Genomic DNA, 71847 nt, shown 5'->3' with positions numbered 1-71847 from the left:
ACAAAGTATTCAAACTGATTTATTACAATGTATATAATTTTATAATACCTGAAAGTTTGAAGAAACCCCGGTTTAATCTAAACATGTCAGTCATACGATTTGGTCGCAATGTTTGATTTTCTTTGCATAGACTTTATAATCTAGAAACAACAAAAGAAAGTCGTCTTGGTTTATCTTACGCATTTCTTTTGAACACATCAATACAATATATGTTTGTAAAATGTACATGTACTGTTGTTATTCTGTTCCTCAAACACTTTTCTCTTCATATCAACCAATACATCTCTGAATTAAAAATTCATGAATTAAGGTTTTTTACACACCTCTGTTTCTACAGTAGTATATACCAATTTGGATTTCAACCTTTTTGTCCTCAAGCATCACTGACGAGTCTTAGAAGTACAAAACATCCGTATGGTGAAGGATATTCATTTTTGACATACTATATCTATTATCAAATTCGAAAGTTGCGTTCATCCTTAAAAGATTAATGTTCATAATTAGGCATACCTTTAAAATAAACCTCATTTATATTCTTTTTTTAAAGTGTCAGTTTGTTTCCTCAGAGAAATATATCTTTATATTACAAAATATTAATGGTCATTATTAATCATTAAAACAAACATCATTTATATTATTTTTTTTAAACTGTCAGTTTTCCTCAAGCAAATATATCTTCATATTTCAAAAGATTAATGTTCATAATTTGTCATACCTTTAAAACAAACCTTATTTATCTTCTTTTTGAAAAGTGTCAATCAGTTTTCCTCAAAATGATACATCTTCATATTTCAAAAGATAAATGTTCATTATTTGTCATATCATTAAAAAAAAACATCGTTTAGATTCTTTTTTAAAAGTACCAGTTATTTGTAAAGGACTTGCCAAGGAGATCCTTTATTTTTTATAGACGACATATACATAAGTAAAGTTGATAAATTAATACTCTTATAGACAGCAGTTTTAAAAGTCGTTTGCTTCTTCAATTCCTTGTTTCCACTGGCAACTTTTTTGATATTTAATAATAATATAATACATCTTTGTTTAAATGATGGACGTAAGAAACACACGTAACAACATCAATAAATACAGTACAGATTCAGTGTTCCAGAGATGAATTACACTGCACCATACAGATGTTTTGTCTTTCTAGGACTTGTCAGTGATGCTAGGGGCCAAAATGGCGGAACTCAAAACCAGTCTTAATTATATAACTACTGTTGAATCAGAAGGGGAGGTGCATAAAACGGTTTAACTACATGAACAATAGCTAGCAGAGTACTGGTTAATTAGCAGAGTACTGGTTAATGAGCAGAGTACTGATTAATAAGCAGAGTACTGGTTAATTAGCAGAGTACTGGTTAATGAGCAGAATACTGGTTAATGAGTAGAATACTGGTTAATGAGCAGAGTACTGATTAATGAGCAGAGTACAGGTTAATAAGCAGAGTACTAGTTAATTAGCAGGGTACTGGTTAATGAGCAGAGTACTGGTTAATAAGCAGAGTACTAGTTAATTAGCAGGGTACTGGTTAGTTACAATTACTAACGAATAAAGTGGGTATATAATGAACCATATCACTACTCAAGAGAGAATAATCTGGCTATCAAAGCTACACGGATATTTGACAAATATTCTTTTGTGTTTTTTAACCCACGTCCTTATTCACACATATATCCAACATACTTTAAGAAAAGAACATTTGGTGTTAAATTTTCTAATGTAAGCAAATGTATCCAGTTAGGCAATAGCATTCACAAGCACTAGTGCATTACATTTGTTTAATGCATATTCATTGGAAAAAAGCACTGTCATTACAAACACTTTACTCGGTTACTGCTCAACATCCGCACTCTTATACTTTTACGAACTCTTACAAAACAATTCAAAAACCATCAAAATTACTCATTTACCTCCTACTTTATTTTTTTTTTTTGGCGTAATTGCTTCATATTTTCTCTAAACTGAAGTGATAATTTTATGAATAACTTGTAAAAACCGGACGTTAAAGTTGCGCCCACTATATCCTTGTCACTGTATATCTTTTATCCCTCTGTACATACTTGCTATAGGATGTAATTTTCTTTTATTAAATACTTCTTATATAGTCATACTTTCGGAGAAATCAAACTCTTGCCCAAAATAATAACACATTGGTTGTGAGTAGACACAAAGGGAGTCCGTAAATCCCTGTTTAAGCTGTAAGTATTTTACTAACTTACCCGTTATATATCTCAGTCTCTAAGCTCTATTGGAGATGTTATTGGGATGAAGTCACTTTCACAAATCTTTTGCTTATATATCAACATCATCAAATAATAATTATCACGCTCTTAATTCAATACGTAGTAAACTAAGTCTTATTTCTTCAATAAGCATGTTGATACTGTAACATTACTTGGAACCAAGCCATGTGCACATTCATGTTTTTACAAATCATATCCAAACTCAACTATGCATACCAGGTAATGGAAACATAATTATCGTAATGTCTTTGAAAATAAATGGCAATCTTAATGAAGAATCGATACCGATTTCAACTAGTATACTTCCACAAAAACCTTAATTGACATAAACATTAATTAAGAATAGAGCACCTCGTTCCGCCTTCAGATTTCTGTGAGGGTTGTGATAGCAGTAAGGTTCCAAATTACTTCCTTTTGCATTTGTTACGGCGTCGTTTACTTTTATTGTCTTTTCGCAAAAATGAAACAGATCCTTTTTTTATTGGGTATTGAAGAGCTGGTGTATAACTCATTTCTACTGATATGACACTTATAGTCGTGATTTCATTGTATTATAAATATAAACAGTCTGATGAAAATAGTTTAGTCAGTGAAATATTTAAGGATTAATTTGAATGCATTTTTCATATTATGGAGATATAACACAAAAAACCGGAGTGTACTCTAAATAAACCGCGATATAGCTCCATAACATAAAAAATATATTCAAGTTAATCCTTATAATTCAATCTACTATACACAATCCCTGTGGAAATCCACCTTTATTGATGGACTCTTTTCTCTTAGAAATGATTACGCCGCTGTATCAGCCATTCAAAAGCGACTTTACAAACAGCGACGTCATTTTGTTAACGTTATGGGCTGATAACATAAATTTTTAAGCCAATTAAAATGCTTGTTACAAGCAGGTTAGATTATTCTATGATAATAGCTATAAAAAATCAACATCTTTTCAAATACAGTAATCTCTTGAAGACGTCATATGCCATGTCATATCTTTGTATGTGATACATATCCGTGTCATAAACAGTTGTGTGTTAAACGATCAGTCGATTGATTTGATAAGACATTTTGTATATCATCACCAGAAAATAAATACGATTTGATTAATTGCTGAAAAAATCCAATTGTGAATTGCTGAGGTGGTACATATTTATTGTTTATTTTACATTAATGAACTTGTTTATTGATTAAGTTTACATCAATTAAGAGGATACAAAATGTCTTGTGAAAAAAACGGAAGTTGCCATTCCACCAACATATCTCACACTAAAGTAACCATTTTTGAACACTGCATACCGTAGCAGTTCTTGGTCTATTATACATATTTTTATTAGACGCTTGACCATGAACCCATTTTGCAGACTTTGGCCTTTGTCTATTCCCATCAAATCTTTTGTTTGGAAACAGTCTAATAGTGTCTGCTGTCTTTGGTCTAAACGTTTTTGACCGGAAACGTCCTTCGCCATATGCAATAGCCGAAACAGGTCGATACCCACTAGTGAGAAACAAACTACTCCCAGATCCTTCTGTGTTGTCAGGAATTTGAACTTTTTTAAGAGTTTCCGAAGAAGTTAGTGACACGGGTAAAATTGGAGTCAAACGCCAATTTGACATGGAGTCATAATTCATACTCGTAAAGGGGCTTGACGTGAACGTCCCAACGCCTTGTCTGTCGTAACCCGCCTCCGTAGACATCGTTCTTACACGCTCAATCTCCTTTGAAGCCTTGTGTGACGCCTGTGATTGTAAACGTTCAAGTACACTACATTTTAGCTTGAGTTGATTTTCATGACATCTGTTGGACTTAAATACATAACGACATGTGTACCTGGTAAAACCGGAACCGGAAGAAGTTGGAGTACATCCGGTAGTTGTTTTTTGGACAGCACCTTTTAGACAATGTGGTGGATGTGTCATTACCTTGTCATTACAAACAAGCAACAGCTCTGTAAAGCAAATAAATATTTGTATCAATAAAAATGAAATATACGTCTTATCGTACAAGAACATAATTTCCCAATTCATTTGTATGTTACAATTATGAAATATGATTTGTACAAGAAACTCAGCCACCAGTGAAACACACTGACAATATGGATATAAAATGGACGACATAAGGCTATATCTGGTGAATATGATATTATATGCTTAACAGAAACTCATTTAGATGATCAGTTCTTTACAGATGACTTACTTATAACTGGTTTTCATGTACCTTTTCGACTTTATAGACATTTTGCTGGTGATGGTGTTCTGGTTTATATCAATAATATTTTAAAAGTTGACCGTTTACTGGAATTAAAATGCCCAGGTGATGAGATTATTTGGTTGAAAATCACTCTACCAAAGTTTGTATTGGTTATTGGTTCGGCCTACAGACCTGAAAATTCTGTTTTACTTTTTTGGGAAAATTTACGTACGTCCTTAAACCTTTCCCTAGATATTTCGCCGAATGTTATAATCACGGGGGTTTTAATGTCGACTCATTAACTGCATCTCGTAACCATGTTTTTTCTTGATATTATTAATTCCTTTAGTATGTCAAATGTTATCAATGAACCAACTCGTATTGGACCGACTCGATCTAGTCTACTTGATCCTATACTTTTAACCGACTCGCTTTCCTTTATTAATTCTTCTGTTATCACTACAGACAAATCATTGAGTGACCATGACGGTTGTATTGCTTGCATTGATATTCCTTGTGGTGTCAAACCTATTTTTAAGCGAAAAAATTGGCTGTATAAGCGAGCAGATTTTGATAGAATTAATGATCTTATTTCTGATTATAATTGGAATGAACTTTTTTAAAATTGTGATTCAGTTGTTACTGCCTGTAATCGTTTTACTGATACGTTCCTAAAATTTGCAAATATATGTATTCCATCAAAAGATGTAACTATGAGACCTATTGATAAACCTTGGATGACCTCTGAATTAAGAAAAACAATAAAAATTAGAGATAAGTGGCATAAAATTGCGAGGTCAACCATACATCTTTCGGACATCAACAAATTCAAATCTCAACGGAATAATGTCAATAACATGAAAAAAATATGCCCGTAAATTATTTTATGAAAATGTTCATGGTATTATTGAAGAGTACTCGTCCTCTGATCCAAAAGCTTATTGGAGACTCATCAAAAGGTTAATGCAATCGTCTGGTACTACACAATCTATACCTACTCTTGTAGATCCTGTTTCTGACAATGTGGTTACTAGTGTTGAAGACAAAGCTAACTTATTAAATGATTTTTTTGTAATATAACTCGTGTAGATGACAGAAATACTGCGGTGCCTCTCATCGAGCCAAAAACTGACAAGAGTCTTTGGTACATTATATATATAAATAAGAGTCAATAATAATGAAATACGAGATAATTTGCCGATATTGAAGGCCTCGGGTGAGGATGGAATCAGTTACCATATGCTAAGAAACACATCAGAAACAGTTTTTATCGTCTGGTTTTTACCCAAACACTTGGAAAACAGCCAAAGTTATGCCACTGTTTAAAAAAGATGACAGGCATTCTCCATCAAACTACAGACCAATTTCTGTATTATCTACAGTTGGAAAAGTGTTTGAGAGGGTAATTTTCAAATACTTGCATAATTATTTTATTGAAAACTCACTTTTTGATAAGCACCAGTCTGTTTTTTTGCCTGGTCATTCTACTGTATATCAGCTCATTGAAATTTATCATAACATCTGTATTGCTCTAGGGGAAAAAACATGTATATATGGTATTCTGCGATATTTCTAAGGCTTTTGATCGGGTTTGGCATAAGGGTTTGATGATTAAGTTAAAATCCTATGGAATTTCAGGGGAATTGCATCATTGGTTGGAAAATTACCTATTGCAGAGGCACCAGAAAGTCTTTTTGAATAATTCTTACTCCGACATAGGTTTCATTGAAGAAGGTGCTCCTCATGGTTAGATTCTTGGACGTCTTTTGTTTCTTATCTATATAAATGATATTGCTGATGTGTTTGAATCAACCTCTCGTCTTTTTGCAGACGATACTTCTTTGTTAAAATCATCCTCTTCATGTCTAGAAATCCAAACGGTTATGAATAGAGATCTCGAGTCTCTTAATGCATGGTCCCAAACTTGGTTAGTAACATATAATCCAGAAAAAAACTTAGGTAATTTTTGTTTCAAACTTGGTTGAAATTGATGAAGATTTACAATTAGAATTTAATGGCGAATTTTTAAATTTTACTGATCATCATAAACATTTAGGTGTACTTTTTAATTCTAGTGCAAAATGGGAGGGGATCATATTTGTGCAATATATACCTCAGTTATGAAAAAAGTCAACATCTTACGTAGACTAAAATACTTATAAATCGAGATAATCTTTTAAAGATTTATAAACCATTTCTTTTACCAGTTTTAGAATTTGCTTGTGAATTGTGGGATGTTTGTACAACTTATGAAACAGAAATGTTAGAGAAAGCCCAAAGAGAAGCTTCTCGTATTATAACTGGTCTTCCTTCATATGCCTGAATTGAAGACTTATTTTTTGAAACTGGTCTAGAAACTTTTGTATAAAATGCACAACAAATTAACTCCGGACTATTTAAATTCTCTATAAATAAATAACCGTTACACCCTTAGAAACACTGATGATTATAGAATTCGTCCTTTCAGGCATTCTCTAACAAATTCATCTTTTATACCTTGAATTCTTCGAGGTTCGAATTCATTGGACCTTTCAGTACGATCAACTCGTTAACTTCAAATGTACAATTTTCTCCACCAATCTACTTAGGTTTCGGTGCACACTAAACTTAGACATCAGTGAATCCCCTTAAATATGATCTTTTTAGAGTACCTCTGGTTGATAGTCCAGTTTGTTATTGTGGCCATCCCTGTGAATGCCTTTCACTTTTTTTGTTTTATTGCTTAATTTTTAGTAAATATATACGTTGTGTTGGATTGGCTCTACACGTAAATATATACGTTGTGTAGGACTGGCTCTACACGTAAATATAAACATTGTGTATGACTGGCTCTACACGTAAATATATATACGATGTGTAGGACTGGCTCTACCCGTAAATATATAAGTTGTGTATGACTGTCACTACACGTAAATATATACGTTGTATATGACTGGCTCTACACGTAAATATATACGTTGTGTAGGACTGGCTCTACACGTAAATATAAACATTGTGTAGGACTGGCTCTACACGTAAATATATACGTAGTGTAGGACTGGCTCTACACGTAAATATATACGTTGTGTAGGACTGGCTCTACACGTAAATATATACGTTGTGTAGGACTGGCTCTACACGTAAATATATACGTTGTGTAGGACTGGCTCTACACGTAAATATATACGTTGTGTAGGACTGGCTCTACACGTAAATATATACGTTGTGTAGGACTGGCTCTACACGTAAATATATACGTTGTGTAGGACTGGCTCTACACGTAAATATATACGTTGTGTAGGACTGGCTCTACACGTAAATATATACGTTGTGTAGGACTGGCTCTACACGTAAATATATACGTTGTGTAGGACTGGCTCTACACGTAAATATATACGTTGTGTAGGACTGGCTCTACACGTAAATATATACGTTGTGTAGGACTGGCTCTACACGTAAATATATACGTTGTGTAGGACTGGCTCTACACGTAAATATATACGTTGTGTAGGACTGGCTCTACACGTAAATATATACGTTGTGTAGGACTGGCTCTACACGTAAATATATACGTTGTGTAGGACTGGCTCTACACGTAAATATATACGTTGTGTAGGACTGGCTCTACACGTAAATATATACGTTGTGTAGGACTGGCTCTACACGTAAATATATACGTTGTGTAGGACTGGCTCTACACGTAAATATATACGTTGTGTAGGACTGGCTCTACACGTAAATATATACGTTGTGTAGGACTGGCTCTACACGTAAATATATACGTTGTGTAGGACTGGCTCTACACGTAAATATATACGTTGTGTAGGACTGGCTCTACACGTAAATATATACGTTGTGTAGGACTGGCTCTACACGTAAATATATACGTTGTGTAGGACTGGCTCTACACGTAAATATATACGTTGTGTAGGACTGGCTCTACACGTAAATATATACGTTGTGTAGGACTGGCTCTACACGTAAATATATACGTTGTGTAGGACTGGCTCTACACGTAAATATATACGTTGTGTAGGACTGGCTCTACACGTAAATATATACGTTGTGTAGGACTGGCTCTACACGTAAATATATACGTTGTGTAGGACTGGCTCTACACGTAAATATATACGTTGTGTAGGACTGGCTCTACACGTAAATATATACGTTGTGTAGGACTGGCTCTACACGTAAATATATACGTTGTGTAGGACTGGCTCTACACGTAAATATATACGTTGTGTAGGACTGGCTCTACACGTAAATATATACGTTGTGTAGGACTGGCTCTACACGTAAATATATACGTTGTGTAGGACTGGCTCTACACGTAAATATATACGTTGTGTAGGACTGGCTCTACACGTAAATATATACGTTGTGTAGGACTGGCTCTACACGTAAATATATACGTTGTGTAGGACTGGCTCTACACGTAAATATATACGTTGTGTAGGACTGGCTCTACACGTAAATATATACGTTGTGTAGGACTGGCTCTACACGTAAATATATACGTTGTGTAGGACTGGCTCTACACGTAAATATATACGTTGTGTAGGACTGGCTCTACACGTAAATATATACGTTGTGTAGGACTGGCTCTACACGTAAATATATACGTTGTGTAGGACTGGCTCTACACGTAAATATATACGTTGTGTAGGACTGGCTCTACACGTAAATATATACGTTGTGTAGGACTGGCTCTACACGTAAATATATACGTTGTGTAGGACTGGCTCTACACGTAAATATATACGTTGTGTAGGACTGGCTCTACACGTAAATATATACGTTGTGTAGGACTGGCTCTACACGTAAATATATACGTTGTGTAGGACTGGCTCTACACGTAAATATATACGTTGTGTAGGACTGGCTCTACACGTAAATATATACGTTGTGTAGGACTGGCTCTACACGTAAATATATACGTTGTGTAGGACTGGCTCTACACGTAAATATATACGTTGTGTAGGACTGGCTCTACACGTAAATATATACGTTGTGTAGGACTGGCTCTACACGTAAATATATACGTTGTGTAGGACTGGCTCTACACGTAAATATATACGTTGTGTAGGACTGGCTCTACACGTAAATATATACGTTGTGTAGGACTGGCTCTACACGTAAATATATACGTTGTGTAGGACTGGCTCTACACGTAAATATATACGTTGTGTAGGACTGGCTCTACACGTAAATATATACGTTGTGTAGGACTGGCTCTACACGTAAATATATACGTTGTGTAGGACTGGCTCTACACGTAAATATATACGTTGTGTAGGACTGGCTCTACACGTAAATATATACGTTGTGTAGGAGGACTGCCTCTACACGTAAATATAAACGTTGTGTAGGACTGGCTCTACACATAAATATATACGTTGTGTAGGACTGTGTCTACACGTAAATATATACGTTGTGTAGGACTCGCTCTACACGTAAATATAAACATTGTGTATGACTGGCTCTACACGTAAATATATACGTTGTGTAGGACTGACTCTACACGTAAATATATACGTTGTGTATGACTGTCTCTGCATCTTTTAATACAAAACATTTTGTGAAATTTAGAACACAAATCGCCCAACCTCATCACCGATGTGTCGAAGAATTATGTAATTAAAACATCTGACAACAATATAAGAATAAGAAAATATGCATAAGTTTATGAAAAAACGCTTATTAGCAATCATTGATTTCTGTGGTTTCTCATTAAGAGGTAGATGGGAAGGAAATATAAAGATTTATACTTACATTTGGCGTTCGTTTCTTTGATGGTCGTATATATACAGCTAATGGACTATGTGTGTATATCTAGGGGCACAATAAGACAGGCTGAAATGTCTGATATGTTATATACAAAAGAATCCCCAAACACAGGTCTGGCGGGCTGAACGGTATTATTATTACCAGCTACCAAAGTAAATATAAACTTAAATAGCATACCTAGGGTGTTTAAAAAGTAAACAATTACCTAAACTAGTGTGCATAATACAACTGGTTTTCATACATAAGGAACCTCATTTCAATTTTTAGAAAACGCAACAGTTAAAAAACATCGATCATGTTTGTTTTGAAAGACATCCTTTGTTGTCAAACAAACTGTTCAAATCACAACCACGCGCCAACAATACCTTACTCTCATGAATGGCTTAAAAAGTAAATATAGAAACAAATCATATCTGTTGGTAAAGAAGAGTACGGTACCGCCCATCGCCATATAGTAGCATACGTATATAGGTCTCCTAGCTCAAATTGGGAAAAAAGGCGATTTTGTCCACTATTGACGGCTTATTTTGAACTATTCGCCTTACTCAAGATTTATATTATTAAATACTTTTAGAAATATTAATCATTATCAATATACATCAAGCGAATCGATTATCATGTGTATAACTAACACACGAAATTCACCAAATAGGTTATATATGGCTAGTATAGCTTCATTGAATATCATGTATACAATGTAAACGTTCAAAATAATTACATATTTATCACACAACTCACAGAAAATATAAAGCATAAATATATGCAATCACGTTGAATAGATAAATGGGCAATGAGGAAGCTGGTTTTCTTGTTGTCTAGTGCAATACATTTATCGGCCTTTCAGTGATATATATATTCAAATACTGCATGAATATGTCAACGGTATCCCCTCATGGACAATGACAGATGGAAGTCGCTGAAATACATTTATAAAGATGTATAATTACTAATAGAATATGGTTTTCCTCATTTACGGCATATTTGAGACATTTCTCCATTTGTATACGTTCAATCCAACGGTATCTTTGCAATTTTATAAAGATATGCAAATATATCGGTTTGAACTATATCTGTTATGCCCTTTAGCAAAGGAGTTTAAATGTTTTCAATGAGATTCACCAGTTTGGAAATGTGTAATATCAAAGTTTTACCTTATACACTAACAATGTAGCTATAAACGTGTGAAAAAACGACAGACATAATAATAATTATAAAATATACAATTTCGTTACATCGTTGTACAATACAAATCGCCCACTCAGTCATAGCTTGACAAAGGGACCAGTCGGTCTTGAAAGGTTGCGACACGTGTAATATGTACATTTTTTAATTTGTGTATGAGTAAATCTTTGACATGAGTTAATATGTTCTTTGTTCAGAATTTGTAAGCGAGACGGTTCATTTGTGCGCTAGGAAGGCCTCCATAAAACTCCAAGCGAGATTCATTATCTCAAAACACAATTAGGCTTGTACGGTGGAACTTAACTTTATCAACGTACATGTCTGAATACAAGTGTCAGTGTTAAGACACAATTCTTCTTAACGCTTCAGTGAATATAACACAGACTCGTGAAAGACTTTCTAAACAATGTCAGCATTAACAAAAGTTAAAATAACGTAGTTTATAACGATAGCACAGTGTTAAACAAAGACTCGCGTGGGTTCTGATTTTTGGATAATAATGCAGGTTTAAAACTCGATCGTGGTATGAACATCAATTCATTTTGTCACATTAGTGTCAGGAATCACATGCATGATGTTTATTGTTTGACCTTTCTATTATATGCATCCTTCGGAGTATTCCTCCTCTGCAAAAATGCAGTTTCTCAATCGCCTTATCCTTGACGTAAAAGCTGCACAGTAGCCGCCTAACCTGGCAAGACACTGGAATATTGCACTACCAAGAGCGCTCCTAGAGGCATACCGTTTTCTTTGGAAAAGGAAACAGAAAGAAGTCACAAGGATTTAGATCTGGTGCATAGGGTAGGTGGTCAATCTGTACTACTGTACCATTTTTACAACATTGCTTTTGTTGGATGACGCATTGTCTTGAATAAGCTGGGTGCCATTCAACCCTTTACTTGGACGCCTTTTCGTGTAGAGTATTTTGATAGGCTTCAGTACACTTTGCAGTGAGTGTGTCCCGTTCTTGCACGGTATCTGAACATTGGAATACCCATTGGAATTGGAAAAAATAGCAAACAGAACTTTCTTGTCGCTTTTTATACGTCTTGCAATCACTTGCCTTTCTTGATTTCTCGACAACCATTGCCTGTTATTAATGCGCCTCTGGGGTTCAAAGAAATAGACCCAGTTTTCATCCCCTGTAAGAAACTCGGGTAGCTTTCTTGAGTCGCAATTACAATTCCTTCTTAATAGATCTTTGGAACACTTCAAACGTTTGGCCTGTTGTTCAAATTTTCGCAACGTTTATGCTGCAACAACTGGCTGCCTTGCCGTGTTTCCTCTTTGGTATCAACTTTAACATCTTGATTATGTTCACCCACCTTAAGACTGTAGAGGCGCTTTTTATGCTGAACAACTATGTATGTATCTGTTTTGCCGTTGTCTGTAAAGAACACCGTGCTTCAATATAGGAGCGTATTTCAGATTTAATCTCAGCCTTCATTTTAGCGTTGAAAAGTAGTAACTGGTCACGAGTGCATACATTAAACAATGAATTACCTGTTCAATATTCTTGTCGGATAATGTCCAATTGTTCTTTACATTCTTTTGCAGTCTCACAATGCGCTAAACTATATTATTGCCCGTTTTACAGGAGCTGTGTAGTGACAGAATGTATCGAATGGCCCTCGTAATAAACAGGAATGATTCGGAATATATCGTGTGTTATTGGAAAGAAGATGAGGACCGACTTAAACTAATAGCATTGTCAATATTTTAAATTGAACTATATAAGTGTGTATATTGTCAAATTTTACACTTTGCTATATTAGCATGTATGTATATTACACTGTTACTGTGCTTTCACAATACTAGTATGCATTATTTACATCCAGTTTATAAATTTAAGTTCAAATGTCACCTGTCTGTGACTACTTAGGTGCTGCTCTGCTTTTGTACCTTAATTGGTTATTTGTTCTGTTAAATTGCCTCTTTGATATTTGCTTGTCATTTCTAACCTTGCTTTGAAATTACCGGCATGTTATTTATCCTTGTTGTTTCTTATTTGTATCCATGTTTGTCGCAAGAATAGCACTACAGTGCTAACGTTTATTGTTTTGAATATGCGACGTTAAATAAAAAATCTTGTATCATATCTAAAGGTTAAAGATTAGGTACCATCCGCAGAGAATGCAAATCTTGTTTTTTGTTAATACAGGAAGAGAGATGAAAGCTATTTACTGATGGGAAACTCTAATCACATATGATTGACGTCTCGGGAAATAAAATGACGGACCTGGTGAGTATATGGTGTTATACAAGATACACGTATCCGGTCACCAATGTAAGTTTTTAAATTATGTTTTATTTTTTCATTCATACATGGTGGAGTTGTAAAAATTGTCTTCTAACTGACAAACTATTTCCCTGTCTGTAAACCTAAAAATGTGAACCCCGTTTGAAGTGTAATATAACCAAATTTGATTTCAAAGTGACAAGATATCTTAATGAGAAAGCATGCAAAGTTAACACATTGACAATAAGAGACGGTCCTAGATTCGTTGACACAAAACGTCAACTTTTGGATATAGGAATACTTTTATTATAATTTCGAGATGGTTTGTTAATTTTAGCGGCACGAATTGCTATTAATATAATATTAACAATCATATTCATGAATTTAATAATAAAATGTAATACTTTCTTGTCTTTTTTAATTGTGCACGGATTAGTAACAAGGATAATAAATTCCTATTACTTCGTGGTAAACATGTGTTACTGCAATCGTTCATTTTCTTCTCCAGTATCCTTCTATCCAATACATTTGCTCTTCGTTTTCCAACGGTCTAGACCTGTATGTTCTAAACTAACTTAAGTCATATTCGTTCAGGTGTTCTAGAGATGAAACTTCGAAACAAGACGGCCCCGTGGCATATACTCACTTAACCCTTCAAGTAAAGATTGGCCAAAAAACAACAACACATTTCTTATCATCATTTCAAATTCTTTTATTATTGTCCACCCAACAGTACAAATTATGAATCAAAGACCCAGGTGATGTGTGATGGTCTTTGATGATACAAAAAGCAGTTGTACACGAAACACCTTGGCCCGTATACGGTACACGAAACACCTTGGCCCGTACACGGTACACGAAACACCTTGGCCCGTATACGGTACACGAAACACATTGGCCCGTATACGGTACACGAAACACCTTGGCCCGTATACGGTACACGAAACACCTTGGCTCGTATACGTATTCATGAAACTGTTCTCATGCTTAAGCATGGATTCTGTGCTCAAACCCGATTTCTTGTAACTCACCTAAAAAATGTAAAACAATAAAAAGTCAAAAGTAAACACTGAAAACAGTATTGGACTTAAAGTATCTTTAAATCTTTTCCAAATCATTTCTGTCTCCAACATCTCAAACATTTGCTAAAAAAAGAAAATTGATGTACTTTATTAACTCTTGTCATGCTCTATTGTTCGAAATTACACCGACAAGCAATGCTGAGGTGTGTAGGACTACACAACGTATGTAAGAAATTGTCAATTTACCTGTGAAGACAGATATTTGTATTTACCTGTACAGATTTCTTAGAATTTTTATATTACCTGTTCAGACAAGTATTTGTATGGTGCAACATTGTGTGTCAACAAGTTTATCTGTGAAATCATTGAAAAAATAAGATTGTTTTTATTAGTTCGTAACTGAAACAAGAAATTCGATTCGAATACAAAACCAATGCTTGAGTATGAGAACGGTTTCATGAATATGGGGCCTGTTTGTTATATTTATATGTATCCATAGATGTTGTTATCAATACAACGGGAGATCGACATGAAGTGTTTACTGCAACCATGGAAACAAGAAAAGGGACAGGTTAAAATTATCTTGTGTAAGAGGGACCCTTTTTCTTTTATATGACATTATGTCGGTTTAGTTAAGATAATATGCTGATGACAGATTCAACAGATGTAAGATTAAATATTTACATTTGCTCTGCATGCTTCCATTGCAAAGCATTGAGAAGGCAAATGTTGTTACGAGACTATAGCAACATTTGCTATTGTAACGTCATCAATCTCTGTTGTGACGTCATCACTTTCACTGTCGTCAAAGACTTAATTTGCTGTTCAAATAACTATTCGAAATAACTAAATAAAGCGTAGTCACTTTATCAAACTGTAAACATAAATAATGAATATTTTAGCAAATATTGGTATGGTCCTATAGCACACATTTCTATTGCTGACAAACTTTAAACTTACATAAAACCTAGCCGGGCTTTATTAGGTTTTGTCATCAATAGCAATGTGTGTTATAGGACCATAACAACATTTGCTAAAATATTCATTGCTTAATTAAAGTTCAACATATCTTACATTATCAGATGTAAGTATAACGCAAATGAAAGTAAGTAAATGTTTAAATTCATTTAAGAGAACAGAAATTAACTGGACTTAAAACATGGCACTTTTTTTAAACCTGCACATCACACTAATATTTCAATCATTAAAAGCATGATTGGCGTCTCATGACTAAACATCAAGTCTATGTTCAAGAAGTATTGCTTCTAAATCAGCAAAAACTATTTTATATACATATTAAATACGAAGATAGGTGGGTATGGTACCTTTTGCTTTTGTTTGGTTTTTTAAACATATATATATATATATGGAGTACCTGACTTCCCTAGCATTAGTTAAACTGTTTGACCTATGTATGTCATAAGTTTCTTTCCTGGAATACAAGAACAAAAATGAGCACAAAGATACCGATAATGCTGCTTTAAATGAACAACTCTGGTCCAACTGTTTTGAACGTATACACATAATAACTTTGTGAAGCAGTTCTTTGATCCAAAAAAATATGCTGTTCATACGACAAATTAGCATTTTACATCAGGTAAAAAGACATATTTTGATATATAGGGTAGTATATGTTGACGTCTGCGAAAAAGAGCTTAAAATGCAGACGTAAAAAGTTCGGTCTTTAAATCATTCTTTAATTTAACTAGAGTTTTTGATATTAAGATGTAAAATATATCTACATTTCATGAAATTATATCAACGATTAGTTGAAAGTATATATTCTTTTTTTGTTTTGTAACAGAGCTTTTTTAACCCATAAAATATACAGCAATAACCTCCATGGTGAGAGAGCTTAAAGGATCAATAGACATATACTTACATCTCTACTGAACTTGAACTCGATATAATTATTATTCAGTTCGTAGTCCATCAAAATACCCCATAAACCTCAACAAAACATAATTCAATCCTTAAATAACTACTTTTTGACTGAAATACGATTTTTGATTATTTACCATTTTTTTTTGCTTTTATATATATATTTAATCACCATGGGATCAGGTACATATAACGGTATGATATTTTTTCCGTTTGACTTTTAAACTCACGTATATAAATGACCTTTAGTGGGCTTTTCCTTCTCCGTCTTATTCATTGGCAAAAAGGAAACCGGTCAGTTGTTTTAGGTAATATGTCTTTTCCATAAATCCGATATGCGAGTATATGTAGTCGTTAACTTTTTTCTTGCCCGATTGCATCAAGGGATGTAACATCTTGTGGAAAGTGATAAAAAGTTTACAATCTATTTTTCTCGATTTCAACGTCTCGCGAAAGTTAGACATTAAAGAAAAATACCCGATATACAATATCTGTAAAATATAGGACATGGTATTAATGAATAAACAAGATATCAATATGCGCATTAAAAGGTTACATGTATGATGTATTCCCAAAATTTAAGGTAAGTTCAGATTATGCAATTCTGTACAAGAATAGGTTAGAATAAATTGTTTTTATGATTTATAAAATATAGCAAGATTAATATTTTATCCAGGTGTGGACAATTAATAATTCGTTCCAATAGGTCATAACAATCAGTTCAATGGTTTTTCAGTTACTAAGTGAAAAAAACATGCTTTTGAAGCAAAAATAAATGTAAAACTAGGGTGAGATTAATTTTTAGAAAAAAACCCTCCTCACATGGCCTTCACTTTCATACAAAAACACACACTGAAATGGGTGACACATTAACAAAACGAAGAAGGAAAAAGGTTTTTATAACAAAGAACCGTATATATAGACGGAAATTTATATATTTATATAATAAAACAGATAATGATATACAACCTATTTTACATTCATGTTTTCTTAATTAACAAAAATATATGGTATAGTCTTCTTGATTCACTTACTTCGTAGTGCAAATTATCTGGGGGGCAGTTTTATTATTTTAGATTTATTCATTTGTGCACTATTATGGGTTCTACCAAAGTGTTTTGATTAGTCCAAATTTTGACAATCAAAACTTGCTGCTATAAATAAAAGATGTCATTTGTTTGTTTGGTGTGTTTTGTAATTGCATGTTATACATGCCGTGAAAATGGCATTCACTGGAGGATTGACAAACTAGCATACAATATGTGTCTGTGTCAAAATACGAACAAACCTTTGTTTTTGCATTGTTCAAACAGCATGAATATTATCATGTCTGTGTACATGATTTTTTACTGTTAATTCTCGGGCACATCTGATGAATTCAAGTTTGGTTATTCATTATTTTGTTGCCTTAAAATTAGAACACAACAAATGATGACATAATACACAAGAATATTCTCCATCAGTTTGAAGTTTATCAATTCATTCCAGTAGTTAAAACATCAATAATAAAACAAAAACATGTTTGATGTGTATATTTATACAGAATGAAATTTCCCTAAAAACATGTGACCATTAATTGATATAATTGAATATTGTTGACTGTTTCATTCATGAAAGTCATAATTCATGCATAACAGTCTGGTCATATTGTGAAAAAATAATAATAAAATGGTTAAATAACCAAACACAGCTTAATAAAGAGTTACTTAATTCACTGGTTGCATCTCAAATAGGTATGTCTTTGCCAGGAATATTTTAATTGCTAGCACCCCTGGAAGTTCCCAAGGATTGTGGATATACTAGTACTCCCCCAAATTCTCAAGGATGGGGGATATATACACTTGGGAGGAAATTTCATCCTAAACAAATGGTATTCCCCTCACTGTAAAAAATATAACCTTGTACGAGGAAAATTTATCCACATCATGAACTGTATTTAATCTCCAACCAAAGGCTCCAATGCACTTCATTCATTCACATGGAAATATAGGTCCTTTTTCAATGTGTCAGTTGTCTGTTGGGGCATCCGAAATCTGATGGTTTTGGTTCGAGCGTCTTCCATTAGTCGCTCAACCTGCAATAAAAGTTACATAGATATTATCTTTCTGAAAAACATGCCAATACCAGCCCTGATATACTGTAATGATATGATGGCTACTGTATATGAAATTTTAATTTTGGCATGTGTTTGTGATCCAGTTTGGAAGTAACAGTTACAAAAAGGTTGGTTGTTTAAGATTTTGTACATGATACATGCACTGATAATTTCCTTTTTAAAAGAACTCCAGACTACCCAATAATTTCCTGTCTCTCCTCTTTGAAATATAACATATTAGATGACATTATTTTTCTTCCACATTTCACAGACCTTGCATTAATTACCGTTTCTGATAAGGAAATGATAAATCTCTCTTTACCAATTAGGTGAAAGGCAGCTAAAACTTGCTAATAATCTGAAAATGTCATCATTGCATCATCACTTTATCAATTTCGTTACACATTTTAAGTGCCCGCCATGCATGATCGTGAGAAGCACTGGGTTCACCGTTACAAGTTCGGTTGACGATTGAAAGGTGTGGGAGTAAAAAATTCAATCATCCTGGGTAAAGTATGCAGAGAAATATAGACCCTCAGGATGAGATTTCTGAAGTTTAGTACTTCGCAAATCCTTGTGATAAAATTCATAAATCTTATTCTCAGGTGAGATTTCTCTGTCAACATCACACCGGAGTGATAGATTCTATAAATCTTAACCCTTTCATCCCTATGTTACTTTAGTAGACTCTTCTATGCATTGATCTCCCTATGTTACTTTAGTAGACTCTACTATGCATTGATCTGGTAAAGTCCATTATTGTCTACAGTGGTGAAAGGGTTAAAGTTCCCAGAGACAACATTTTTGCAGTTGGTATTTGTAATAGATTACTATATAATGACCTTGGCCCTCATTTCACAGAGGATGTATTTGGACATGGAGGACAGACAAATCTGTATATAAAGTAACTTTACCCTCACAGAAACAATCCTAGAACATGGCGCAATGAATGACTTAATGAATTACCTTGACCATCATTTCACTGAGACTGTCCCTGTACATGTAGGTACAGAACACTTTCACCAATGCCTGGAGCATTAAGGAACCCTTGTAGGTGGGATTTCCTTCACCTGCAAATTTTTAAGAAAACATTTTGTTTTAATACTGATTTTCAGTGACAAACTCTGTACAATGGTACATCATAATAATAATAACACAATGGATATCCACCACTAAAACTCCCTATATACACTAGGGCCTGTATACTTATGGATATCCTGGTACTAATTGATAGATTTTCTGATACATGACCTAAAGGTCCTCTTTATCATATCAGACTCAACTATATAGGCTGTAATTCCGATTGAAGCTTAACTCTAATACCCCTGAAATTTCATAATGAAATTTTCCAACCTTTGAATTGGAGGAGTTCAAATGTGTCTTCAGGGGTGAATGAGTTAAAAGTAGCAAGTGTCTATCTAGCTAGTCTTTTAATCTGTTGATTGTTTTAGCAGTCCCCAGGGACTCCAGAAGATTGTTTCCAAATATACACTACTCAGAGTGTGAAGGAATGTTTTTCCTGACTGAAGGACTTGATTGTAAATATGGTTGCCTCTTCCGCCTCAATAATTATATTACACAGTTTGCGCTACCCTTATAGATCCTTAACTGAACCCAATACACAGGTACAGGTAAAGAGATATATTTTTAGTGGTCAAAACTTGAAAAATTGGTGCTAGATTAAACCATTTAGCTTTTGTAAAATTCTATAGATTATGAGTTTGTTTGTGTCATATGTCAAAAATGCTTGGAACTAGTATAATTCTTCATATGAACTTATTTATTTAGCTGTTATTTACAACTCCCAGACTATAAAGTCTTTTATAACTATTTAATGAGCCTTTGTGTTCAGTATTCAATAAATAGAAAAATACAGCTAAACGAATCAAAGCTTCCCAAAACTTTTAATAAGTTGAAAAAATAATTTTCTTTTCAACAATCGCTCTTGGGGGTTAGAGACACAACGTTTCTTTTATGTCGAAAGTCCATTATTTGTAATGGTATATGCTTATAGCTTATAAATGAATTCCTAAGGAGCATGGACAACAAGAGAGACATCCAACTTAAATTATTATAAAATAAGCCTATAACACAGATTTCATTTGATACTCGATCGCCTATGTACAACTATTAACTCATTCACCCCTGAAATTTCATTATGAACTATTCCAACCTTTGAATTGGAGGAGTTCAAATGTGTCTTCAGGGGTGAATGAGTTGACTGAATATGAAAATGGAATTGATTCCCATCACTAATTTGTGGTTCATAAATATGTACCATATTTATCGGCAATAAGCCCATGCTTGGTAATAAGCCCACCAATATTTATTGCAGTTAGGAAGAATGCCAACAAAAGCTTTTTCATTGTCCTGTAATAAGCCCACCCCTACTTTCAGTCAGAGATTGTGTTTTGGCCCCCTGGGCTTATTGCAGGATAAATGCAGTAAACAAAATATTTGGAAACCAACTTCAAATGTTTTACAGATGACAGTCTTGAATCCCTGAAAGATAGTTGTTGTACTTACCCAGTGTTCCCGCCATGTATATGTAAAAGTCATCCATGTTGTTTGATGGACAAGAATCTGTACTGTCTACTCCTTGTGCTGTCCAAGGTCTATCTACCCCCGTGGTGACAGGCATCTTTAATGCATTACTAGAGGGTACATTACCAAGCTTCGGCACACTTTCCTGGAAGTCTGAAACAAAATTATAACTTTGTAACAGCATGTCTGATTGGATGTTACTGGTCACTTGTTTGGGTAATAAAACATCACGTGGCCCTCAGGCACTCAATTTTCCCCCCGATCATTTTTTCCATTATTCGGAGCCCTTCTAGAAAATTTGGCAAAGAGCCACCACAACGAAGTTCCGAATAATGGAAGCAGATGACAACAATGGCGCGTCAACCTGATCATCTCTACTATTGTTTTACTGTTTTTAATTGATTTTTGTGGCATAATAAAACATTTGTTGCCTTTGCAGTATATAATCAGTATTCTTAGTTTTTCCTCAATTTTAATCATGTTTCACAAGGGCGAATCATTTTGTAATAAACTCGATGACAGTCCAGAAAACCTTCGCGCTAGAGCATCTAACCTTCACCTTTAACTCATTCATCCCTGACGACACACTTAAACTCTTCCAATTCAAAAGTTAGAATAGTTCATTATGAAATTTCAGGGCCGAATGAGTTAAATCATGGCCATCTATAGGAGACACCACACTGTTACAGTTAGATAATCTTCAGTGAATTTTTTCAAGTGGCTCAACATTTCATCTCTTACTGTTTGGGTGTGATTCGTATGCTTTGGTTTGGTTTGGTTTTATTTTGTTTAACGTCCTATCAACAGCTAAGGTCATTTAAGGATGGCCTCCCCTGTGTGTAAGATGCATGTGTGTAGTGTGTATGCGTGTGTATTTTGGGAGGCTGCGATATGTTCGTGTTTGTCTCCTTGTGATAGCGCGGAACTGATGCCAACATTATAGTGCCAGGGCGAACCAGTCGTCCCAATCCCAGTTTGCTGAGTGTTAAGCAGGAGTAGAAACTACCATTTTTAAAGACTTTGGTATGTCTCGGCCATGGGACAGAACCCAAAGCCTTCCTCACAGGGGCGAACGCTCAACAAATGGCCAAAAGTAAAGCATTGTCAAGGGAGACATTAGGAAGAAGAAAGTTATTTAGAAAGGAGAGAAGAGATAAGGTCACAAATGTAGTCGCCTCTTACGATCATGCAATTGGGGGCAGCAGGTACAATTCTTACGCCCTACCTGCAGGGTCCGTATGCAAGCAGCTAATGATACTTGCAACTCGCATAAATCATGGGACAAAGCCAAAAGTCAAATGTAGACATTGAAAATAGTACGCTGCTTCCAGTTTCTCCTAAATTTGTTAACATCACATAAAGATAATGTGATGGATTAATGATTTATTAGCAGAAAAAGAAAATGGACTTGAGCACAAAATCTGAGTTTGAGCATGAGACAGATTTCATAAATCAGGCCCAGGATTAAAATTTGAGATCATCTTAGCTTGAAAAAGCTCATAATCAGAAACTGATCAACTTTTAATGACCCAATCCAGTATATTGCTTAACTTGCAGTACCAGGTATGTCTTTTAATTAGTTTATCAATCAAGATATGTCTGATTATCTCCCTTACCATCTCTATCACAATCTAAATACCAAAAGACCATGAAGTTGTCTCCCCTTTTAATGGCAATACCATGCCTCTTACAATATGGGGATGTCTCCCTTACCTTGCCTCACAACATCAATAAAGACTATATGGGGCTGTCTCCCTTACCATGCCTAACACCATCAATAAACACCATATAGGGTTGTCTCCCTTACCATGCCTCACAACATCATTAAACATTATATGGGGTTGTCTCCCTTACCATGCTTCACACCATCAATAAACACCAGCTTGGGAACCCCCTTCAGTGCATCCTCTTCTTTCAGACGACCTGTGATTTCGTCCAGTGGAATTGTGTCCCCTTTGCTCCCAGACAGGGTTTTTGTTTTCGGATCACAGTGAGTCAGGATGAAGACAATATAACAACTGTACTTTGTTTTCGCCAGAACCGCTTTTTCTTTCTCCAACTTCTCACGCATTTGCTAAAAAACAAAATTGATGTAATTTATTAACTCTTGTCGTACTGTATTATCTGAAAATACACAGACATGCAGTGCTGAAAATACACAGACACACAGTGCTGAAAATACACAGACACGCAGTGCTGAAAATACAGACATGCAGTGCTGAAAATACACAGACATTCAGTGCTGAAAATACACAGACACACAGTGCTGACAATACACAGACATGCAGTGCTGAAAATACACAGACAAACAGTACTGAAGGTACACAGACACACAGTGCTGAAAATACACAGACACGCAGTGCTGAAAATACATAGACACGCAGTGCTGAAAATACAGAAATGCAGTGCTGAAAATACACAGACATTCAGTGCTGAAAATACACAGACACACAGTGCTGAAAATACACAGACACGCAGTGCTGAAAATACAGACATGCAGAGCTGAAAATACACAGACATGCAGTGCTGAAAATACAGACACGAAGTGCTGAAAATACACAGACATGCAGTGCTGAAAATACACAGACAAACAGTGCTGAAGGAACACAGACACACAGTGCTGAAAATACATAGACATGCAGTGCTGAAAATACACAGACATGCAGTGCCGAAAATACACAGACATGCAGTGCTGAAAATACACAGACACACAGTGCTAAAAATACACAGACACGCAGTGCTAAAAATACAGACACGCAGTGCTGAAAATACACAGACATTCAGTGCTGAAAATACACAGACACGCAGTGCTGAAAATACACAGACACGCAGTGCTGAAAATACACACACATGCAGTGCTGAAAATACACAGACACACAGTGCTAAAAATCCACAGACATGCAGTGCTGAAAATACAGACACGCAGTGCTGAAAATACACAGACATTCAGTGCTGAAAATACACAGACACACAGTGCTGACAATACACAGACATGCAGTGCTGAAAATACACAGACACACAGTTCTGAAAATACACAGACATGCAGTTCTGAAAATACAGACACGAAGTGCTGAAAATACACAGACATGCAGTGCTGAAAATACACAGACAAACAGTGCTGAAGGTACACAGACACACAGTGCTGAAAATACATAGACATGCAGCGCTGAAAAAAAACAGACATTCAGTGCTGAAAATACACAGACATGCAGTGCTGAAAATACATAGACATTCAGTGCTGAAAATACATAGACGTGCAGTGCTGAAAATACACAGTCATTCAGTGCTGAAAATACACAGCCATGCAGTGCTGAAAATACACATACATGCAGTGCTGAAAATACATAGTCATGCAGTGCTGAAAATACACAGCCATGCAGTGCTGAAAATACACAGACATGCCGTGCTGAAAATACACAGACATACAGTGCTGAAAATACACAGACAAGCAGTGCTGAAGGTACACAGACACCCAGTGCTGAAAATACATAGACACGCCGTGCTGAAAATACATAGACATTCAGTGCTGAAAATACACAGACATGCAGCGCTGAAAAAACACAGACATTCAGTGCTGAAAATACATAGACACGCAGTGCTGAAAGTACAGACATGCAGTGCTGAAAATACAAAGACACGCAGTGCTGAAAATACAGACACGCAGTGCTGAAAATACGTAGACATGCAGTGCTGAAAATACATAGTCATGCAGTGCTGAAAATACACAGCCATGCAGTGCTGAAAATACATAGTCATGCAGTGCTGAAAATACACGGACACACAGTGCTGAAAATACATAGACGTGCAGTGCTGAAAATACACAGTCATTCAGTGCTGAAAATACACAGCCATGCAGTGCTGAAAATACACATACATGCAGTGCTGAAAATACACATACATGCAGTGCTGAAAATACACAGTCATTCAGTGCTGAAAATACACAGCCATGCAGTGCTGAAAATACACGGACACACAGTGCTGAAAATACATAGACATGTAGAGATGAAAATACACAGACATGCCGTGCTGAAAATACACAGACATGAAGTGCTGAAAATACACAGACAAGCAGTGCTGAAAATACATAGACACGCAGGGATGAAAATACACAGACATGCAGCGCTGAAAATACACAGACACGCAGAGCTGAAAATACACGGACACGCAGGGCTGAAAATACATAGACATGCAGCGCTGAAAATACACAGACACGCAGAGCTGAAAATACACGGACACGCAGGGCTGAAAATACATAGACATGCAGCGCTGAAAATACACAGACACGCCGTGCTGAAAATACATAGACATTCAGTGCTGAAAATACACAGACACGCAGTGCTGAGAATACACAGACATGCAGTGCTAAAAATACACGGGCACACAGTGCTGAAAATACACAGACATCCAGTGCTGAAAATACACAGACAAGCAGTGCTGAAGGTACACAGACACCCAGTGCTGAAAATACATAGACACGCAGTGCTGATAATACACGGACACGCAGTGCTGAAAATACAGACACGCAGTGCTGAAAATACACGGACAAGCAGTGCTGAAAATACATAGACATTCAGTGCTGAAAATACATAGACACGCAGTGCAGAAAATACAGACATGCAGTGCTGAAAATACAAAGACACGCAGTGCTAAAAATACACGGACACGCAGTGCTGAAAATACACAGACACACACTACTGAAGTGTGTAGGATTCCACAATGATGTAAAAAAATCAAATTTCCTGTGAAGACAGATATTTGTATTTATCTGTACAGACTACTGTTTTTTTTTTTAAATTACCTGTTCAGACAAGTATTTGTATGGTGTCACATTGTATGTCAACAAGTTTATCTGTGCAGTTTGGTCTGTGTATGACATGACCTCGCATGTTCATTTTTTATCTGTACATCAGTGTATAACATGACATTTCATGAAATTTTACCTGTACAGATTGGTCTGTGTATGACATGACATTGTATATTATATTGTACCTGTACAGATTGGTCTGTGTATGACTTGACATTGTATATTATATTTTACCTGTACAGATTGGTCTGTGTATGACATCACATATTGTATGAAATTTTGCCTTGACAGACTTGACTTTATATGACATTACATCATATTTGCATATTTTACCTGTACATATTGGTATATGTCTGGCCTGACGTTGTATGAAATTTTACCTGTACAGATTTGTCTGTGTATGACATGACATCGTATGCTCATAGTTTATTTCTACAGATTTATTTATTTATTGTATGTCATATTTTCGTATTTTATGTGTATATATTGGACTAGTTGTAACATGACGTCATATGTTCATCTGTATATATTGGTTTATGTATCACATGACCTTGAATGAAATTTCACCTGTACAGATTGGACTATGTTTAATATGATTATGTTCATAGTTTACCTGTGCAGATTGATTTGTGTAGGAGCAGACATCATATTTAAGGTCCTTGAATAACAAAGACAAACATGTGGTATCAAAATCTCCCTGGATATCTGGTTCTGATGTGAACTTCTTGTTGTTAAATATGATTACTCTGCCTTTGGTATCACTGTGATAGGAATTAGCTGGATCCTGTAACAAAATTGTACACTGTTCGTTATTGCTTTTTCTTCAGTAAGTAACATCCTCAATAGCAAAATAGTCATTACTTTCTTGTAATCTTTACGCAGCAAATTTTCCAAATTTTCATTCCAAGTTTTGAATAATGATAATTTGAGTTTTTTTAACATCCTTTAAGTCACATTTAAGAATAAAAAGTTATTTGGCATTTAATATTCTATAAACATCAATAAAACATTTTCAATTCCTTTTTTTAAATGTTCTAATTTAAGGTTAAAATGAGGTGACAATTTTTAACTGCTGGAATAATGTAAGATTACAAAGTTAATGTTAAATTCTGACATCATTTTTGTGTTTTAATTTAAATTTATATAGCCTAAATACTTTATGCCTATTTTGCAATAAAATTATGCCAGCTTTTGCATTGACTGTATGTGACTCAAACAAATGTTTAGAGGCCTAGACGGTAGAGAATTCTCCTGTAGTTTCCCACTTGAGCAATGCTTTGGAATTGCAATAAAAACTACTATACCATTCTTGTCAACCTTTTAAAATTTCAATGGGAGAGTCTGCATGCCCTAAATTAAAACACAGATAAAGTGTGTGTATATACTCCCTAGAGACAAAATAACCCTTTAAAACTACATTTTGTCTGTTGATTTTCAGATAGCAACATTAGATCTCAAAATCAAAAAATAGTTAAGAAAATGTATAGGGTGAAAATACTAAATTTAAGTGTCCAAAATCAGGAGACTCTCTCCTAAACAGGGAGAAGTGGCAAGTATGCTATGCCCAAATCACTGCTAGATAGGTTTGCATAGTGTCCTGAAAATATTTCAATGAAAGACTGTTGAAAATAAATTGGGTTTTACATTATTTTTTAAATTCTCAAGGTGAAAGGGTACTAATAGATACTTTCCTAGAATTTGACCTAACCCCTCCCAACTCCCCCATCCCACTTTAATTTGAAATCCTCAGGATCTGTGCCTGTTTCAAACTTGGAAAGTAAGATGTCTTACCCGAGCCCTGCTGTCCACGTTGTCAGGGTTTGGACATCTCTTGACCTTGACCTGGTCCAACGTGTCACCTGACGTGGGAGGCCAGTAAACTACAGGAGTGAACATGACAAATTAAATACAGCTTTGTGATTTTTTTTCTCTCGAAAATACAGGTAAAAAATTCATTATGACCAATTTTGATTGCTTTATCCAGGAATATTTTCTAGTATCACAGCTACCATAAAAATATCAACAACTTGTTTTGCACTAATTTTACATAGCATTATAATGCCTAAGTTTTACTAATGTGATTCTTTTTAACAAGTTAGTGCAATCTTAAATATATCTCATGGATGTCTAATAAATTGTTATATCTTCATTCAATACCATTATATAAATATATATATATGCTTGACTTGAAACTCAGTGACATTTTGATTACCAATATTTGATTTGATTTGATTTGGCCAATATTAAGCGAAATCTATTGTGTTGACAAAAATTGTCCATTATTGTCTTAGGCCTAAAATAGGAATATATGCATTTCAGGTAACATGCTTGAAAACATATAGGGTAGGTCAGCTAGCCAATAATTTTATTTTAATCGTTAATTTTCCTATCTATGGATTATTATGATGCTTTATATCAAAATCTACAATGCATTTCCGCACATAACAATCAGGCTATTAACTTGTTGAAAATAGGGTCAGACTTCTAGAACAGGAAGAAAGTATATTTTTATGAGTGGCTTCGAGCTTTGCCTGGCTAATAAGATAATCTTAGATACAAATATGTGATGAAATTTCTATGGTCGACAGGAAAATCTAGATTCTAGAAAAATCAAAGATGGTCAGTTTAACAGTTATGCTACGGGGTGATTCACTTTCATGCATTAACTCAAATCTTGGAATAGGTCATTATGAAATTGCAGGGGTGAATGAGTTAATTTCTATGAAATCACAGGTTTGCAAGATTATGTAACAGTGTCCAAAATAGTGAATTCTTATTATTCTCTATCCAAGGGACTTTAATTCTGTCATGAGAAATCGGGGTGCATAGATATATATAATACATGAAGCTTTAAATCTGAGAGTAAGTATACGTAAATACCCTCGTCTTCGTCACTTGATTGGACTTGTCCATTCGAGAAGGAAAAGTTTGACTGTGCATGTTCTGGTCTGGGACTCATGCCAGAGGAGGACACATCTTCTTGATTTCCATTCCGCTGGAAAATGTCATCACTTGCCTGCGTGACAATGCCAGATATTTGATGTGGCACTTCAGACTCCATGTTGCCAGAGTCACGAGTCTTAACCTGGGTTCCATTAGTCAATTGATTGTTATCTGAGTTGGAGAGATTCCGTAGAACGGACGCAGTGCTGTAGCCACTCTTTGTAGATTCACTAAATGATGCCTTCGGTCTACGAATGTGTGTAGCTAATAAAAGAGGGAGACAAACATTTCTATCACTGGCCCTTGAAACATATGTGACTAATAATGAAGAAAAAATAATAATTGATAGGAACTTGAACAAATGGATGATTATAATGATAAAAGAATTTAGAAATACTTTTACCATATGATATGCTACATTGATGTCATATGATACACTCTGCATTAAGGCACATTAAATTTTGTAATAGCTCAGTTGGTTAGAGGTGTCTAACTATGGTCCAAATCCTACAGTTTGGAGGTCCAGGGTTGGAATCTCAGTTCGATNCACCCCCCCCCCCCCCCCCCCCCTCCCTGTTACATACACAAAGTGCACTGACAGTACTGTGTTTTTAGCCTCACCTCGTATGCTGAGTTTTAGCTCTGACAGATTTGAACATATCTCCCTCCAATCTTCTTCTGTCGCTATAGTTACCTCGTCTCCATCATCATCTGAGGACAGAATACAATACCAAAAAATATTTCAACATATATTATCATTTTTTTAGCTCTTGATATAGATATTTATATATGAATAAGGTACAATCTGCTTGTGCGACAACCTCTTTTTAGAGACTACATGTGTAAAAAGACAACTATCAACGTTCCTCATCTGTAGTAATTTTATTCTGATTGAACATGTATAAGAGATCACCAACATTAACAGACCAATTTTTGGACTTTCAGAGGATGGTCTCTTTAATGCAGGTTTGACTTTCTGTATTTCTGAGGGTTTAATTTTCTATACCATGCGCTTTTGTAAGAATGTAAACAAGGTGAACATTTCATCACAATAATTTATCCACATATTTCATTATCCTCTTTAATGACCATTATGAAGTAGTATTGTAGCAGGATTTTTTTTTTTATTTAAAGGCCTGCCCACCTCAATATTTTTGAGTTGAGCATCTTTCATTAGAAATATCAGCTCAAGGTATACAGCAGATAAGTCGACCGAACACCGACTTCGTCAGTGAAGTGTAGACTATAAACTCATCAACCAACCAACTATATAGCAGATACATGTAAGTTGACAGAACACCGACTTCGTCAGTCAAGTGTAGACTATAAACTCATCAACCAACCAACTATATAGCAGATACATGTAAGTTGACGGAACACCGACTTCGTCAGTCAAGTGTTGACTATAAACTCATCAACCAACCAACTATACAGCAGATACATGTAAGTCGACCGAACACCGACTTCGTCAGTGAAGTGTAGACTATAAACTCATTAACCAACCAACTATACAGCAGATACATGTAAGTTGACGGAACACCGACTTCGTCAGTCAAGTGTAGACTATAAACTCATCAACCAACCAACTATACAGCAGATACATGTAAGGCGACTAAAAGAACACCGACTTCGTCAGTCAAGTGTTGACTATAAACTCATCAACCAACCAACTATACAGCAGATACTCAAGGATGAAGGAACTTCTGAAATGTTATCATGCAAAGGAAATATCATCTTGCTACTTTCACTTAATATCATTCTGCTTAATGTCACATTTTAGTTAATATCACATTTACTCTGATTAATAACATTGTGACATTCAAAGGAGTACACTGTACCACCTGACCAACTATAAAAAATTCTGTCAAATGTGTCTTTAATACCTGTATTTGATTCTGGAAATTAGTTCCATTTATATTTTCATTTCTGTGTTGATATTTCAAATACAATGGAACAAAAATGTTGGGCTTTAAACATCAGTACTTCTACTGACATTTTGATAATTTTAACACTGTGAATGGGATTAATTATCAGCATATTACAATGTGGTACACCTGTACAGTTTTATGGTTCATTATAGAGGGGTTCAAATATAATGAAGCAATAGAAACTAGAAATTACTGTCCCTTATAGACAGGTACAATTTAGTGTTAATTGTTCCAATTAATCGAGAAGTTGCTTTACCTCAAACTATGATTAATTGATTATGATTGTCTATGATCAAACATGGCGTGACTATATATAAACATACAATTATAATCAGGAGCCAATGTAAAAACTAATATAAATAAGCAGTTATAATAATAAGTTTCACCCATTTTGATTAATGTTTCTCTATTCACTTTCATTTTATTTCATGATCAATCATTAATCAATCATCGATCATTTCAGAAATAGTGATGATTGATCATAGATTTTGGAGTGTACATATGTATTAAATATAAAAGGTGACCTGTATAGTGGGTGTAATTTTCAATGAAATTATAGAGAGAGAAAAAATTAAGACATGAAATACATGGGAAACACGTGCCAGGGCAAAAACAAGTGACAAGTGATTAGGAAATAATGGACATTAATTAACAGGAATTTGTATTGAGAACATACAGGATATTACTAGGAAAATGACTATATAGCTAGGTTGAGATGAGGAAGGTATATGTGACTTACCTTGATAGACTAAATCCAGACTGACCTCCTGGTCTGCCAGTAATGGAAACCATGTCTGTACGTCCCGTTTCACATCCTCTAACCTTAATGACGGATCGATACTTCGGCGATGAACTTCTTTCCATGTTGCTTTCACTTTGACCCAACGTCCTCTGCCGTGATCATCCATGATACCTTGATATTGAAGAAACATATTTAGTCGTATACAACAAGAGATTGATAACATGTGTAACAGGAGAGTTGTGTGCTTCCACTGGGGATTGAGCCTGTGATCCCAGACTTCCTAGTCGGACACTCTACCACTGAGTTTAAAGGAAATTCTCTCTAGCGTGAAGCTAGAAGGCAACCGTGATCATATGTACAATTAAAATCTACAACACATGTATACCGTTTTCAAACTAAATGATCCATCCTTATAAGTTTTCCCCTATCATTTTCTGGTTCAATTGTTCTATCCATTCACTGTGATTTACCAATTTTACTTATGTAACAGGAGCATAAAAATGTACAACAAGACTGAAATTAGAACCCAGATCCCCCTTAACTCTAGACAGATGCTCTACCCATCAAGGTACCTGGTCACCGACAATCGACCCAGTCAGGTTCTGCTACATTCCTCCCTCCTTATCTAAGTCATCGCCCCCAAACACACAACTATTTTCAACCCAAGTTCAAATATTCCCTTGTCAAGCATTCACCAACACTTGAAACTGGGGTTGGTCACAGGCACCAAATGTAACAGGAGTGGAAAGATGCACTGCCAAACTGGACTCTCATAACTCTAGACAGATGCTCTACCTGTTGAGCTACCTAAGCTTAAGTTTCAATAGTAGTCGAAGACTAATGGTATGACGTCGAACAAAAGACTAATAGACTAATAGTCTGAAATAACTGACCATCTCATTTTTAAAATCTTTGATGGGGCGGAGATAATCTTTGCTCCACTCCTACTGTACATACATGTGTAGCAATAATAACATTAAGATAAAGAGCCTCACCAGCAGATTAAAATGTCTCTGCAAATTAAATAACAGCAATAACTTTTAACCTTCAATTTTATTTCATTTTTTAATTCCAAGGAAACTATATACTGCACAGGTATATAAAGACTGGAATGATATTTACTTTGTACATGCCTGGATACATATGGTAGTTAACTAAGTCTTGTGTATATGAGTATAATACATGTACATGTAGCTTTGAGAAATCATTATGATCTAAATTTATTTTACATGTATGTAATGTGAGCTCTTTCAGTGAATTCTATGTTTTCATTTTATTTTTTGTCTTAATGTTTGATAGAAGGTACCTTTTATGAAAATGTATTTTTGAGTTCCATATATTATTCTGAGTGTTGACCAGAACATTTTAAAATAGATTGACATCATTGTTATGAAAACATTTTTGCTTTGAATGTGTTTAACAGGAGAGGAAATGTACAGCTATTAACAGGAATTTAAACCTTGGACCCCTTTAAATCTCGACAGACTGTCAATTAGCCGATTGAGCTTCCTGATTGGCAGCGATCGAACATTCCAGAATTTGCCAAATGTACTGAGCTACATATTAAAAACTGAATATATAGTATGTGTGTATATATACAATGTAATTAGCTTCTAAAAGAGCTTCATAGTCACAAACCGAGACAAATTAACAGACAATGATGTCAGAATGATGATAATTGTATATCTATGAAAGTGTCTTAAAATAAGATAAGAAAGAAGCGTCTTTTTCACCATTAAAAAACATATGTATAACTTATTTGGTACGCAGTTACAATATGTGACGCAGAAACAAATACGCTATTGTCTACACAAACAAGAACTTCAAGTACATTGTGATTGTTTATGATGTTACATGCAGGTTGTTTTATAATATACTGTCAGCTGAATATCCTATATAAAGTAACAGTTAAATGTAAATTTAAAACTCTACATAATCATTATTAGAGAAACTCGATATGTTTTTTTCGGAGTGTATTGGCAACCAGATGAATTTACTATATATAGACTTTGATTCTACGACTTTGCTTACGTAACGTTCTTCGCTTAAAAAAACTCAGATTTTCTTTATCTCTTCTATCATTTAGTCAATGTTTCATAATATAACAACCATATGTATTAAAGTGGTGGTCTGCTAATGATGACTACTTACTTTGTTACTTTATAAATAATAATTCCCTGTTTTTAAGTTAGTCATTTTCCTTCCTCTTCTGTGAAAATGAAAGTAGGAAATCAAGGGGAATACCCATTTCTTCTTCGGAATACTTGACATAAAATCCGAAAATATCGAAAGTCACGCTATCGGGGTAATTGGCACGCTTCATTATTCCATCACATTTAAGCATGCTGGTGACACGAATGGGACCAAAAATGCAAACATTTTACCACGTTTTCTAGCTTGATGAATCCGCCTTAAACCAAATAATCTGGTTTGATCAGGCAAGGACTGGTTGATTCAATGATTTCAACTGTTGTATGTTATGTTGAATTTCAAGCTAGAGTGATACAGGCATAGTTGCTACCAACGACGTTCAGGTTACAGACATCATTAGCAGGTGAGGAATATTTTGGTACAAATGTTGAAAAATATACCAGAATTTTTACTTCAGACATGCATGTACCTAACATCAATATTAAACCGAATTGATATTTTTCTACAGTAATCTTAAAGAGTTTTTTTCAAGATGTCTGAATAACATGATCATGTACGTCTGATTAACTTGACTGAAAATGTATTTAAAATGAATTTAAATAACTTGTTAGGTTCAAATCCTGGACCCTCCAAACTCTAGACGGATGCTCTAGACAATTGAGCTACCTGGTCGCCAATGAACGCCAGTTCTGCTACATTGATGCCTTCTTTATCCAAGTCTTGGCCCCAATTTAGACATCACTATATACTACCAAGTTCCTGTATCCCCTTGCAAAGCATTCACCCAGTACTTCAACAAGGGTTGGTCACAGGCACAACATGTAGTAGGAGCAGAGAAATGAACTGCCAGACAGGTTTGAACCCAAGACCCTCTGATCTCTATACAGACCAGGCAGTACCAATTGAGCTGATGATCGACATAGTCTAATTCTGATATACCGTGAACTAACAGTTGATGATGTATTACTATTTTATATTTTAGTATTTGAGTTTATCCAGGAAATCTGAACGTGAATTTTTTGTTGTGTGTCAATTCCCATAAAAAACACAAAGAGTTCCAAAGTGTAAACAAAACTATAATTCAAACTCAACATTGATAAAACTAGGGCAAAATGTGAACCTCGAAAAATTTATGTCAAATCCAAGTATTATATGTCCCATCTGTATGTTGAAAACTTGGGTAGTGACAACAAAACCACAAGGCACTCTGATCTTATGAACTAAACTAAATGATATTTTGCTCTATCTGAGACAATTGCATAGCTTTATTTGGACTAATTTAAAGATTAATATAATTCATACTCTGAAGTAGCCCTCCAACTGAGGGCAAAACTGATTACACAAATTAAAATATCTAAGCAAGTACAAAAACCTACCAAAAATCGTGATAGGTTTTAGTTTCCTAATCTGATACAGGCTTCATTCAGTCTTTCTGTTTTGTTCTACGAAAGAGGTGAAAATTCTAGTTGTTGCTAGAAATTATAAATATCATATTACCATGCAGGTACTGGTATAAAGATTAAGAAAAAATGTTTTTGGAATTTCATTTGACATCTCAATGTTGTCCTGAGGTCAATCCTTCACGTTTTGGCCAATTTATTTTAACTTGGTGTTGATCTTCATTAGATTGAATTTTCATCTATTAGAGTTGTCCAAATTAGAATTTAGATTTGACTATTTTTGAAAGAGTTTTGCCTTTTATTTATTTTGACATTGAAATCTTGTCTAGAGATATCCTCCAAGCATTACTGACTTGTCTTCTTGACATGTAGTGGACTAAATTATCATCTCATCTAATTGGGTTTTCCAAGTGAGCATTAATAAGGCTCAACAGCTTTTTTAGGCATTTATGTCTTGCCCTGCAATCTTCTCCCACATTTTTTTTACTTATATTCTTGAAACTTTTGGAACTTAATAATCATGTTATCTAGTATATGTTGTACTTTTTCCGAATAAGTCTGTTGAAAGATTTTTTTTGCCCTTTGTTTATATTTTGACACTTAAAATTGTTCTTATCACTGACAACAAATTTAAGATGTGACCTATTATATAAATATCATATATGTGATTTTTATTTTATTATACCGAGTGTCATATTTAGGTGTTTCACCACTTCACCATTTTTAAAGGTCCTTGTGTTGACTTGACATAAACCATGACTTCATCTCAACAGTTGTCGAATGAACCAACCATGAATGTGATTTGATAACACCCTGGCACTGGGACAAACCGTGCACGCATACGTTTGGCGCATGTGATATTTTTTGGAATGTCACCCTGTCTTCTTTATCTTTGTAAAACGAGCAAGTAACATTGAAAATGTTCACATCTTTCTCAACCAATCAGATGATGAGATTTTAACAGAAGGTATAATAATTATGATTGTCTACTGCATCAAATGTTTAAATGAAAACATTTGTATATGGAAGCAAGCATGATTCAATTTTTTCCGAAAATTTTACTATAGATCATCAGTCTAGCAGAAGATTTTCTGGACTCCTTTCATTTGGAATAAAATCAGTACTTAGCATGGGATGGGGCATAGGTTATTCCAGTCTTTGAAGTTACTGTTCATGTATATCTTTTTAATCTAGCATGTTATCATTGAAGCTTTACAAGAAGTTTCTTTGCAGTATTAAATACTATGTAATTTCATTATGGTAATGATCACAAAAATTCCACTGGTACATCTGTATGACATGTATATGTACATATTATATAACATCTAGTCTTTGTCTTTAGTTATCCTGTTTCATTTATTTTATTTCAGAACAGGAAAATCTTGAGGATGTCAGCCATGGATCAGACTCAGGCAGAAAAAGATCTGTTTGGAGGAGCCTTGTCTGCAATATTCCCTCCAGATGCTCAAGACATGAGGTTTGTAGTTTTATAATTGACCAATTAACCTTGTAATTGGATTGATCCTTACATTAACTGTGTCCAATATAAAATGGATTGGTCCTTATGTTAACTGCTTCCTTGTAAAATGGATAGATTATGAATTTGTGTAGTTTATAATGTTATATGTTACAGATTAATTTTCAAAATCATTTTATTATGGGAAAATGTCTTGTAATATAATTAATTTAGTGATTTTCAAAATTAGATATTGTTTAAAACTAATGTTGTGTATATCTAGGCTACATTCGTATATCCCGGTGAAACGGTACGCGTGGCGCAGAAATTTTCCACAATAAACGAACACACTTGGACCGTTATATAAGCAGAGCTAAACATGCACAGTTTTGGAGAATAAAAAACAGTGAATCAAGAATATTATGACCTTCTTTCATCCGTCCACTGAATAACATACCGTATCTTAAAAACTACATGTGACTTGACATTGTTTTAGAAATAAATAACGCAAACTAGCAATAGTCAGCAATTTAGTTTCAGTCAGGTACGTCTGGACCCCTCAATCTACACGTGCCAAATTTCAGCCTCGGTCAAGATCTGTGCCTGTTGACTTTTTACAGGTTCAACCGTTTCAACCGGATACGCGAATGTACCCCTATTCTAAATTGGTGTGTTTGAAATGTTGTACTGTACCAAGGGAGGTAACTCATTTTATAAATGCTCATGGATGACAGTATTATATAATTCTTAGGTTACAGATATAAATACATGTAATGAAGAATAAAATAAAATGGAGGATCAAATCTATGTTTGTCCCAACTGAATTGAAAATCTCATCTAACTGATCATGTCATACTAATAATGTAATGGGTTACAGAGATAGTCTTGAATAATCGTGTTGTGTTCTACAGTAAATTCCGAGAAATTCCAGACCACCAGGAGGTGTTCACTCACTCCGTCACCGACCAAAGCATCATCGTAGAAATTCTGGAGTATGTTCAGGAGCCTGACGACATCGCTCTCAAGTGAGTCTTGTCACAAAATCTCACTTAAACCTTTTCAAGATGATAGATCACTTTGCAAGATATTTTCATATATTTTATGAAGAGGCAAAGTTTAAATTCAAATATGAAAATTTGAATTGGTCAGATTTATGATTCATTACCGATAATTTTCAGTTATTTCTCCAATTGAATTCTTTAAATATACTGTAATATTGGAAACATCTCATTCAGCCCTCATTTTTCACTCTGGAACAAATGATGAATTCAGCTCAGTGCAAATATTGTGATAGGTAGGTATGCATAATGTATAGTTATGTAAATTTAAGACAATAGGCGAGTGAATTAAACTGTATTCTTTGTTATAGGACACATTACGATGACTTGGTGCGGGACAATGACGTGAAGGAAGGTGATCATGTCATCCTAGAGGCTGCCGAGATGCCTTCTCACAAACTAGCCATGTCACAGTAAGTCTTTATGTTTCATTTGATCTAGTTTTTTGTGCTCTTCGAAAATTTTCGGGGGAGCATATAGTTGCCGCTTTGTCCGTCTGTCGTCCGTCCGTCCGTCCGTTTCGAGTCCGCATTATAACATTACCCACATTTAATCTAGGATCATGAAACTTTATGTGTACATCACTCATACTAAGACGATGTGCACTGTACCCAATTTAGGGCCCACAACTTCTTATTTACAGAGTTATTGCCCTTTGCTAAAATGTTGTGTCGGGTGCATAACTTTGCCTGCATTTAAAATAGGATCATGAAACTTTCACTCAGTATGTACATTAGTCATACTAAGGCAATATGCACAGTACCAAATTCAAGCCCCACAACCCCTTAATTACAGAGTTATTGCCCTTTCCTAAAATGTCGTGTCTGGAGCATTACTTTGCCTGCAGTTAAGCTAGGATCATGAATCTTGGTGTGTACAATTGTACATCAGTCACACTAAGGTGATATGCACTGTAACTGAGTTATTGCCCTTTGCTAAAATATCATGTCCGGAGTGCAACTTTGCCTGCATTTAAACTAGGATCATGAATCTTTGAGTGTTTATCAGTCACACTAAGGTGATGTTCAATGTACTGAATTCAAGGCTTGCAACTTATTATTTACAGAGTTTTTGCCCTCTGCTTAATCTCCCACAAAATTTACAACACCAAAATATTCATAGACACACATATATAACTATCAGTGCTTATAGCTGGCATATAATAGAATACATTATCAGTAAATTATGCCTTCATATTTCATAGCTGAAGCATATGCTATGTGTCGGAAACATATACATGTATGTAACGTGTCAAAACATCATTTTTCTTCTTCCAAACTCCCCATTTCAACATATTTTTACCAGTATGCGTCATAAATCTAACCAAATGCAAAATTCAGAAACAGGAAAAGCCTCCAATAAAGTTGTTTTCGTGGGAGCATACATCAGTTCCACTGATACTCTTGTTTTCCTGTGAATATTGAAGCTCACATCTGCAATGTACATGTGGGATCTGTGTTTGACAAAATTTGTACCCCAGTGGGTTGGTTCAACTCCTGGCATCAGTTACAACTTTTGTCAGACATCGAAATAAAAGAGGTCATCAATATGTTGTTTAACATAATAGCATAATAGAAATTTTAATGAAATTATCCCGTGTCCATGTCTGAATAACTGTTGTATAGAGACATGCATGTCTTTTGTCTTAAAAATATTTGTGTTTGTTTGGGAAACAGTAAGGAATGATTAATGATAACAAGCAATATGTCTTTCAATCCAGATTCTGATTATATCTTGTATTTTGAAAGATTATCCATGGCTGTATAATTCAACTTGCATGACATATGGACTTAGTGTATTTTAAGTCAGGACTTTGTTATATATTTTCAGTGCAAGAAAGAATTTTTCAAAATCAACTTTAGGGCTAGTACTTTGATTAGGACATTTTATACTCCCACTGTCTATATATCCTGTATACTATTCTACAACTTTTCTGTATTGCAGAGCAAAAGGAAATAAACAATATGATACTTTACCAGAAAATATGCTTATATGTTGCAGGAAAATGTATATTGCACCAAGTATTATACAAAAATGAGGTAATGGATGAGTGACATCATGGCTGCTTGTTTAAAAAAAATTGAAACATAATCTGTGGTTCGGAATGACAAACATAGCATGTGAAATCTGTTGTTGTTTTCCAGGTGTCAAAGTGCTCGCTATGTCCTGGGACAACAGAAGGTTTCCAAGTTCAAGGAAGACTCTACGAATATAATCAACATACACATGGGATTGTTCCGTATCCCAGAATTCACGACTGACATCCTGGTAACCTTCAACGACCCAGTTATGATAAAGTAAGTTCTGACTGACAATCTTACTTTCCTTTATTGACATGTATGTTGAGGTCAAGAGGTTAATTCATGTACCAATAGTTTACATGTAATGAAACACTATGCAGTTAAGTTTCACTAAAATATCAAACTGCCGACATGTTCAGCATGCCCATTTGTGCAAGTCTCAGTGGTAAATATTATGAAGCAGTTTTATTATTGCCTAGCTGCCCTAGGTAGATGGGTTAATTTCTGGACAATTCTGTACAATGGAAAACCATTTGTTGGCATTTTTTCTGAACCGCAATGAATATGGGTGGGCTTATTACCAGTCAACGGCTTATTGCTGGATAAATGCAGTAGTTAGATGTATATAGTTTGCCAGTAACATTGGTTCATATCACCTGCCTCGACTTAAGTTCTGTTAAAAATAATTTCAGACAGATAATTAGTTTCCTCTGGCCCTAACACCAGACTAAGACATTTTGACATATAGATGTCTGGTGTGGGGCCAGAGCACACTGCTATATGAAAATGTGGAATTCTCCGACACCGTTTGGTATGAGGGAGTGACTAATCAACAAAATGATGCGGTCCGGAAATCTCCTAAAAAAGAATAATTTATCCCTTTTTCGGTCTGGATCGGTATTGTTTGTTGATGAGTCGCCCCATGACCTACCAAAATGGCATTCACTCAAGTGGGAAGTTTTGAAAGATTGAAAATCGAGGACTCTACTGACGGAATTTAACACCTGTTGGTGATAATAAGAGCTGATTTGGATCAATAAATAACCCATTTATTGATATATGTGAGGTATGTGGTGTGTCATAGTAGATTTTTGTTGTCAGCAGCTCATAACCCTCCGATACCAAACGTTGTCGGAGAATTCAATGTTTTTATATAGCAGTGCGCTCTGGCCCCACACCAGACATCTAATTTATGTATATATGTCAGTCAGTAGACTTCATACAAGTGTAAGAGGTTATTGTAAGATGACAGTCAGTGAGAGTTACCACCCATGGTATGTGTTGTTATTCATGGCACTGCTGGCACATGTGTTAACTCATTCATCCCTGAAATTTCATAATGAACTATTCCAGCCTTTGAATTGGAAGAGTTCAAATGTGTTTTCAAGGGTGAAAGAGTTGATGTTTACTGCCTGTGAGTGCAACATAAAAATTTCATGCTGAAAGAATAACCAATGGAAGTCTACATTTTCTTTTGTGGTGTGGTGTGGTTATCACCTATTGCAATTTAATTGGGATATAATATTTCACTCAGAAATTTGTTGTTGATTGATTTGTTAATTCCAAAATTTCATCTGTTTATATGGGGTTTTTTTCCCAGTTCAATGAGCAGCAGCAACCAGGCTGTTCCTACAAATGCAGATCGCTGGACTGTGGAGGAGTTTCAGCAGCTCTTGGCCACTTTGACCATCAATGACACTGGATTGTTCGGAGCTGAATGAACTGGCTTGTTGCACGATGGATGCCAGCCAGGCATTGTAGAGGTCGGTAAGGGTGTTTCAAGCATTGTTCACAATGGTGGGAGGGACCAGGGCACCTAGCTTATTGTGTGGATGAGATGGAAAGAAACTTTGAACAATAAACAGCAATGGTTGTTCAGAAGGACTCGCCTAAAACAAAAGTTCTATTTAAGAACTAGCTGACAAGTAGGATCCCAAACTGGGTTCCTTGGAGAGAAATGCTCATAACCAGGGAACTTACAAGAAATTTCTTGTCAACCAGGGTACTTTTCAGGGACCTACCCACAGGGACTTTGGAGTCACTTACCCACAAACAGTGACTGAGGAGGGACTTAACCACAATCAGGTTACTAATGAGGGACTTACGTGCAAATAGAAATTTCATATCCACTTACCTACAATGAGGGACTTGAGAGTGAATTACACACATCAAGAGTACTTTGGACGGACTTACCCATACATGTACTTTTGAGGGACATGACCACGTCCAGGGTAGTTTGGTGGGACTCAAATTACTAGCAGAGTTTTTTGGAGGGACTTATACTGACAAGGGGTACAATCATTTCAAGGACTTTCTTTTACCCACAACCAGTGATTTTGGCGACACTTACCACAACCAGGTTACTTCTGAGGGACATTCCCACAACTTAAGTATTTTGGAGTGACTTACCCACAACTAGGGTAGTTTGGAGTGAGTTACCCAACTAGGGTAGTTTGGAGTGAGTTACCCATCACTAGGGTAGTTTGGAGTGAGTTACCCACAACTAGGGTAGTTTGGAGTGAGTTACCCACAACTAGGGTGGTTTGGAGTGAGTTACCAACAACTAGGGTAGTTTGGAGTGAGTTATACCCACAACCAGGGTAGTTTGGAGTGAGTTACCCAACTAGGGTAGTTTGGAGTGAGTTATACCCACAACCAGGGTAGTTTGGAGTGAGTTACCCAACTAGGGTAGTTTGGAGTGAGTTACCCAGCTAGGGTAGTTTGGAGTGAGTTACCCATCACTAGGGTAGTTTGGAGTGACTTGGACTGACAAGGGGTACAATCATTTCAAGGACTTTCTTTTACCCACAACCAGTGATTTTGGCGACACTTACCACAACCAGGTTACTTCTGAGGGACATTCCCACAACTTAAGTATTTTGGAGTGAGTTACCCACAACTAGGGTAGTTTGGAGTGAGTTATACCAACAAACAGGGTAGTTTGGAGTGAGTTAACCACAACTAGGGTAGTTTGGAGTGAGTTACCAACAACTAGGGTAGTTTGGAGTGAGTTATACCCACAACTAGGGTAGTTTGGAGTGAGTTACCCAACAAGGGTAGTTTGGAGGAACTTACCCACAACTAGGGTAGTTTGGAGCGAGTTACCCAACTAGGGTAGTTTGGAGGAACTTACCCACAACTAGGGGAGTTTGGAGTGAGTTATACCCACAACTAGGGTAGTTTGGAGTGAGTTACCCATCACTAGGGTAGTTTGGAGTGAGTTACCCACAACTAGGGGAGTTTGGAGTGAGTTATACCAACAAACAGGGTAGTTTGGAGTGAGTTAACCACAACTAGGGTAGTTTGGAGTGAGTTACCAACAACTAGGGTAGTTTGGAGTGAGTTATCCCCACAAACAGGGTAGTTTGGAGTGAGTTACCCACAACTAGGGGAGTTTGGAGTGAGTTATACCCACAACTAGGGTAGTTTGGAGTGAGTTATACCCACAACTAGGGTAGTTTGGAGTGAGTTACCCAACTAGGGTAGTTTGGAGGGACTTACCCACAACTAGGGTAGTTTGGAGTGAGTTACCCAACTAGGGTAGTTTGGAGGGACTTACCCACAACTAGGGTAGTTTGGAGTGAGTTACCCAACTAGGGTAGTTTGGAGGAACTTACCCACAACTAGGGTAGTTTGGAGTGAGTTACCCACAAACAGGGTAGTTTGGAGTGAGTTACCCACAACTAGGGTAGTTAAGAGTGAGTTACCCACAACTAGGGTAGTTTGGAGAAACTTACCCACAAACAGGGTAGTTTGGAGTGACTTGCCCACAACTAGGGTAGTTTGAAGGGCCTTACCCATCACTTGTGTAGTTTGAAGGGAATTACCCATCACTAGGGTAGTTTGGAGTGACTTGGACTGACAAGGGGTACAATCATTTCAAGGACTTACTTTTACCCACAACCAGTGACTTTGGAGAGACTTATATAATTACCCACAACTAGGGTAGTTTTGAGGGACTTGGACTGACAAGGGGTACAATCATTTCAAGGACTTACTTTTACCCACAACCAGTGACTTTGGAGAAACTTATATAATTACCCACAACTAGGGTAGTTTTGAGTGACTTTAGTAAATTAGTGACATCACAACCAGGTTGCTTTGGAGGAACTTGCCTATATCTAGGGATTTTTGAGTCACTTACTCGCATCCTGGGTACTTCGGAGCCACCTGCTCTCATCTGGATTACATTAAAGGGACTTGCTCACAAACATTGTATGTTAGAGAGATTTATTTACAACCAAGATACATTGTAAACTTGACTATGGCCACGACTGGGAATCTTTGGAGTAAAATCTCTGTGATCAGCCATGACTCGTATACATCTGTGATAACTTCATTGTGATTTTTTCCTGATTATACTCATTATCGGGTCATTTATTTTTTTGACATGTCATAGGGGCCTATATAGGAGTTATTCGTAAATATATATACATACACCAGATATACATCAGTGTACTAGATTAAACACACTAGAAATACAGGTTTCTAGAGAAAATATGGCTTTGTTTTATACCTAAAAAAACATGATTTATTCCTAATATTTAGACAAAAATTGCATTAAACTTATACAGTATCATTGTATTAAAATTATAGTATACAATATGATACAATGTTAGGAAATTATCTTTGTTGTTTAAAACCTTCACAAACAATGTAACAGTTAGAAGCTGAGAAATAAAAACAATGGCCATATAGTGAGCTTTTTGTTTGTTTACATTTGTTTCTTTAAACGTTTTGAGATGTACAGAACTTAGAAGGGGTAATTTTCATGTGTAGAAGACTTCATTAGAAATGAAATATATATCCAGAACCTATTAGCATGGTTTTTATATCCAGAACCTATTAGCATGGCTTAAAGTTTACAAATCTCAGGTAGTGTAAGAAAAAAATAAAAAAAGATTTTGCAGGTGCTATACAGAGCTTTCTGTTTATTTGAATTACTTTTTCAAGTATAATCCACAAGCTTTGGAGAAAAGAAACATGTCAAGAAGAATATTGTTATTGATTATCACACGTTTCATAATTTGTTTATCTTTGTACACAAACCACAAAGACATTTACATATTATATGCTGCCTATTCTCATCTTCAAAATCCAAGCATTTCACCCTCTAAATATAAATTTGATTTATTTGACAACAATTATGAAATAAGTTTTTCAACTTATATTTGGTAATCACTCTTGTTGGTTTGTATGCATATTTGCGCATGGGGGTCTTAATTAATGTGGGAGAAAACTGGATTACCCAATGAAAACCCACGTGGTCAGCCAAGGTGACCTCATATCTTTTCATGTCAGATTGGAGAATAGAACCCAGGCCGCCACTCTCGATGTATAGTTCAAAACTGCTCCCGGGGGACACTTTCGTAGAGCGTTGTGTGCTGCAGTCTCGAAGTCAACGAACACTGTTGTTGGGTCAACGCACTGATCATACCACGATATATCAGTAGTAACGCCAGAAGTGGAAGGAGACAACATAACCACGGCTATATCAACATACGATGCAACACCGACACCTACAAATACAGCTTCTTTCCAAACACCATCATGGAATGGAATGGAATGGACTACCATCAGAGGTCGTTGAGCAGCTGACTGTGGAGGCATTCAAGACCTCACTCCACAGTCATCTTGCAGAGTGAGTGTGGATCCTGTAAATAGTTTTAACTTTTTAACCTGTTTTTAACGAACCACACAAGTCTACCTGCAAGTTGATGCTGTTCGACGGCCATTTGCAGTATCGCCGTATATGTAAATGGTTGAGAGGTAGGTTGAGGTCGGTCATGGTTGTTTTTAGTAGTGTCAGGAAACGGGTGTACAACTGCTGGGTCTTGCCTGGTAGTAGTGAGTAGTTGAGTGGGTACATCTTTCCATCAATCAGTCCGTTGATTGTGTATATCTGATAGAAGAGCTTAGGGCATGTGAAGAAAGTTCCATCACAGTAGAGGTTGTCAGCATTGGCAAGGTCGAAGAGGTTGTCCATAGTAGCGAAGCTGATGATGCGCAAGTCATCTATATCATCATAAAGCAGGAACCGTTCCCCGGCAGTCGTCTTGGTCCAGAATCCGTCCAGGACAATGTCTCCGGTGGTCATTGGTAACTTTGGTGTCTGCGTCCATCTGGCTCGGTAAAGACAGCTAGCGTACATTGAGTAGAAGGTCGGTAGACGCTTGACAATCCTCTCGCTGGCATCATTCCATTCGTCTGTCCGGAGCTTGGTCACTTCCTCGTTGTAGATGCTCGGTATTGACGTAATCTCTGCAGTGTCCAAACCGTACTGGAATTTCATTGAGTGTAGTCAGTGTGGCAGGGCAGGTGGCATCAACACATCAGGTCCAGTAGGTCCTCTCACCGCTGTTGTTCTTAACACTATAAATGTAACCATCATATGCAAGACTTCGTCTGTCACGTTTGTTTCTCACAAACTTGACCTGAGTCTAGTAGTGGGTAGTAGTCTAGTAGTTTCATAAAATAGAATTTGCGTACATATTCTAGATTCACTGTAATATTGCTTGAGCTGTACAGTTGGATATGACTGCCCCAGAATGATTGTTTGCTATATATAACCAATTTGGATTAGATATTCATCATCAGCTTGGATACAAATTAAGGAGTGCTTAAATAATGGTAACACTCATCATATCTCAGTAATTAGCATAGGCCGTGATCACTTTTAGCTCACCTGGATGGAAATGATGGCTTGGATAATTATAGATGTTCAATGATTTTTATGATAGTTGTCAATAGCACAAGTAGGAAAATAATCCTGTCCAAGTAGAGAAACATATAGTCACTTTATATTGACATCGCAAGGGAAGCTGTTGTATTCGTGTCTAAAAAATAAAACTTTTTGCTGAGAATATTTGTATATTCTACAAGCTTAAAGGGGCTCCCACTAGGCCGTTTTACAAGTTGGTTCATCTGAAAATAAAAGAAATGCACTGATCAGTAATACTAAGCATATACCTGGGCAAAGCCCAAACTAAACATTGTTAATTGAAGGGAAGCAATATATTTTGTTTCCCTACTGAAAGAGCAGTTGACAGTTAATTATACTAAAACAGAGCAAACACACAAATGTGAAGATGATTAGGCTTCCGTGCAGTTGTTGACGTCTGCTTCAATCTCTAGGAACTCGGGTACCAGTGGTGCCTCTTACTCATTTTTCATAGAGAGGCTTTCAATAAGGGATACAAGACTGGTAAAAGTCGAGTACATGAGGTGAAAACACAATGTATTATTTCCCATCATGTGATCAAAATCATCCAATCAGAAACAATGTTATATAGATAAGGCATCATAATATTTAATGTACCTGGTATTATAAAATAATGTACAATTCTACATGCTTTTGATGCAGGTAAATGTACTACAAATTAATGTCTTTTTGCAATAGGTTATTTTACATATTTATTTGATAAATGATGTTTAACCCTATGCAAATGAGTAGACTCTACCTTGCATTAATCTGGATGAGTCCATTATGTTTTTCAGAGGGAAAGGGTTAATCTTTTTCACTATTGAAGAAGTATCCTCTCTATCAAAATTAACCTATATTTAGCTCTTGTTATATTCTTACCTTTTCCATGAGAGTTATTAGGTCAAGTGTGGAGGAATGTTCTTTGATGACGTGAATGAATGCTTGAATAAACTGGGACCCAAAGGAAATACCCTTAAACATTGCATTACCTGGAACGAAAAACGAGACATGATTTCAATATTCAGAAAACACTGAAACTTATCTTGAACCCGAAAGTCAGATTTTGAAATTTTACAATGGCAATCATGAAGTTTATTTTCCCATATGATTACATAATAGCATCATTTTAACCTTTACAGGTCATTATGACTTTGTGTCCTTTTCATCAAAAGCTTCCAAAAATATTAAGTAAGTCTATTTATAGGGCTAATATACATAATTGAGAATTTCATTTTTGATGTTAACGATTATTAGTTCCATTTGGCTCACTGTTTACCTTTTATGATGTACATGTACATTCAACATACAAATATTTTTTGTTCAGACAAGAATACATGACAATAACTGGTTCACCCATTGTCAGTATAATGAGATGGGTAGAATGCTGTGCTGAGTGCCTTTAGCATGATATTTTAGTGAGATAGCACTATAAAGTCGGCATCAGATCCGTGCTTCCACAATGAGGCAAATACACCAACATACCCTGTCACCAGCACACATACACACATACACGCATACACAACACACATGGAGGCACGTCCTTAAATGACCTTAGCTGTTGATGAGACGTTAAACTCAGAAAAAGGTTACCAAACCCACCTCTATCCCCACCTCTATCCCCACCCCTCAGTTGGCCATCGATCCCCACCCCTCAGTTGGCCATCCCCACCCCTCAGTTGGCCATCCCCACCCCTCAGTTAGCCACATTTACCAAACAAATTGCTTCAACCATTCACTGCTTTTGACCTGCAGAACATTAATATGAAGAATTACTATTGTTGATGTTAAAAAGAACAATGTATATATGCCCGTAAATCTAACAAGTCAACGAGTTGCGAGCAATCCATTGTCCCCACACTTGAAACAACTTCTGAACAAGGGCAATGCAACCTGATTTAAGTAGGCCAAACATCAGTCATCCCAGGCTACTTTAGTTTGCAACACTTTACAGTGTATTATCTGAAAGTTACACATACTAACAAACAAAATTTGGCAATCGTAGGTGATATGAGTATAAGAGATATGCACAGACAAAGGAACAGACAGGCTGACTGACTGATGGAGTCGAAAGAAGTACATGTACTGATGGGTTTCTATACATTTATTGCCCTTACTGTAGGGAAACACGATTCTTTGTTTCTCCAAGGTTAATTATGTATCAAAAGGACAAAGTGAAACATGATTAACCTCGGGGAAACAAAGAATCGTGTTTCCCTACAGTAAGGGCAAAAAATATTTTATTACACCGAAAATATAAGTTGATGCATCAAAAAGATTAACACAATAGTAGAGATGATCAGGTTGACATGTTTTGTTGTCGTCTGCTTCAGTCATACAGAACTAGTTTGTGGTGGCTTTTGTCAATTTTTCTAGAGAGGCTCAGAAAAAGGGAAGTATGATTCTTGTAATCATCACAGAAATGTTAGAAAAGTTGTAATTTACACTGTGTTGTTGCCCTGGCAATAAACATGTTGCTGGGTTCAGTTCTTCCAGAATCTGTAGTCATGGAAACAAGGCTGTTGAGCATGCCCAGTGATAGACTATCATATTCTACATTCTCCAAGTCAGATGCAGCACAATCCTCTCCACTTGACTTGTCTGTCAAACAAAAACACCAACATTTATACAGTAAGTAAGTGACAAAGCAAAGGATTTTTTATCGTGGTTCCAAATTCTGTTTCTTTTGTGTTTGTCTGTTACTTATGTTACAGTGTACTGTGAAGCAGGAGATATGATTTTGTTTATTTTCGTTAATTCTCATTCAAAATTTTCAAATTACCCTATGGCTGCAAATATTCACGAAGTTTTTTTAATTTTGTGTATGTGTTAAGATTCGTGAAATTAAAACCCCTCGTGAATATTTTGAGATAGTCACCATAATGCTTTTCATGTCCGTGATATCAGTTGAGTAGAAGCTTAACTAGGTCAAAACATTGTTTTGAAAAAAGTACACTTTGAAAAAAAAAAAACAGCTGAAATAAAATTAACTAAACAAAAAGTCTGAAATAGACTTACAGATATTGTGATTTGCAAAATTAAACCCCCAGGAATATAACTATACAGTAAGCTAAAAATTTATTTTAACTTTTTATACCTGTTATTGCTGTTTTCGTAAATTCCGTTGAACATGTATTGCAAGTTAAAACACTTTTATGAGAAGTTTTAGATCCTAGAGATTGATTTAATTATATTTATAATGAAATTCATGAAGGATTAATTTATTTATCATGAAAAGTTCATCCAGCACACCATATTGTCAAAGCATTGTACCTTTTAACTTTCATAAACATTAGGTTTAACCTAACCAAACCCCATCCAAAGTCATCTTGNCCCCTTCTTCGACCTTGACCTTCAAGTTTCACTCTCCCCCCCTTCTGTGACCTTGACCTTCAAGTTTCAATTGGTGTGTAGTGACAATGCTTATATTAATGAAGTTTCATCCAAAAACATCATCAACTTAATTACAGATAAAGAACAGCAATTAGACATTTCATTTTTTGTCTTGACCTTGACCATGAGATAACAAATCACCAACCTGTCAAAAATGTTTCAAGCATAGACAAGATTTAAGTAAAAAAACACTCCTTTTTTTTTTTACATTTGACAGATCTTAATTCATTACACTTCAAATTAACCTTCTGTGATGCAGGTGTACTTTCTATTGGTCATGCAGGTATGGTACTCATTAAGTTTCATCACAAAACCTTTGATCTAGAGGTGAAGGTCACATTAATTGAGACCAAATAACAGTGTACTTTTCACACCTGTGGGTTTTATGGTAGATTTGCCAGAGGCCACTTGTAATTATATCAACAATAATTACATCCAGACAACCAGTTATTGTTTATATTTACATATTTTTCTTTTTTAAGACATATTCCTACAAAAACCATTTGCCTTGCCTCAAAATACATTTCAGGCGGCCATTTTGTTTGTTTACAGATTCCTACACATGAAACAGGCAGTTGTAATTATAGTCGAGCAGTTGTAATTTTAGCCTAATATAATTACACTTGCCCTCTAACACTGTTGTAATGGGACGGCGCGGGGGCAAATGTAAATATATGCTGTATAACCTTCAACGTTACTGTGTATAAACATTTGTGGTTTTCGTGGTTGCTATATGGAACCACGAAAATAAATACAACAAATTTAATTGAAATACATATTAATATTTGTATATATAATGGTATTGACAAAAGTTTGTACAACAAAACCATCTACAGTAAATAGCTTCAAACAACGAGGGGGAAATACATGTACCAATGAATAATTTGTGTTATACTGTACTTCAAATTTTATCAAAATATCTACCAGCTTTGAAAGTAACAACCCCTCCAAGGAAAATTACCAGTAAAAACAAATAGTTAAACCTGATCACGAACCACATTTATTAAAAAAACACCTGTATGAAGAGACCATTGAAGTATTCACTAAAGTAGTGATTTCATGTTGAACTGAAACTGTATTAAAAAGCACCTGTGTTAAGGGACCACTTTTTTACTTTTCGAGGGTGGTCTTTTATACAGGCTTTTCTGTACAATTTGTCCCACTTTCATTTGATTTAATAATGAAAATTAATGTATGAAGATTTTGTACAGGTATATATGTGTTATAACCGCTATAATATGAGGCATAAAATACTTACTTTGTTGTCGTCTGCTGGCCGAAATAAAAAATAGCTTAGGTTTTCCTTGAAGAGCTCGGCAGTGATTTTCGTTGAATAGTTCAGTGATGTTCCCAATGTCAATCGCTTCACCCTCTGTTCCGTATATCTTCTCTCCTTCACCATGAGACATAATTACCAAAACAAAAGTGTCAAGGCGATTCAAGCTCTGTCCAGTACTCTCCCCACGTAGGACCTCCATCATTCTCTGAAAACAGAACATACTACAGGATAAAAGAAGTAATGTCTAACAAGCTATTTTAGGAGGAGGATGACATTATAAGAAATTCTCTCTAAAAGAACATTTTTGGGAGACTAAGGGTTATGATCAGAAATTTGACATGAATAAAAGGTACTAAATGAAATATTCTGAATTAGAAAATGTTTCTAACAATTAAAATGAAATGTCAGGACCAATCACTTTAAATCTCCCATCTGTGTGTACATATAAAAGTCCCTGCATGATCATGAACTACCTGACAAGAACCGTCACTCTAAATCTCCCATCTGTGCGTGCATGTAAAAGTCCCTGATCATGAACTACCTGACAAGAACCGTCACTCTAAATTCCAAATCTGTGTGTACATGTAAAAGTTCTGTATCATGAACTACCTGACAAGAACCGTCACTCTAAATCTCCCATCTGTGTGTACATATAAAAGTCCCTGATCATGAACTAACCGACAAGAACCGTCACTCTAAATTCCAAATCTGTGTGTACATGTAGAAGTCCTGTATCATGAGCTACCTGACAAGAGCAGTCGCTGTAAGTCTTTGTACTGTAACTCAGCTTCTTGAAGAGCAGATCAAGACTGGTTGCATCAATATTTGCCGTGGTCCTCGGTGGCAGTCCTGAACTGGGCAGGAACACAGAATTATTGATGATCACAAGTCGTCTTTGAAACTTTGGATCACACTCGTAGACCTGGAAGGACAAGATATGATGAAATCTATCATGGTTTGCTTCAGAGATTTCTCTTATACATTCAAACTTTGATATTTGAAACTTTGCTGGACCATCAGGAAATATTTGAAACATCGAGACTTTGACTCACGAATAATAAACATCGACTTTCAAAATCCTGTACATCAGACAGAATGTGATTCTTTCTCAAATTCCTACTTGAAAGCTTTTAATTATTTAGAGGGAAAACTAATTATGGTTCGCCTGGCAAACTAAAACGTAACTAAATCTCTGAAATCTGATTGTTGTATATACAAATACCTCTTTCATGACCTTAAATTTATCATATAGTATAAATACATTTGTATTAGGTAGACCTTCTGTTCTGGTGCTATGCGAGAAGAAGAGGGAAGTATATATAGGTGTCAAAACTGACCTTTAACCTTACAATGAAGGTGATAAAGGTCCTGAAATAATACACTTAAAAGTTTAATTAATGCTCTCACCCGATTGTTTGCAACGTCCATAGCTAACTGCCTCACTTGCTGCCTACTGCACGGTTGTTGAATACTTAAATCGACCAAGGGACGTGAGTGTATTCTCGTCCTTGGCCAGCCATTCCCTGTTTATAAAGACCATAATAACATACTTATAAATGTATACTATATATCTATGTGAATGGATTGTGCAGTTTTCAGGCCATATATATATATATATATCAAAAACAACACTGAATGGAATTCTGCTTTCTGATTGGTCAAGTACCTGGGAAATTAATGATGGTATATAAAATTAATGTGAACTTGTGCATTTTTGTCATAAAGAAAAGATCATGACAGTGAACTGAGCATCAGGAAAGTGGTTGTTAGTATTTCAAATTTAAACATTATGAATGACAAAATCTTTTAATTTTCTGGTTATGTTGTAAAAAAAAGTATCTCTTAACCCTAGGCCACATGCATGTTAATATTCAGAAGATTGAAGGTCTCTTGGTTACATGTAGTAGTTGTTTAAAATTGTTAAACACATTTGACTTCTGTGACCTTGAAAGTTAATTTTTAAGTGGTCGAGGTCATTTATTTGGACAAAATGTAAAGCACCCCTTCATCCCAGCGTGCTTCAGGCAAAATCATGACCCTATAGGTTCTTGGTTATTCAGAAGAAAATTTTGAAGATTTAAAACATATAACCCCTGTGACCTTGAAAGTAAATCAAGGTGATTTATTTCAACAAGCTTATAAGCCCTTGGCTAAGTGGATAACAATTCAGCTGTTCAAGCAAATGACAGCTGGGGTTCAATTTGTAAGTGTGTGCAGGTGGCTGCTACAGTATCTGTGCTGAAACATTCAAGTGATGTGGTTCTATGGGAAAATGGCTCTTTTGAAAACACAGTCCCAGCACAAAACAGGACACTAATTAATATACCTCCAGTACAGGCATGTGTACATATGTCAAAGTATTAGCCAGGTATATACGTAGCTCATCAGGACCAGTGGTCAATCACTCAGTGCCTGATAAGGCAATTAACTCTCACCAGATACTCTTACTATACTGATTGTTTAAATTGATTATAGGAATTTTATATATATGTAACATTGGTGAACATCTTAATGTGGCTTATTCTAGCTTTGTCAAGTAATTGTGCTTTATATATGTATGATAATGATAATAGTAAGCTATTGTATGGAGTGTTCGTGTTCAGGTTACTTGCCTTCATGTTTAATGTCGTCCAGGTCTCCTGTCTCACTTGTTAGCGATGTCTGTCCTTCTGCATTTTCACAGTGCTCATCATCCCTTGGAACATGAACTCCATGTCCTTGTTCAGATCGGGCACGCAGATTACCAAATGACTGTACAGGAAGTATCGTATCCGAAGGAGCACTTCTCCAACGGTCTGAAGAATGATCAACATTTGGTGTAGGATCCCCATAACCTGACTGATGGACGTTGTCCATATCCCTATCAATTTCACCTTTTTGACTTGAAGCCTCCGAGACAATACCGCTGACATGTTGTTCAAATCCGGAAACTAAAACACCAGTACTAAAATCACCAAGTTCAGAGACTTGAGCTGTTGCACCAAGAACTTGTTTACTCGCTGTCTGATTACTCAGTAGCATTCCATATTCATTGTATTCACCATACTCTGCCTTCGTATCATCCAAATGCCCTTGTGGCTGGACAGACATAAAATGTTGTTGCCCAAGATCACCAGAATATAAAGGAGGTATAACTTGCTCAGGAAGTGATGATGCTCTCACCAGTTTTGCACTTGATGTTGAGAGTGATTCAAGGTGGCGATGACGAGGCAGTGATTGAAATTTCTTATCTCCTTTAGGTTTTAAAATGTCAACAATTGTCTCGTTTTTGGTGATTTTCATTACTTCATAAAAACTATCAAATGCCTGGGGGCCGCGCATCACCAATACAGACAACAAAGCCCTTGTTTTACCGGCGTTTGAAGGCTTTGACTGTAAAATAAAATAGAAACTGTCTAAAGCAACAAATGAGTATAACTATATTAAATATAATTACAAATGTACAGATGTACTATTGTAGTGAAGAAATATCTTGGAGCATTGAAAACACTTATCCAGCAGACTAATCCCTATTCAATGATAAAGCTGCTAGAACATTTGTATTAATTTAAACCTTTCACCCCTAGGTAACTTTAGTAGATTTCACTTCCACAGATTTATCTGGATGAGTCCATTATGGTCTATAGTGGTGAAAGGGTAAATAGGACAACATGAAATGATATTATAGTACAACTAATATCATTCATATGTAAGACAATTACAAATTACATATTATAATTTTAAGGCCAAACAATGTTTTTTGTTTTTCTGGTAACCCTACCTACCCTTAACCTTTTTAGTTAGTTTCCAAAGAAGCACTATTAAAGTCAAGATCACTCTTATACATGTAATAAAAGATATAAAACTATTTAAAAAATACATCTTTTTGAGTACTTAAATAACCAACCCTAAATATTTCAAACATGTTACAGTAAACACACTTACTTATTTTTTTGTTTGACCTAAGTGTACTTATTTAGATTAAGCACCTAGTCATTCCATGAGTACAAGCAGAATTTAAGGGGCCTGTACCCGAAAAATCTGGAACCCCAAATTAGTGTTTGAAGCTGCTAGAGTTCTTACCGTATATGTTACCTAATGTGATTAATGTCATGTGACTCTGTGTGACCTTCCTTTGACCTTCAAAATACTGTGCAAGCTATAACTTCTGATCATGACCTTTGACTCCAAGTTTTAATGACATATGCTCATGTTTTTTTTTTTATAATTTTCCCTATAAATTACTATATGACCTAACCTTTAATTTTTGACCTTCAAATATTATGATTTATCACGCCTAAAACTTCATACATGTATAACGGGGCAACTATCACATAATATAGGTTAATACAGCACCAATGACTCTTGAGAAACTGTGTTCACAAGTTTTTTTCCAGAATTCCAATTAAATGAATAATTAATCTATGACCTATAGCGTAGGTTGATTTTTGATAAAGTATTCAATAAGCTCATATTTTTTTTACATGACAACATGATCCACCACCAACATTCTTAATTCAAGACTCAACTTTTTTACCCATAGACCTTAAATCATGACTGTTAAACTGTTAAAGTGAACCAAACAGGTACAGACACAATGACATCATACAGATATATTTACATTTGCACAGCATTTTCTCTATGAGCATTATCATAAAAAAAATTGTGTTCATCAGGCCATGAACCCAATTGGATCAGCATCATTTTGAAGCTTCTCCTCTTGTTTTAAATAACATGAGACAACCACTTTAGATTCAAACATTTTGATGAGGCGTACGCTAGGCTGTTCCAGGAATCTTGTTTCCACTGATGACATAAATACTCCAATATCGGTAACATCATATTAGGGAATATCTGTATTTAGGTCATTAATAAGTTAAAAAAAATGATGTAAATATAAGGATTGAATGCCATTTTTTCAATGTTCATGCCAGTATGAACGCAAATTGGTTACATATACATGAAACCTGCTAAATCCTTATATAATTACATATTTTGTTTTTATTTTGAGGAAGGAAGTATTAACAAAAATGAGCATCACCACTAAACTAAAAGTAATAAAAAGAATACTTCTATTTACCATGATCTCGTCAACCATACTTTCAGTCAAGATTTCAAAAGCAATCAATTGATCACAAACTGCTTCAACATCCGCAAGATTTTGCACAATGAAAGGTCGAGCCTTTCGGAGCAAATATTTGTGTTCCTCATCCATACTGGTATATCCAAAAGCTAACCTTGTTTTCACCTGCAAAATAAAGTTAAAATGAACTGTACATCAAACATCAACATCATATGGGTTTGTCAATGTTGTTCAAAGAACCAGATGTCTGTACAATACTGTTGGGGAAAAAGGGCAATTACTCTGCAAAACCTCTCAGAATGAATGCACATGCATGTGGAAACCAAGCAAGGTAGCAGTTTTCAAGATAAAAGTTTAAGGTTAAAGGTCGCAATTTAAGTCACCACTTAGACTGTGTTCATAGGAGTAACAAAAGAAAGAGAAATGCAACGGCCAGACTACGATTCGAACCCACATCCCTTAACCTCTAGACGGATGCTCTACCAATTTAGCTACCTGGTCACTGACGATTAACCTAGTTCAGTTCTGCTACATTCCTCCCACCTTTTTCGAAGTCATCGCCCCCAGAGACACAACTATTTACAGGTTTGGGTATCCCTTGTCAAGTAATTCACCTAGTACTTGAAACAAGATTGGCAAGCTCACTAATTTTGTAACAGGAGAAAGAGGACTGCAACAGCCAGATCGGAATTTGAACCCCATACCCACTCCAGACAGATATGCTGACCGCTCTACCAACGTTATATATAATTTACTGAGCTAGCTAGCTACCTGCTTGGTCATCAACAATTGACCGGACTAGTTCCTATTAAACTTCTACATACACTTAGAATTATATATATATATATACATAGGTTGGGTGCCTTTTAAGGAAGTTAGACTATTTTGAAATTATATATTCCCACTAATGTTGTAGAAGGGTCTAACAGTAAAACTTAAGACTGGTAACTTTGGATAAACCTCTTGCTTTGTAAGCAAGTAAGAGGTATTTCTATTGAATTCATGGCATTTGGCAGAGTCAACATGTCTTTAATATCTATTTATTTCAAAAAGGAAACAATAGCAAATATTTCTTTTGTATTTGTACATCGATCTTTGTTAAAATAAACGCATAACAAATTGGAGCTCTTTTCTGTTGGAGGTACAGCACGTCCAGACCTGTGGGTTCATCTGCCTTAATACTAGTACGGCAGCACGATTTATCCAAAAACACAAAAGAAACCTCATTTCAAGAGCAGGAGGCTTAAAACTCTATTAATCTATAGGTCTCTAGTTTGGTGGTAAGGAAAATAATATACATATGTATTTATATAAGCTAATGTATAATATTAAATATAAGATTAAATTACATTGTAAATCAACATTTAAAACTAGAATCAAATATGACCAGAGTGTCAAGTTGAGATGTACATGAAATATAAGAGGAGTCGCTATCAGCCCAATAAAACTAACATGGGGCCGAAGATGCGGACGGATTGGAGTACTAGTATTGCTACTATTCAAAATAGAGATATGCATGGAAGAATTGTGTAAACATCGTTTGTTTTCAAAAAGAAATACAATTATCCAAAAATAAAACACAGTCTTTTTGGAAATTACCTATTTCATCCCATTACGTTTGATCGACAGGTGCCCGCGTACGGTTGTATTTACATCACATGACCTAGTTACGCTTGCGCATAAGTCTGTGGGGGAAATTTAGGGTATTCACCTAACCTGAACAATTTGACGTTATCTTAGTTTCCCTACCATTGACAGGGAGGTCCATTACAATAGTTCTACTTCATTTTTGTACACGGCTATACAGTACAAGTGGTATATTATTTCTGAAACAACATCCGTTAAACATTGTCTAGTTTTATCAGTTAATATTTGATTCGAGTTCAAACTCCTTATTAACTGTAAAGCGTTTCAGCATATTAGTTTACAAATATATACAAACAGTGACAGAACTGGAACAATACATTAGAAACGGACAAAACAGTTACATACTATCATCATGGTCATTCTTTATTTAACATAGTAAAAAAAAATAGTAGTACATAATAATTGTATTAACTGGAAGACAGATTTTTTCCAGTGATATTTTGTTTATGCATATCTATATCTTAACCCTTATATGTGGACATATTAACAGGAAATACAGTTTTAAAGCAAAAAATCGAAATCTAAACGACGTAACATTCGAAATTTGTTTTTATTCATTTTTTTATATCGAAGCTGCCCGTCAAAGAAATGTGAAATAAAAAAATTGTCAGAATAAAATTAATGTATCTATGAAATCATATTCAGATTTTATATCTTCAGTTGCAAACGCTGCTAACATGTTCATGCCTAACACAATTTTGATATTGCCGTATTTCAATCTGCAGGACATGTGCTAATAAACGAGTGCTCATCAGTGTAATTCTGTTCCACTTTAGGATGAAGTTACATAAATAATGTTGTAACGATATAGTACAAGTGTACTAACTAAATGTCTTTACAAATGAAATTTCGAGGAGTTCAGCCATTCCTGCGGTGCATTATCAAACATACATGTACATTTTTGTAATTCGTTCACCTGTTGAAAATTGTGTGAGGGAAATTCCAAGCGGTGAGTTTGTATGAACACTCCAAATGAGAATGACAACAAAACCGCAAGGCACTCTAATGAACATAACCACAAACACAGACCTTCATATCGTTAAAAGAAAAACTATATTTCCCTGCGTGGTAAGTTTTCCACAGCAGTCGACATCTATCAAAGAAGTCATGATATAAGGAGGAAGCTGTTGAGTTCCGAATCAACTGCGACATGTTAACACCGCAGTAAGGGATGAGGGGTTGTTACATATGTACTATAAAGAAAGGGAAACTTACGACCGGAAGAGCACATTATTCACACGGACAAAAATATTTGTTGGAATTTGTGTGTGTATAGATTTTATAACCGGGGTTCGGGTTTTTTCAGCAATCTTTGATTAATATAGTATGATGAATAAATGATTCCGTTTGAAGCCCGGCTGGATAATCACTGGGGACAACCAGAATGTTTTTATAATCACGAACTTGATAATACTGAACTTATTCACTGTCGGGGCGTCAACCTAGAGGCTGATCATACATATTATCTTAATTTACATGTATAGGCTTTTGTCTGCGTCCAGTATTATTACATTATCATTATTATTATAAACAATGATGGCTATTGTATTGATTGCATTATTCGCCAATTAGTCACTAAAAATACTTGTCGAGGGTTAAGGTAATTCTTAAAAATAACCGTTTTTATATAAGCAACATGTATGATATCAATTAGATACAAAACAATAGACTAAAAGTTAGGTATCAAAAGTGAATATTATTGAATAATATCTAAGTGGAACATTTTCAAACAAATATTCAGGGGAAGCCTATGCGTTTTTGAATATCATCACGTTTTGAGTGGTGAGTTGAGAAAGCCACGCGTAAGAACGGTTTATACTTCACTCAAGAACATGATTTCCTAGCTTATCCTTAAAGATTTCTCGTCAGAGAAATCTCACAGTAGAAGATTATTTTCATAATTTGACCATTAGCAGTGCAGTTGAAATCATTGCTCTTGGTGTAGTAAAAGAAATGTAAGTTTATAAGTTAAAACCATATTTGTCACAAATTCTATTGAATATTTTGAGTGCAGCCGCCAGGTGCTTGTCGCAGGTCGGTGTTTTCTCTCCAGGTACTCCGGTTTCCTTCCATCACCACAACCTTAACTGACCATAGCTGTTAATAGGGACGTAATGCACAAACAAACATCTTTTCCAGTCAGCTCTATCGATACATATTTCAACTTGGACATCTGTCCCATTGCAGACAAAAATATAATCCTTTTACAGAGAGTGCCGACGGTTCCCATTTTCATCATTTGAAAAAAGAAATTGAGATTCGGATAGAAATATCAAAGGAATTTCAATTTTCAATTGTCCAAGGAAAGAAGGAATTTTGCGTTTGGGTTTGGGAATTCGGGAGTGACTATAATGTTATATGTAGTCAGGTCTCCAACATTATAGGTAGATAAGAAGGCCACAGAAGTACTTTGTTTTAACATCTTGTCTACGTGAATGCAGGGGTGACAGTTGTCAGCTCTTTCTTCACTTCATTTGCGTCCTGTTAGCCAGACAGCACGCTAGCTAGCATTATATCAATCTGTGACCTCGTATAGCCTCTGGACTCTTCACAGTCCTCGTTCACTAGAGAAATATGTTTATATTTTAACCCTGTTATGATCTCACTCTTCGCATGCATATCTTAAAATGGGCTTAATATATGGCACCCCTCTCCTACATGGTTGTGTTTTTTCCTATATGCAGTAACCTCCCCTTGACAATTTAGCTCAATCGGTGAGAGCAAGAATCTGACGTCTGGTGTTCGAATCCTTGTCTAGCCCCGCGGTTTATTTTACACTGTTGTTGATAATATTTCGTTTATTTCATCTTTATTATTCTTCATAAAAGTCCCGCAAAGTGTGATTTGTTTTTTTCAGAAACGGTTCATCAAAAAGGATTCAATAGAGTTTGACGTTCTGGTTTAATTTATCAATAAATAAATTGAGAATAAAGGAATTTCACCAATCTCCTCATCTGCGTTTTCAGTTATATTTTGTACTTCACTAACAGGGAGTCATCATTTTAAACAAATCTAGATCTTCAGCTAAAATGTAAATGCTGTTGTGCCTCAGGGATCCGTCTTGGGTCTATTATCTTCTGACTGGTAAATCAAAAATATGCATATAACTGTTCAGCGTTTTTTTGTGTGAAAAACACGCAACAAAGTTAATTAATCAAAATGTTGGTTTTCCTGCTGTTTCTATTCAGAATAAAAATAAAAGAATCAGGAAAAAAACCTGCGTAGTTGTAGGAGTACTCTGTAGGCTGGTTTTGTTCTTTCTCGTATACAAACTGGATTGGTTAATTAATTTTGATAGTTATCATTGTATTATATATGTATCACATATGTCCATGCATTTATTAAGACTCTATGGATAGTTTTTGGAGGAGACGAGCTAGATTCCTCGCACAAAATGTCACTAATTATACATTTATTTTATTGGTTGCTTTACTAAGCACTCCGACCAGCTAGGTATATGTACCTGGTTACACCTGTTATTTTGTAACGCACTGCATTAGTTCGTGTAGTACAAAGACATGTGAAGTGCACTGAAATTTGTTTGAAGGATAACATTTTAAATTTGATGTTGGAAAAAGAAAAGAACGTGAAAATACGTCCGATGTAGAAATAATCCATCTGAAATATCAGCCCTTGATAATTCCACTTTAACAAATGCGATTAAGAATTTCACTCCATGGAAAACATTCATAAATTAAAAAGCAAGTTCATTGCATAATTGTTGGTTACTACAGTACCTACCACAATAATATCTCTAGCTGATTTTACAATCCAAGTTTGGAATATTGCAGCACCGTTGGAAACAAACTGAATGTGTAATTATATAAGCCGATGGGAAATTTAGGTGATTTCCCTCCGCGGTTTGCCTACCATTATCACGTGATCGACCTATTTAGCTGTGTATGGACTTTGTTACCTCTGTCAAAGTTTATTCAGTAATGCGAGTGTAGTAAACTGTTATATTTGCTTTATAATCCAATACTAAAATTTATTACTTATTTAACGTTTTATATCCCTTAAGTTACAGTTTAAACCGTCGTAATTCGAATTATATACTGATTTAAGCGAAAGGGGTTGTCTAGACTTGTTGGTAGATTCGTTCAAACATCATCTAATACAAAAAAAAGTGTGGATCATTTACATTTGTATTCCATTGATTCTTTTACTGGCTACTATTGAATGGATTAAAGTGAAAATCGAACCGGTGAGATACTTCACATCCTATAGAAACATCATTGGATTATAAACATATTGTTTAAATGAACAAATAAGTGTTTGGGAAAAGCGCTGCTAAAATCTCTTTAACGTTTGAGACGTGCTAAACGACGTGAAAACATTCCCCGCAATTCGATTTTTTTGAGACGTTGGGGGAGATACAAGTATCTGCCGAAATACAATTTTGATCACGCTGTGAAACAGCTAACCTTTTATTTTCCTGTTTGAATTTGAGTTTTAATGGGATTGAAGTCTACCATTCACATTTTAGACCGCCTAGGTATTTTATGACCTGTATTTTATCAATATTTTTATTGCTGACAAATCTGTGATAACTTTTGGTGCATACAAATCCAGCAGACAGGGACGTCTTGTCAGCGAAAATTAAATATATAACTTGAAAATTTTCATCAACGTCACTTATCAAAATGAGAAACATGAAATGCCATAACATACAGATCCTTGCATGGGCACGCTAATTGAAATATCACGCTAGCTGGTGTTTACATGTTTAAAGCATCTCAATGGGTATTATAAGTTTTGTAATGTGTACCATCGTCGATTTCTATATCAATGTCAGAACTAGACTACGTCAAAATAAGACGACAATGCCAGACCCTATCGAAGGATTTGCTTATATCACAAAACGTCACACATTTACTTGGTCAGGACAGGCGGCCTTGAAGCAGCCAAATATAAAAAAACATCGTCTCTTACTTCTAGGCCCTATGCGTCTATATAATCTTCAGACTTCTATGTCTCTATGGGTATATATAATCTTCAGACTTCCAGGTCCCTACGAGTCTATATAATCTTCAGAATTCCAGGCCCTACGAGTCTATATAATCTTCAGACTTCCATGCCCCTATGAGTCTATATAATCTTCAGACTTCCATGCCCCTATGAGTATATATAATCTTCAGACTTTCAGGTCCCTATTAGTCTATATAATCTTCAGACTTCCATGGCCCTATGAGTATATATAATCTTCAGACTTCCAGGCCCTATGAGTCTATATAATCTTCAGACTTTCAGGCCCCTATGAGTATATATAATCTTCAGACTTCCATGCCCCTATGAGTATATATAATCTTCAGAATTCCATGGCCCTATGAGTCTATATAATCTTCAGACGTCCAGGCCCTATGAGTCTATATAATCATCAGACTGTCAGGCCTCTATGAGTATATATAATCTTCAGACTTCCCGGGCCTATGAGTCTATATAATCTTCAGACGTTCAGGTCCCTATTTGTCTATATAATCTTCAGACTTCCATGACCCTAGGAGTATATATAATCTTCAGACTTCCATGGCCCTATCTTCCAGGCCCTATGAGTCTATATAATCATCAGACTGTCAGGCCTCTATGAGTATATATAATCTTCAGACTTTAAGGTCCCTCTTAGTCTATATAATCTTCAGACTTCCATGGCCCTATGATTATATATAATCTTCAGACTTCCAGGCCCTATGAGTCTATATAATCTTCAGACGTTCAGGTCCCTATTAGTCTATATAATCTTCAGACTTCCATGGCCCTATGAGTCTATATAATCTTCAGACTTCCAGGCCCTATGAGTCTATATAATCTTCAGACTTTCAGGCCCCTATGAGTCTATATAATCCTCAGACTTCCAGGGCCCTATGAGTCTATATAATCTTCAGACATCCAGGCCCCTATGAGTCTATATAATCTTCAGACTTTCAGGTCCCTATTAGTCTATATAATTTTCAGACTTCCAGGGCCCTATGAGTCTATATAATTTTTAGACGTCCATGGCCTTATGAGTCTATATAATCTTCAGACTTCCGGACCCCTACGAGTCTCTATAATCTTCAGACTTCCAGGCCCTATGTGTCTCTATAATCTTCAGACTTCCAGGCCCTATGAGTCTATATAATCTTCAGACTTCCAGGCCCTATGAGTCTATATAATCTTCAGACTTCCAGGGCCCTATGAGTCTATATAATCTTCAGACTTCCAGGCCCTATGAGTCTATATAATCTTCAGACTTCCAGGGCCCTATGAGTCTATATAATCTTCAGACTTCCAGGCCCTATGAGTCTATATAATCTTCAGACTTCCAGGGCCCTATGAGTCTATATAATCTTCAGACTTCCAGGCCCTATGAGTCTATATAATCTTCAGACTTCCAGGGCCCTATGAGTCTATATAATCTTCAGACTTCCAGGCCCTATGAGTCTATATAATCTTCAGACTTCCAGGGCCCTATGAGTCTATATAATCTTCAGACTTCCAGGCCCTATGAGTCTATATAATCTTCAGACTTCCAGGGCCCTATGAGTCTATATAATCTTCAGACTTCCAGGCCCTATGAGTCTATATAATCTTCAGACTTCCAGGGCCCTATGAGTCTATATAATCTTCAGACTTCCATGGCCCTATGAGTCTATATAATCTTCAGACTTCCAGGCCCTATGAGTCTATATAATCTTCAGACTTCCAGGCCACTATGAGTCTATATAATCTTCAGACCTCCAGGCCCTATGCGTCTATATAATCTTCAGACTTCCAGGCCCTATGCGTCTATATAATCTTCAGACTTCCAGGCCCCTATGAGTCTATATAATCTTCAGACTTCCATGGCCCTATGAGTCTATATAATCTTCAGACTTTCAGGTCCCTATGAGTCTATATAATCTTCAGACTTCCAGGCCCATATGAGTCTATATAATCCTCAGACTTCCATGGCCCTATGAGTCTATATAATCTTCAGACTTTCAGGTCCTTATTAGTCTATATAATCTTCAGACTTCCAGGCCCCTATGAGTCTATATAATCTTCAGACTTCCATGGCCCTATGAGTCTATATAATCTTCAGACTTCCATGGCCCTATGAGTCTATATAATCTTCATACTGCCAGGCCCCTATGAGTCTATATAATCCTCAGACTTCCAGGCCCATATGAGTCTATATAATCTTCAGACTTCCATGGCCCTATGAGTATATATAACCTACAGACTTCCAGGCCCCTACGAGTCTATATAATCTTCAGACTTCCATGGCCCTATGAGTCAAAAAAATCTTCAGACTTCCAGGCCCCTATGAGTCTATATACTCTTCAGACTTCCAGTCCCCTATGAGTCTATATAATTTTCAGACATCCAGGACCCTATGAGTCTATATAATCCTCAGACTTCCATGGCCCCTATGAGTCTATATAATCCTCAGACTTCCAGGCCCCTATGAGTCTATATACTCTTCAGACTTCCATGGCCCTATGAGTCTATATAATCTTCCGACTTCCATGGCCCTATGAGTCTATATAATCTTCCGACTTCCATGGCCCTATGAGTCTATATAATCTTCCGACTTCCATGGCCCTATGAGTCTATATAATCTTGAGACTTCCAGACCCTATGGGTCTATATAATCTTTAGACTTCCATGGCCCTATGAGTCAAATAAATCTTCAGACTTCCAGGCCCCTATGAGGCTATATAATCTTCAGACTTCAGGACCCTAGCTATGAGTCTATATAATTTTCAGACTTCCAGGGCCCTATGAGTCTATATAATCTTCAAACTTCCAGGCCCTATGCGTCTATATAATCTTCAGACTTCCATGGCCCTATGAGTCTATATAATCTTCAGACTTCCAGACCCTATGGGTCTATATAATCTTCAGACTTCCATGGCCCTATGAGTCAAAAAAATCCTCAGACTTCCATGGCCCTATGAGTCTATATAATCTTTAGACTTCCAGGCCCCTATGAGTCTATATAATCTTCAGACTTCAGGACCCTAGCTATGAGTCTATATAATTTTCAGACTTCCATGGCCCTATGAGTCTATATAATCTTCAGACTTCAGGACCCTAGCTATGAGTCTATATAATTTTCAGACTTCCAGGGCCCTATGAGTCTTTATAATCTTCAAACTTCCAGGCCCTATGCGTCTATATAATCTTCAGACTTCCAGGCCCATATGAGTTTATATAATCTTCAGACTTCCATGACCCTATGATTATATATAACCTACAGACTTCCAGGCCCCTATGAGTCTCTATAATCTTCAGACTTCCAGGCCCTTTGGGTCTTTATAATCTTCAGACTTCCATGGCCCTATGAGTCTATATAATCTTCAGACTTCCAGGCCCCTATGAGTCTCTATAATCTTCAGCCTGCCAGGCCCTTTGGGTCTTCATAATCTTCAGACTTCAGGACCCTAGCTATGAGTCTATATAATTTTCAGACTTCCATGGCCCTATGAGTCTATATAATCTTCAAACTTCCAGGCCCTATGCGTCTATATAATCTTCAGACTTCCAGGCCCTATGAGTCTATATAATCTTCAGCCTTCCAGGCCCTATGAGTCTATATAATCTACAGACTTCCACGGCCCTATGAGTCTATATAATCTTCAGACTTTCAGGTCCCTATGAGTCTATATAATCTTCATACTTCCATGGCCCTATGAGTCTTTATAATCTTTATACTTCCAGGGCCCTATGAGTCTATATAATCTTCAGCCTTCCAGGCCCCTTTGAGTCTATATACTCTTCAGACTTCCAGTCCCCTATGAGTCTATATAATTTTCAGACTGCCAGGCCCATATGAGTCTATATAATCCTCAGACTTCCACGGCCCTATATGTCCAGGGTTCTCCCCAGGCCATTTAGCTGATACGGCTCCGTATCAGCTTCAGTTTGAAATCCTCCCTGTCGTATCAGCTTAATTGACCCGTATCACCTTAAACTGTGAACCGTATCACCTTGTTATTTGTACTGAACAGAAGGTGGTCTTTTACACAAGAAATTGACACTGATTAAATCACACGGCTGACCCAAGTCCATCAATGACCCCACTGGTCAGATGCACGAGAAGCGTATTGCCATAGGGGGCCTGTAATTAGTGAGGAGGGGGACCGGACGACAAGCCCACAGGTGTCCGGCAAGCGTGCTCACTGGAGCCTAAAGCAATTACCACCGGATCCTTTTAGCATGGTCAATAGGTGATTAATTGAGGTACCTACTGTTGGATTAACAAAACAAACACTTATTACATCTATTATAAATTAATTTACTCACATATGATTGCAATTGACAACGCTGAAATAGCGTGTGTTTCAGTTAGTGATGGTCGCCATCTTGGATTGTGTAAAGTACAAACCGGAAAGGGGAATGAAATTCCGGATTTGTCGTTTTTAATGAAGAAGAGCTCAAATAAAAATGCTGTTTTAATCTTTGATCACATTTACTGACAGCAGTATTTAATATAATTTTAGAGGAAATTAAAACACTGTACATTTTATTAAAACATTTTCTCTTACAATAATAACAACTATGATATAAACTTGTTCATGTAAGTGTTTCCCCCTATAGCTTTTAAATATTTCTTTAAATTATTTTTAATGGGGATTAAGTAAGGGATACAAATGTAAAGATAAGAGACAAATATCACAAATGTCATATCTATTATTCAATGTACAAAACTCATCCACCTTTCTATAAATTGTATTTTTTTTTCAGAATATATTGCTGAAAATTCAGACATAAGAAACACTTATTTATTTCCTTGGTTTTAATGTTCACCAAAAGAAGTTTGGTAAATAAAAGTAACTTTTTAAACATTATATTACACCCCCCACCCCCCTTAGGTTTGATAAGGTATTATAAGGTATTATATTAGCGTGTCCGTCTTGAATGTTTGTTGCAAATGAAACATATCAGCTTAAAAAAATTCTGGGGAGAACCCTGATGTCTATATAATCTTCAGACTTTCAGGTCCTTATTAGTCTATATAATCTTCAGACTTCTATGGCCCTATGAGTCTATATAATCTTCAGACTTTCAGGTCCCTATGAGTCTATATAATCTTCAGACTTCCATGGCCCTATAAGTCTATATAATCTTCAGACTTTCAGGTCTCTATGAGTCTATATAATCTTCAGACTTCCAGGCCCATATGAGTCTATATAATCCTCAGACTTCCATGGCCCTATGAGTCTTTATAATCTTTATACTTTCAGGGCCCTATGAGTCTATACAATCTTCAGACTTCCAGGGCCCTATGAGTCTATATAATCTTAAGACTTCCATGGCCCTATGAGTCTATATAATCTTCAGACTTCCAGTTCCCTATGAGTCTATATAATCTTCATACTTCCATGGCCCTATGAGTCTTTATAATCTTTATACTTTCAGGGCCCTATGAGTCTATATAATCTTCAGCCTTCCAGGCCCCTTTGAGTCTATATACTCTTCAGACTTCCAGTCCCCTATGAGTCTATATAATTTTCAGACTGCCAGGCCCATATGAGTCTATATAATCCTCAGACTTCCAGGCCCATATGAGTCTATATAATCTTCAGACTTCCATGGCCCTATGAGTCTATATAATCTTCAGACTTCCAGGCCCATATGAGTCTATATAATCCTCAGACTTCCATGGCCCCTATGAGACTATATAATCCTCAGACTTCCAGCCCCCTATGAGTCTATATGATCCTCAGACTTCCAGGCCCCTATGGGTCTATATAATCTTCAGACTTCCAGGCCCTATGCGTCTATATAATCTTCAGACTTCCAGGCCCTCTGAGTCTATATAATCTTCAGACTTCCATGCCCTATGAGTCTATTTAATCTTCAGACTTCCACGCCCTATGAGTCTATATGAGTCTATATAATCTTCAGACTTGCATGACCCTATGATTATATATAACCTACAGACTTCCAGGCCCCTATGAGTCTCTATAATCTTCAGACTTCCAGGCCCTATGGGTCTTTATAATCTTCAGACTTCCATGACCCTATGATTATATATAACCTACAGACTTCCAGGCCCCTATGAGTCTCTATAATCTTCAGACTTCCAGGCCCTATAAGTCTATGTAATCTTCAGCCTTCCAGGGCCCTATGAGTCTATATAATCTTCACACTTCCAGGCCCTATGAGTCTATATAATCTTCAGACTTCAGGACCCTAACTATGAGTCTATATAATTTTCAAACTTCCAGGGCCCTATGAGTCTATATAATCTTCAAACTTCCAGGCCCTATGAGTCTATATAATCTTCAGACTTCCAGGGCCCTATGCGTCTATATAATCTTCAGACTTCCAGGCCCTATGAGTCTATATAATCTACAGACTTCCAGGGCCCTATGAGTCTATATAATCTTCATACTTCCAGTCCCTATGAGTCTATTTAATCTTCAGATTTCCAGACCCTATGAGTCTATATAATCTTCAGACTTCCAGGGCCCTATGAGTCTAAATAATCTTCAGACTTCCAGGGCCCTATTAGTCTATATAATCTTCAGACTTCCAGGACCCTAGCTATGAGTCTATATAATCTTCAGACTTCCAGGGCCCTATTAGTCTATATAATCATCAGACTTCCAGGGCCCTATGAGTCTATACAATCTTCATACTTCCAGTCCCTATGAGTCTATTTAATCCTCAGATTTCCAGACCCTATGAGTCTATATAATCATCAGACTTCCAGGGCCCTATGAGTCTATACAATCTTCATACTTCCAGTCCCTATGAGTCTATTTAATCTTCAGATTTCCAGGCCCTATGAGTCTATATAATCTTCAGACTTCCAGGGCCCTATTAGTCTATATAATCTTCAGACTTCCAGGACCCTAGCTATGAGTCTATTTAATCTTCAGACTTCCAGGCCCTATGAGTCTATATGAGTCTATATAATCTTCAGACTTCCAGGCCCTATAAGTCTATATAATCTTCAGACTTCCAGGGCCCTATGAGTCTATATAATCTTCAGACTTCCAGGCCCTATGAGTCTATATAATCTTCAGACTTCCATGGCCTTATGAGTCTATATAATCTTCAGACTTCCAGGCCCCTATGAGTCTATATGAGTCTATATAATCTTCAGACTTCCAGGCCCTATGAGTCTATATAATCTTCAGACTTCCAGGCCCCTATGAGTCTATATGAGCCTATATAATCTTCAGACTTCCAGGCCCTATGCGTCTATATAATCTTCAGACTTCCATGCCCTATGACTCTATTTAATCTTCAGATTTCCATACCCTATGAGTCTATTTAATCTTCAGACTTCCATGGCCCTATGAGTCTATATAATCTTCAGACTTCCAGGGCTCTATGAGTCTAAATAATCTTCAGACTTCCAGGGCCCTATTAGTCTATGTAATCTTCAGACTTCCAGGACCCTAGCTATGAGTCTATATAATCTTCAGACTTCCAGGCCCTATGAGTCTATATAATCTTCAGAATTCCAGGCCCTATGAGTCTATATAATCTTCAGACTTCCAGGGCCCTATAAGTCTATATAATCTTCAGACTCCCAGGCCCTATGAGTCTATTTAATCTTCAGACTTCCAGGCCCTATGAGTCTATATGAGTCTATATAATCTTCAGACTTCCAGGCCCTATAAGTCTATGTAATCTTCAGACTTCCAGGGCCCTATGAGTCTATATAATCTTCAGACTTCCAGGCCCTTTGAGTCTATACAATCTTCAGACTTCCAGGGCCCTATGAGTCTATATAATCTTCAGACTTCCATGGCTCATGAGTCTATATAATCTTCAGACTTCCATGGCCTTATGAGTCTATATAATCTTCAGACTTCCATGTCTCTATGAGTCTATATAATCCTCAGACTTCCAGGCCCTATGAGTCTATATAATCTTCATACTTCCATGTCTCTATGAGTCTATATAATCTTCAGACTTCCAGGCCCTATGAGTCTATATAATCTTCAGACTTCCAGGGCCTTATGAGTCTATATAATCTTCATACTTCCATGCCCTATGAGTCTATATTAACTTTAGAGAAAGTGGTTTTATTCCACTGACAGCTCCAATAGCCGAATATTAGAGTGTAAAATAACCTGAGACGGGTGCTGCAGTATCTGTGATGGACCATTGATGTACGATCGCGATGATACTGTGAAAAATGACGCCGTTGAAAGCACAGTCAAACCGCGAAATAAAACACCGATATGTTTTCGTCACAGACACATAGATGTAGAAGTATTAAGCAGGTGGCACAAGTTCAAGGTAGGACAACGTGATAGTTAGCAATTTGATTCTTGTGTTGCTTATTTCTGTGATTTAAAGCGCCTATGAGTTTCTTCTTCCAGCTAGATAGTGCACTATATTTAATATCGCATAGAGATGGAGAAAAAGTCATCAAATTATGTTGCAGGTAGATCTACATGCTATCGATTTATATGTTCCTTGCCTTATTTTCTAATTTTAAATTTTAAATTTTGTCGACAAATCTCATTAAACATTTACATGCATTTTCCCTATGTAGTGTACAAGATTGTAAACTACATTAAGTAATGACATTGTAACATTATTTCGAAGAAAATGAGTAGATCGTTTTAATTTCTGTCTGAAAATGGGGACTTGGATAAGTCTATTACAATTTAGGTACTAAAAGCGTGTATGATCAAAGTTATGTACAAAGGGGAGATAATTCCACACTACCATTTCCGGTCAACATGGCGGATTACGAGAGTGTGCTATGTGTCAAAAACACAGTTCATGTATACAAAATACCACCCCGGCCTTCAAACAGAGGGTATAGGTGAGATACAAGAAACACGTACATTATACTCGTTATACCCTCTAACCATAGTGTATTATTATGTATAACATAATTGAAAAAACACATTATATTCGGCACAATGGGTCCCCCCGGTTTGTGGGCGGATCTCCTCTTTTCAGGATTGATCATACAGTAGAATGTATTGATTAAAAGTCAGTCCTTCATTTAACTGTGAAATATATCCGACTTGGTCAGTTTACATATATGTGGTTGTTAGAAATATGTATGAAATAGGATTTAATTGTTTTTATCAGATGAAAAAAAGGCACGTTTTGTCAGACTATAAATTAAATACTAAAAATAGCGGGGACAG

At 36.0% G+C, this 71847-nt stretch overlaps 4 protein-coding genes across 9 annotated transcripts in view; 2 read left to right on the top strand and 2 right to left on the bottom strand.

Annotated features, from left to right (window-relative positions):
• Positions 1 to 15522: 15522 nt before the first annotated feature.
• Positions 15523 to 33839, bottom strand: LOC110462769. The gene is made up of 10 exons (XM_021516920.1): positions 33736 to 33839; positions 31582 to 31755; positions 29536 to 29625; positions 28852 to 29178; positions 27763 to 27851; positions 26585 to 26755; positions 23022 to 23241; positions 21150 to 21320; positions 19590 to 19693; positions 15523 to 18602 (listed from the first exon to the last, which is right to left on the bottom strand). Exons 2-10 carry the CDS (start codon positions 31748 to 31750, stop codon positions 18495 to 18497), a joined length of 1449 nt encoding a protein of 482 aa, XP_021372595.1. The 5' UTR covers positions 31751 to 31755; positions 33736 to 33839; the 3' UTR covers positions 15523 to 18494.
• Positions 33840 to 33900: 61 nt separating this feature from the next.
• On the top strand, positions 33901 to 42284 carry LOC110462770 (ran guanine nucleotide release factor-like). 2 transcript variants are annotated; one of them, XM_021516922.1, is made up of 6 exons: positions 33901 to 34138; positions 36511 to 36612; positions 37503 to 37616; positions 37961 to 38062; positions 39794 to 39946; positions 41271 to 42284. In XM_021516922.1, the coding sequence occupies exons 2-6, from the start codon at positions 36524 to 36526 to the stop codon at positions 41389 to 41391; spliced, it is 579 nt and encodes a 192-aa protein (XP_021372597.1). In that variant the 5' UTR covers positions 33901 to 34138; positions 36511 to 36523; the 3' UTR covers positions 41392 to 42284. The 2 variants fall into 2 exon arrangements, with proteins under 2 accessions (XP_021372597.1, XP_021372596.1); XM_021516921.1 differs by having other exon boundaries at positions 36506 to 36612.
• Positions 42285 to 46443: 4159 nt separating this feature from the next.
• Positions 46444 to 61574, bottom strand: LOC110462768. Of its 2 annotated transcripts, none has more exons than XM_021516918.1 (9): positions 61493 to 61574; positions 56102 to 56269; positions 53655 to 54414; positions 52450 to 52565; positions 51788 to 51964; positions 51022 to 51247; positions 48816 to 48971; positions 47253 to 47362; positions 46444 to 46594 (listed from the first exon to the last, which is right to left on the bottom strand). In XM_021516918.1, exons 2-9 carry the CDS (start codon positions 56234 to 56236, stop codon positions 46469 to 46471), a joined length of 1806 nt encoding a protein of 601 aa, XP_021372593.1. In that variant the 5' UTR covers positions 56237 to 56269; positions 61493 to 61574; the 3' UTR covers positions 46444 to 46468. The 2 variants fall into 2 exon arrangements, with proteins under 2 accessions (XP_021372593.1, XP_021372592.1); XM_021516917.1 differs by lacking the exon at positions 61493 to 61574 and adding an exon at positions 57704 to 57788.
• A 9841-nt stretch (positions 61575 to 71415) lies between these two features.
• The window catches only part of LOC110462742 (adaptin ear-binding coat-associated protein 1-like), a 15523-nt gene continuing 15091 nt past the window's right edge, over positions 71416 to 71847 (top strand). For all 4 annotated transcript variants that reach the window (XR_002464312.1, XR_002464313.1, XM_021516876.1 and 1 more), the window contains exon 1: positions 71416 to 71513. Coding sequence is in view for 2 of the 4 variants with exons in the window: in XM_021516876.1 (XP_021372551.1) it covers positions 71428 to 71513 (86 nt within the window). In the remaining 2 variants the exon portion in view is untranslated. The remainder of the gene's footprint in view (positions 71514 to 71847) is intronic.

The sequence above is a fragment of the Mizuhopecten yessoensis genome, unplaced genomic scaffold, assembly GCF_002113885.1.
Source record: "Mizuhopecten yessoensis strain PY_sf001 unplaced genomic scaffold, ASM211388v2 scaffold10829, whole genome shotgun sequence".
Lineage (NCBI taxonomy): Eukaryota > Metazoa > Mollusca > Bivalvia > Pectinida > Pectinidae > Mizuhopecten > Mizuhopecten yessoensis.
Note: the sequence above shows the minus strand (reverse complement) of the source record. Positions and strands in the feature narration are given on the sequence as shown.

Coding starts and splice junctions, on each gene's coding strand:
- LOC110462770 (XM_021516922.1), top strand. CDS start 36,524: ATGTCAGCCATGGATCAGACTCAGGCAGAAAAAGATCTGTTTGGAGGA. Junction 37,617..37,960: donor CCTGACGACATCGCTCTCAA/GTGAGTCTTGTC, acceptor TCTTTGTTATAG/GACACATTACGATGACTTGG. Junction 38,063..39,793: donor CACAAACTAGCCATGTCACA/GTAAGTCTTTAT, acceptor GTTGTTTTCCAG/GTGTCAAAGTGCTCGCTATG.
- LOC110462769 (XM_021516920.1), bottom strand. CDS start 31,750: ATGGATGATCACGGCAGAGGACGTTGGGTCAAAGTGAAAGCAACATGG. Junction 21,321..23,021: donor TATTGATGGTGTGAAGCATG/GTAAGGGAGACA, acceptor ATTTTGTTTCAG/ACTTCCAGGAAAGTGTGCCG. Junction 18,603..19,589: donor TCAGTGAAATGATGGTCAAG/GTAATTCATTAA, acceptor CTTTTATTGCAG/GTTGAGCGACTAATGGAAGA.
- LOC110462768 (XM_021516918.1), bottom strand. CDS start 56,236: ATGGATGAGGAACACAAATATTTGCTCCGAAAGGCTCGACCTTTCATT. Junction 51,248..51,787: donor ACAGCGACTGCTCTTGTCAG/GTAGCTCATGAT, acceptor TTCTGTTTTCAG/AGAATGATGGAGGTCCTACG. Junction 48,972..51,021: donor GGCCAGCAGACGACAACAAA/GTAAGTATTTTA, acceptor TTTGTTTGACAG/ACAAGTCAAGTGGAGAGGAT.